Genomic DNA, 60,948 nt, shown 5'->3' with positions numbered 1-60,948 from the left:
TTATGGGTTAAATATAACCTGAAGTCTATTTCTAAAACTACATTTTCAAGTTTCACAGAATCATGATGTCAATAAAACTGATGAAGAACTTGTTAAAAAAGTCCAAGTGTCAGAAATACACTGACCACACACACCTGACACACCTGCTTGCATTTTGTAAATAGTGCTCATGTCAACATTCAAGTTTTATTGTAAACCAAAGAAACATGGATACTTCAGCCAAAGTCCGTCCTACATTTTTACCTACAATTTACAAATTTATTGGCTATACAGCTAACATATATTTGCACTGTATTTTTATCTCTAACACAATCAGTTCTGCAATCTTGAGATGTCTGAAAGTTCATGGGAATTTCTCCTGTTTTAACAATCCATCCCATATGACACGAGTGCGGCTAAGCTCTCAGTGCATCAGATACATTTTGTTACATGTGAACTGCTTAGTGAAAATTCCTCTCATTCCTGCTCATTTAATGACCAAAAGTCCTGCTTGATCTGAGTTCACCCATTGGTTACCCGTGCACTGAGCAGGCATCCTGGGTAATGAATAAACCGGAGAAAACCACGACAGAATTGTCAGAACGCCGTGCTTGGGGCATATTGAGCATGGATACATGTATTGTAGCTTGAATGACAGAAGTTGAAAAGAAATTAAAAAAAGTATCTTTATTTTTTATCTAAATTTTGATAAGATGGACACATTAATTACATCCTTGCTATCACTGTGTTGTTCTAGAACTGGAAAACTTGGGTAACCTCTCTGTCTAATAGCATACCGTAAATGACTCATACCAGGATGGATTGCTAAAACCAAAATGCAGCCTGTATCCTAGACTATACACTGAGCAGTAGATTGTAACTGTGGTCATCTTTTTAAGCTTTGTGGATAAACCACCGTAATATCACAGCTGAGACTGAGGCTTTTCTTCCAGTCACTCCACTCACAGTTTACCATTAGATGGATAGAGGGACTACAATATGGTATTGTGTATTGTGATTCATTTTTAGCCCATGCGAGGACTGTGGTCTAATTGTGTCCGGGAAACCTTTCCCGTGTGTAAACGCTCGGCCACTCTGACTGATCATTATGTTAAATGTCAGCTGGCTTTAAAGTTGTGGCTGAGGCAGCTGAGCAGCAAAGCCACCCTTCTTCGGTGGATTACTGCTCTCTGTGAAGTTTCATCTATCCACGGATGAACGGCCGACAGCGGCAGCAGGCTGTAATCCTTCGGGCCACAACAGCAGTGCCTGATCCAAGGTGGAATGAAACATCCAACTGTAAAACCCCAATCAGAATTAAAATCCCAGTAACTCTAGTGGACTGGGGCAGCAAGCTGATCCGGCGACTGGTGATTACAACGGTACATGACGCAGATATACAATCCCTCTCTGTCCGGCTGGTTGCTGTTCTTCCCTCCAGCCTTGGAGGAGAAAAAGGGGTTTTGATGATGAAGTGTTTGGAAGAGCATTCCTGATGTACCTTCACTAAAGGGTGAGTCATGTTGGAGGTGGTGGGGGGCGGTGGTGAGGTCAGTGAGGTTGAAGAGGAGAGAATGATAAGGAGGAAGTTGCTGGAGGAAGGAAAGGAGGAAGAGGAGGGGGTGAGGAAGGCGCTGCTGAGGGCATTGCTCGTGATAAGAGACACCATCATCCAGGAGGGAGAGTGCTCTGCCTTTAAAGCGGCCGATGCTCTAAAAGTTGAGCTGGCATTCATTATGAGAATGACGTAGTCTGTCTGTACACCTTGTCTGTCCCCAGTCTGACCCTGAATTCGCACCGGCCCTTTGCTTCGCTTCCTCTCATTGAAGAGCAGTGAGAGGAGGAGCAATTTTGAGGAGGCCTGTACGGTAGAAATTCTACAACAAACATGTGACATTAGGTACTTTCCAAAATTCTTCTTGATATCAGGAATGCCCCCCTTGGTGCTTCCAGCATCCCCCCACACCAACCGTCCCCATCCTCCAAGCTCCAACTCTCCTGTCCCCCCTTTCCTCTTCGTTGTGGAGCCTCGCGGAGGAGGCAGTGTGTAATGCAATTTGGTTGATTAAAAGAAAACATTAAAGCACAACCTTATTGAATTTGACGGCACGTACGGATCCGGATCTCACCGGCCACTCTGTTTTATTGGCCCGGATAAAGGGGATCACGTCATTCCCCATCGACTCCCACCCCCTACACCCCCCCAGCCGGTGGCCCCGCCTTCCTTCATCCCTTCTAGCCCTAGACAAACCTTGGCAGGAGGACGTCCTGGCAGGACAGAGATTTGTTTAGACCCCCCTCTCCCTCTCTTTTCCGACTCCCCGCCCTTTCTCATTGCGCCTCTCTAACCTTGGCTACCAAACAGAGTGAGAGGGGGACAGAGTGACAGAGCGAGAGACACTACATAGGGACGCAAAGAGAGAGAGAGAGACCCTTAGCATAAGTAAAGAGGAGTCATTTTATTTGTGTCAATAAACAAGCTGATAGGTCATTAATCTCATGAGCGGATGGGTTAGAGGTAGTCACCTCTGTCTGTCCAAGATGACTCATTGTTCCGAACGGGTTCCAAGTCTCTTAGTCTATAATTTAGACTGCTTTTTGGGGGACTGAGGGACAGAGATGGGGGTGGGGTGGGGTGGGGTTGGGTAGTCTTCAGTGAATATCAAACACCTGCCAATCTCCTCAGCAGAGGCCAAGTACGCTCTCAGCTCGCCATATCCAGTCCATTTATTAGAGTTATGGTGATGAGGCCGGTCTGCCTGGTCGTGTTCGGGAGCAACAAAACAACTTCTGAATGGAAGTCCTGTGTTTAGATGACATCATCTGTGGCTGCTTCAATTACGCTGCAAGAAATGAATAACAGCACACAAGGGGTGACGTAATGTATCGGCACTATGTTCAGCCACTGAATTTAGACTTTTAATCTATATTGGCCTCGGTGCACTGTTGACTCCAAAGACTTCATAACATCATCTACAGCTTGTCTTTCAGAGTGCAGTGATAAAAGAAAGAAACTTTTTGTCTGCAGACCGAATGACAGCAGGCTCACTGTGCTGAATTGGTGTGAATGCTGAACGCATTCTAAAGATGTATTATTACTCCGATAACCTTTTTGGCACATGACTCCTACCACATTATTCAACATAGAAACTTCATGCAAACATCAAAACATTCATCTCAATTAGGACATCATTGCTATTACTTTTTTCATTCATACCTTTCATACTTTTTGAAATTTCCAATGTTTTCTGTCAGTTTTGTACCAGCCAATCGAATCGAAAGAAAATTCTACTTTTCACGCTTTTTCAAACGTATTCATACTTTCGGCTACAAACTCAAACCTGCTCCAGCTCTCACATTTTTGACGCCACAGACAGAAAATCTACGTCAACATTTTCAGCAGACTTTTTTTTCTTTTGTCACTCTCACTCACAATAGAAGTTGCAGTCATTTAGCTTTAAGCAGCAGTATGAGAGATTAGACTCTGCATTATTCTCACTCTCTGAGCCAGGAGTACACGTAGCAGTTTCTATCAGCATGGCAACCTTGACTCCAGCTGAGGACACACAACTGATTGAGATGAGCTAATTAGTGCAGTCTGACACACACACACACACACACACACACACACATAGAGGACTCGCACTTTTTCAAGCAAGTCATTCAGATAGAAATGTCCTATTCTAACTGTTTCCAAGTTGTAATAGTCCTTCAGACACTTCTTCAAACAAACTTAAGCCAGCAATGCAGTTACAGTGCAGCCAAAGCGGTTTACTTACCACATTACATTATATTTTGCATCATTCATCCCTTTCCCACCTTTCCAACTATTTCTTACATGCATTCTTGGTATCACTCATCTTTTGAATCATGTTTAAACTATTCAAAATACACAACTTTGCTCACGTTTGACATTCATTTTTCAACTATTCCACTGACCCATACTCCATCCAAACTTTTAAATGTTCCATGTTTAATATATTTATTTATAGTAATTAAAACCACTCATTTCCCTCTTTTCTAACTCAAATTCAAGCCAGCAATCCAGGTCAGCCTTTCAACATTCACTCTGCAGTTTCTTTAGAAATTTTATTCTCTAGTTTAAGGCTGAAGTTCATGTTGAATCAAATTGAGCAAATTCAGTGATAATGTACTAATGTGTGGGAGAATGTGGGGTTTGCAAGTCTTGCTCCTTTGTATGACAACAAGCTTTCGGTCCTGCCTTTGAAGGTGGCCGGGAGTAACAGAATCTAAGGTAACTAATTGCTCCTAATGTTGAGCAATTAGTAATGTAAAGTAATTACTTTTTGTAAATAAATAATGGATATTTGAGTTCAAGTAACCCTTTCACAACTGTTGATGTCCTCCAAAGTGAATTAAATTATTATGCTATCAGCAAAATCACATACATACATGTTTTGCATTGTCAAGATGAGGGAGGAGACACAGTATCAATTAGCAGAGGAGGAAAGCTTTATTAAAGCAAAGTTATACCCGTAGGGAGACATCCCAATGAATACGTCCCTGTCTGACAGGCTCATTGGCTAAATCTATGTATTTTAGGTAATGCAAGCATGTATGATTTCAATTCACTTTTCCCACCTGATCTTTTTCTGCATCATTACAAGGTGGAGCATGAGTCGGGTGAATATAGGAGAGGGAAACATGAGAAGAGGACAGAGGAGGGAAGAGTTCCAGAAAGAGGGGGAGGAAGAGGTGGCGCTGGTGGCGGTGGTGGAGGAAGAGGAGCAGAAAAGCAAATTTGAAGGTTCAGATGATGAGAATGCATCGCCTTGCATCTGTGCGCTGTGCCACTGGGAAATTTGAGATGTGAGCAAATACGATTGTATGCTAGAGTTTCCCGCAAAGAGCCCCCTTCACGGCAGAGCATCGAGGGAGGAGGGGAGGGAGGTTAGCTGGGTGGAGGTATTATTGCGTTAAGACATCAGATCCGGGGCATCATCATCTGTATATCAGTTGCATAACACTTTTGGTGCCAAGACAGAAAGGTAGAAAAAACTGTGAAATTGAAAAATGAGAGACAAGGATGGTAGAAGAAGGAATACGACTGGGGAAGCGCATGAGGAAAAAGGGTTAGAGTGATTGGAAAGTGATGAAAGAATACAGAGGTTAGAAGAAGAGAAAGTCAAGGAGAAAGTAGATCTTTGGAGGTAGTGGAGTGTTTTATACCCTCCCATCATCCCAGACTCCTGGTGCTTTGACGAGGCCCAGGCCCAGATGAATTATTCAGTTTCTGGCTGGTTGATCTCCTCCGGGACAGATGCTCACTCTCCTCGAACGTTAGAGCACCACTTGACGGTAAATGCTCACTGGGACAAACAAGAGGTCCTTAAAAAAGACCTGTGCACTTAACTCACACTACAACCCCCCACTCGCCCATCGGTCCTTACCAAGATCAATACACAGTCAGAGCCAGATGTTGCACAATACCACACTGGGGAAGGAAGGTCTCTAAGAGGAAACCTCGAGAGGAAGTTGTGTGCCTGCATTTATAAATGTACTCATGGGCATGCCAGCAGATTGCAGGGGAGTGAAAACATTCACAAGAGAGGGAAGAGTGGCTGGCTTGAAACTTTTCTCATCATTTGTTTAAACCATGTACATTTGTACAGAACCACAGTGATTTACAGAACTGAGCACTGTAATATAGGGATTTCACACCGCCTATTCCCAGAGCACCAGACTCTGGATGCTGACAGGGCAATAAGTGCAATGCTTTGGGTTCAGACTGCAGAGTTCTGGAGGTCTAATGCTGCCATCTTCAGGTTGTCTTTGGCTATTAAAATGACTCAAAATAGTGCAGATGAAAGCAAAACCACTCTACATGGCTGATTGTATGTATATACATTGTATTGTGATTAGTATCACAATATATTTAACGTGATGTTGAGAGTAGTAAATATTTGTATAGTCAAGTACTGAGCGATATTTGGAGGTATTTCTGCCTCCTTGCTTGAGGAAGGAGAAATACCTTAAGTACTTTTCCAGTAATATAGTAATTATGAAACATGTCATTTTGCAAATATGCTGTTAGCACATCAAGTACATCATTAAAAAGAGGGGGTGTCCAAACTACGGCCCGCGGGCCAACTGCGGCCCGTGGTCCAATTTTCATTGGCCCACAGGAAATTGTAAAAATGTATAGTAACACGGCCCACACACATGGAACCTGTGCTGGACTGTGTTGTACTTCTTAGTCTCACCGCTAGGTGGAGTAACTGACTTGAACGAGGCAGCTTCTCTAGAAAATGAGTAATAGAAGAAGAAATGTGCTACAGGTGACCCAAAATGGCGGAATTAAGGAAACGTAAGAGGGCAAGTTAGTGTAGAAAGTTTCAGACGCGGTGTGCGATGAGAGCACAGCTGATAACTAATGAAGATCACTTTTGCATTACGGAGGAGCTGCTTGATGTTAGCAGGCTAAAGAGCACCACGACGGGTGAGGATGTTTTTGAAGCTGTGCCAGATGCAGTTGGCATGGACGAGCTGTGTGGAGGTGCTATGGATGTGGAATCTACGGTGTCCGCCGAGGGGCAAGAAACTGGAGGTAAGGCTGCTCTACCATTCTTATATGTGCTGGCTAAGTCGTGGCTCTGTGCTGCAGCGGTTTTATTCCCTGAGATCAGAAATGGACCAGTTTTGAAGACAGACGGACCTCTTCATGAGCTCAGTGACCCTCTCTGGTTGGCATTTTTAGTGGATCTCACTGATCACCTGATCACCTGAACAAGAGCCTACAAGGCAAAGAATAAATGAAAGCTCACTAATGGAAAGGCTGTTTTTTTTCTTGAATCATATTCAGTTATCAAGCAGAATTTACCTACATTTGATTGATTTTGCCAACTTTAATCCACTAGAGGTGAGGCGATATACATCACCTCTAGTGGATTAAAGTTAGCAATATAGCTCACTTCTAGTGAGAGGCCCAGCCCTTTGTATGTTTTACTGTATGTGGCCCTCAGTGAAGACAGTTTGGACACCTCTGCTGTAAGTAAAGTTTAGAATGCAGGACTTTTACTTAATGGACTTAATGGTATGTGTTTACATTATGGCATTCCTACTTTAATTAAGTGAAGCTCTCGTCCACTGATTTTCTTTTTTGTCTAATGTAGGTTTGTTTCCTTTCCTGGACCCTATTGCTTTACCATAAGTCAGCTTCACCACAGCGATCAATAAACGGAATCTCATCGTATCTTGAGCAAAGAGTCCCACTGATGTCTGCTGCAAGCAATGTAAATGTTTCAAATGCATACAAACATGCATTATGTGCATGTGTGAGAATGTACAGTGCGTGTTCACCCTATCGACATCCTCCTGCTCCACACCCTGCTGGTCTTTCCACCAGCCTGTATCATCTCTCAGCAGTCCAGTGCTCAGTGGTAACACAACACTGGAGGCAAATGAAATGCAGCACAGACAATCAGCTCTGCAGCGCCTGCCTTTGGTCTCGGCCTCGCATCGAACACTGACACTGCCTGCGTCCGGAGCCTATCCTCCATCTGCCGCCTGGCTCTCAGTCGAAACGGAGTTCATTGTCTAGAGCTGATTTCTTTTCTTCAAGCTGGAAACCGCAAATAGACGCATGCCAGCATGCACACGAGCAGATTGGACTCGCAGTTCAAAATGCATTTTCTGAGGCAGAAATAATCTCAGTGCTTTAGTTAAACCCCAGTAGGTGGACAAGCCACAGTTGTTGTCTGAGTAGAAGCTGAATAAATGGCAAACTTTCGAGGCAAAGAACTCTGGTCAAAAAATTAAATTGCAATGGTAGTGTAACTTTTTGCCTTATGACTGGCATTTATGATTTTGTAAAGGTCAGTAACAGGTAGACCAATATGGCTAATTTGAATTTAGAAGGTCAGCTTGTGTAGCCGTGCTGGTGGGATGGCTCATTTTTGTCCCATTGGTTATTAAAATACAGTTCCTTTTTTTCAATGCTAGGTGTCACTATGACTATGTGTAAATTGTGCGCTCTTTCTACAAAAAGCCACAAGCACCAGACATGACGGCAGCACTAAGAGTCTGCAGGAGAGGCTATATACTTCAGAAAGTACCAAAGCTGCACAGCTGGGTGGTGTGACGAGTACCATGGTGAAAACTAATAGTCTAATCTGATCAAGAGTATTTAATCACCAGGGGTTCCAGGCTTTCCTAACAGTTTTTTTTTTTAAAGGAAAAGGTCTTTATTGTTGAGCCTTAGTGTAGCTTCCCAAAGCCGTTAGTGTGGCAGTTGAATCTTAGTTTACTGTTCGGCTCCATTGAGGTTTAAATCGACCATCCAGGCGGTTGTCTTTGAAGGAATGTCTGTTGAAATATAAAACAGTCAGACACGCTTAACTTACTCTGTATTCGGGTATGAATGTGTCAGATTGCTCAGCATGCCTTTCCTTTGTGTTCTGTTGTTCAAATGATGTAGGAGGAGATAAACAAGCTGTTTTCTTGGCTCACTCACGTCTTTCTAAGGGCCACACTCTAGCCCACTTACTGCGTTTACTGCAACAAACTAGCAGGCAGTCATTATTTACCATAATTAGAGGTAAATGCATAGGCATAATGGGGGAAACAAGCATACACGGGAGGACACGGATGACGAATAACTGCATTAGCAATTTGATACAAATTAAATCAATGGAGCCCAGCAAGACTGTGTGATTTACAACAGAAGGAGCTTAACAGCGAGGTGATCAAGAGGTGAACCATGCTTGTGATTTGTTTGTGCAATACGTCTACATTATATGACTCTGCTAAGCTGAGGAGGCAGTTACCTCACTTAAAATATGACAGTAATGCTGTTGTTAAAGCAGCCACTGTGTAACCACATCACTGGCAGGGGCACGGCCTCTGCCATGTCAAACAACCCATTTTAAAATTCACTGGAGTGGATGATCAGAGTGGCTGAGAGAGACAGAAAGGGATGTAAACCCGTATTACCTTCCTGCAGCAGTTGAGTGGTTTTACTGTAAGATTGATCCAACCGATCACCTCATTTCCTCTCTCATCTACCGTAGCAGCCAAAGCATAGATAGTTTATCCGTCTAAGAAAGTGATTTTAAGGTGCCAAGTACAACACAGGAAATGGCTCCGCAGACGTTCCAGTGTCTGGTTATGGCAGGCCTGATTGCTGACATCAGTGAGGTTGACCAGTGAGCGAGTGACGAAGCGATTCTGAGGACTGTTTCAGTGTCAGCCATGCAGAGCCCGGCTGACCAGAGACGTAAATCGATTTGACGCGGAGTCGTAGTTGTGGTCCTTTCTTTTAAAAATAGGGTTTTGTTCAGTCCTTTTATGCAGAAGGAAAACTGCTGAACTGTTGAGGATCTCAAAATAGTACGGCACAAGAGAAATGAAAGAACAAGACGGCACTAATGGAGGAGGGGGCATCTTATAATAAACTGAGTAGAACAAAACACAGAGAGGCAAAATAAACTTGGTTTTCATGAGCTTTAATGTCATGTAAAAATGGAACTGGGAAAGGGCTTGGATGGAGCTGAACAAGGATGTTACTTGCAGGCTAAATGTAAAACAGCCCCGCTAAGTGCATCCTTAGCAATGAGCTTTGTCGACTACATTTACAATACAATGAGCTTTCCAAAAATCCAATATGCACATTGACTAAAAATATCCTGTCTGAGTAAAGCAGTGGAGGGAGCAACCAAGAATGAAGTCATATCCCTGAGGAGTTTGGCTTTAGTCTTTCCCTCCAAAGGAATCAATCGAAGTGGAAATATGTTTTTTTGGCCACACTATCCACTGATAGATGGAGGGCAAGCTCACCACAGATATAATTAAATCTAATATGTATGACAAAATAGAGGCAGTTCTTTCTACTTTTTTGCACATATCACATAGTCTTATGTACACTGCACACATAAAGGAATACATCTACGTTTTGGGAGGTGGTCGTATTCACTCTGACAAGAGTTAAATGAGAAAATTGATGCCACGCTCATGTTTGTATGTTTAAATATGAAGCTACAGCCAGCAGCTGCTGAGCTTAGCATTGCATAAAGGCTGAAATAGGGGGAACATGTTCTATTTTGACCAGTTGTGGTTTTATGAGGTGTAATGTATGGAAGTATTTCTTTGTTGCGCTCAGTCTTGTTGTCGCTGTCAGGTTTCCCGGCACCAAGCAGAAACTACAGAACTGTTTGCAGAATTCTGGGTTCAGTGAATGGATGTTTCTTGCCAAAATTTAACCTTGGGATTTGTAGATAATGGCAATCCAAGCCATAGCACATTAGTGCTCAAATTATGAGTTATGTAACATTGTCTATGGGGATTTTACATTTGGAACCAGGGCTTTCCAAAAGAGCTCCTCCTAATTCGCAGCTCTTTTAGTGAGCTTTTCAGGTGCTTTTGTTACTTTTGAACAAAGCCAGGCCAGATGTTTTCAGCGGTTTCCACTCGTTAATTTCAGCTAAGCTAATTGTTGCCTGTAGCTTCATATTGAACAGACAGACATGAAACTAATGTGGATGACTTGCAGTAAGAAGATTAATACGCATTTTTCCCAAGATGTCAAACTACTGTTCTTACTCTTGCTCCATGTATAGTGTTTCACTGTTATGAAGCTATCTTTTGCTCTGCCTGTCTGCATTCTCTAGAGACCTTTATTCCTCCCAGGGAGGCAAAGCCTACTTAGACCATCTTTGGACACTAAATGTCTCAACATAGACTGTTTGAAATGAAATTTTATGGTCAGCAGCTCTTTAATGTAAGGTGACACATAGCACCTGTGCAAAGGTATATAAATACACACATACTTGCATGCAGGCACACGCACACACTCCCGCACATAGTATTAACATTGACAAGATGGAGGAGTGTAATAACACCTTTAGGAAATTAGCTGATGGCAGCAGCTCAGCTGCTCCTGGGCCTTACCTGAAGGGATCGACTTACGGAGGAGCCAACCAAATATCAATAAGGGTGATTTAGCTGTGCACTGCTCAAGGATAAAGAGCTTATGCATGAAACCTCTGGAAATACACTTGAGCTTGGCGTGTAAAATGCTGTCGCTTCAAGCAAATCCCTGATTAAATCCCCCAAACACGTTTAGTTGGCTGTATGAGGGGAAGCCTGGTGTTGGTTGAGAGGCACGGTGCCAACCATGGAGGAGGACAGAAAGAAGAGGAGGGGATAAAGAAGGAAAAGGAAAGAGAGCGAAAGCAATAGTATACGTCTGAGAACCTACAGTGTAGTGCATTACATGCTGCAGATGAGTCTGTTTGAAGTCTACAATGTTGATGGCTTCCCTCGGGCATTTATGTTCCTCTGTGTGTTACAAGAGTGTCATTCTCACAGATGATGCCTCCTCTGTATTTGGGCCTGACCCTGAAAGGCAAGCACTGATGTACTGCATGTTTAAGTGCATGTGTAATGCAGCCATTGTATTACTGAACATCGCATTAATTAAAATTACATAATTTTTGGCATTAGTGGTATTGTTGTTGGCTGCCCTTTTATGAGTCGAACCAAGTTTGATTTATGTGAAAATATTGGTGAGAGAGAGAGGAAACGGCAAGAAATGAGGCACCTTGTTTCCCCAGCCAACAGCACCAGGAAAGCTTGCTAAATGAAATATCACTTTAGCATCTGTAACACTGGTTGCGGATTTACAGCTTCTGTGAAGAGAGCAGGACAACATTGCCTCATATGGATCATTAATTTTTATTACCTTTCCTGGAAATCTCTTCATTTGGCATTTTATTGCCCTTTCAGGAAGAATCCGGGAATAAGGGATGCACACGCACACTTGTCAGCTCTGTGGTCACAGACACAGAAAGTGAAAAGCTAAACTAGTATTGGGCCATCGCTGCAACAAATAATTTCTGTGTGATAACGCTGGCTGACTACCTCATTAGACTCCAGCGATGCATTCTTTTCACTTGAAGCACACGGATTCATCTGTCTGTGCACTTCGATGTGTTTGCTATAACAGTATACGTTGAAGCAACGCAAGTGAATGAAAACACAGCATCAGTGTGGCCTTGGGCTGTTTACAACAGAGTAATCAGCCTACGCATCTCATTAATAGAGACTGACTCATGTCGTTTTGAATGTAAGCCTTGAAATAGAATCACACAGCGCAGAAAATGAAAGGGCAAGAAACCAAGGTAACGGTGACACTACATAAGGATCATTCACACATGCCTTGCAGAACGAAGCGTTGGCTGTGTGTATGAATATATGCAAATATGAGTGAATTCTAGTGGTTCGTGCAAGATTAATGAGTCTTACAGGATAGTCTACATGAAAAATGACTTTTCTTTTCAAAACAGTGGTGTGGCATTTTTTATTCTTCTCTGCGGGCCCCTTCAGACAGCATTAAATATCACCACCGAGTAAGAGATATTTGCTTTCACTCTGACTTAGCTGAGGCAAAAACTAAAATCTCCCACAACCATGAAGAGGAAGTTGGTCTCTGACTTACCTGGACACCAGGGCATTAACATTTTTAGCAAGCCTGCACATGATAAACCTCTTTTCTTAAGCTTTTTGTGTCACCAGCAATATTTCAGTCAGCCAATCACCATGATAACATCAAATATAACCTTTTAAAAAGAATGATGCCTCACTTTGGAAATGTAATTAGCTCTTTGAAGTAGCGAAGGCTTAAGGTTTTGGAAGTAGGGCAACTCTTTCATGTGTGATTAGGTGTTCTTAAGTCCAAAAAAGCAAATGAAAGGAGGCAGGTAAGGAAAGGCTCATCAACCTTGAAATGTCACAGGCACTTGGCTGTGGTTGTCCGAGACCCTTTCCACACACACTTACAGTCTGAATTTACAGCGTTGAGGAGAGCACTGAATAACTGCAGGTGAAAAGAGAGTCTCCTGCGGCAGAGAGAAAGTGAGGGGAGAAGGAGGAGAGGAGGAGCAGGGAGGATCATGCGAGAGCAGAGGAAGGTGTACAGTGTCAGCGCTGTCGACTGCAGTCAAATTGTTCACTACAATCAAACCGACATGGAGCTTTGGCTCAGATGCACGAGGCCGGGCTTACTGGCTTACCTCAGCACTGCACCAGAGAGGCCTGTCACTGGATATTACCATGTGGACCACTGAGCTTATTCTCTCACAGCGGACAGGGACAGCGTTACATCCCTCCTTACTCCCACTCTCCTGCCCTGGGGACACACTTCCCTTACTTCCTGGAATGTGTCTGTGCACAGTTTGGCTGTTGCAAACATTCACATTAAATATGAATAGCTTTAATAATAAATGGAAGCTTTCAGAGATTGCATCCTGGGTACAAAAATGTGATCCAGTGTTTGTGACACAAAGCTCTTAACATTCTCGCCAGTCACTTTTTTTATGGTTTGTTGCCATTTTAACACACTTGGGAGCAATATAATACCACATAATGTTTTGCTCATTTTGCATTTTGAGTGCTTTTCTTTGCTTTCGGTTTGCCATGTGGATATGTAGTACAGCATTTGATCTATTTCTAAATTAAAAGACAAAAATGTTTCAAATCTACATTTTGAGTATATGACTGCAGTCGTAGGCTGCAGTATGTTAGAGAATGTGCGTGGATGGCATTAATTCCTCAGTTACACACGAAAAGTTTATATGCAGAGCAGCATTTTAAGTCAAAGTTTCTTCTATTTCCTCCTCCAGGGACAAGTGTGCAGAGGAGTGACTCGGACTGGATCTAGTTTTAAGGCTGATAGAGCCATACTGTTTGGCTGAACGCTGAGAATAAGCGATGACCTTCCTCCTGTACATCTCTCCTTTCCACATGGAGATCATCAGCAGCGTGGAGAGCACCACGCCGCCCAGCGTGAGCAAGCACAGTCCCGCTATGACGCACCGATCCAGGTGGGCACCTATTCGTGCGCTCTCCATCTCCAGCCTCTCCATCTCCCTCGCCGACACGCTGTCACGGTCCACCACCACATCCCGAGGCACGGCGTAGGAGATGATCACCAAGGAGATCCCGGTCACCAAGAACGTGACTGCACTAATAAACCCGTAGTCTATGGAAGTCCCGGAGCCCTCCTCGAAGGAGAGATCATCCTCGGACATGAAGGAAAACTCCGGTAAAGTCTCGGAGCAAGGTTCCCCGTTGCGCACGGGTCTGTGAGTACTTTTACAACTCGTGTCCGGGCTGGCCAGCCGCAGGTTAACATTCTCATCAATGTAGGTGAACGATGTCTCTAATTCCTCGTCGCAACACACCCGGACTTTCTCCTCGCCTAGGTGACAGAGTTTAACCTCCGAGCCTCCCTTGCGCGGCGCCGTCCTTGGTGCTGAATGACACCGGTCATGGCAGCTGCGGGCCGGGTTACAGCAGCCCTCCCCCGGGAGCGCGCCTCCTGTTGATCCGCCCGACTTGCGGATATGCAGCGCGCTGGAAACCCGGTCAAGGACATCGGGATGTTCGGGCTGTTTGCCTCCTTCATCTGCGGGAAGCAGCTCTTGGGAAGCCATTCGTGTTTCGCCACCCGCTGGTTCACTCTGAGCCTTCCTCCCACGATGTTTTCACTCCACAGCATCCCTGATCGGAAGACACACACCATCTCTAAGTTAAATGATGCATCATAATTAGGTTGCCCCCCTTGTAAAGCGTGAAACTTAGTGACCACAAGGCGCAAAACCTTGTGCGTAATTTGGAATGGTTCGCCAAAATGCCCATACCTCTATAGTTGGTCTAAAATGAAATCGACACCACTTAAAGTTAATTGGATCGTTTAAGAAAATTCTGTGGATCCATTTGAAAGGCGCTTATAGTGGCTGTGATTATCCAAATGCCTCTGTATCCAATTAGGAAAACGATGCACGTATAAGCCGAGGTTAAGCTGCACTCTATTTCTGTTTTAAAATGTACACAGCCTATAGAATAGACACATGAGAAAAACTAAAACGTGCATACAATAAACATAACCACAGTTCTACTTCCGAGAAAATCCTCATCAAATGGTTTCACTACATCTATCTTTTTAAATTGCAAAATGCATCCGATCTTTATATCGTACGTGAATACTGCACACTTTCTTTGAATTCAGCAGAAGATGAGATGCTGCTCTGCATAAGGGTGGACCAGTCATGCACAAGCCGGTTTTATGTTTTTTTTTTTTTTCCTAATCCCTACCAAAAACCTCCTCTGACTGCACAGATAAAACGAAATACACTCACCGCGCTACTTCAGCATCCCCTCTCTTCTTCATAGACACTACAGCGGACGAGGGCACATAAAGGGGATACGGAGATAACAAAAAAAAAAAAAAAAAAACCCTTATCAGTGAATATGCTTTGAATAAATTCTCTCCCTGCTCGACGCTGTGGCGGCAGGCTGCACTGAGGGGAGCTCTCCGTTAGTCCCTCCCACACTCAGAGCCTCAGCTGCCCGCGCTGTGGCGCTGAAAGGAGCGCCGCTATCTGTGAGCCGATTGAGATCACTGCCAGTCAGTCAACACACAGACGGGAGGAGGATTTGAATGGCTCTGACCAACCCTGGGATCTGAAGATCATATTTTACTGACAACGCTGTCCCTGCAGAGAGCATTGTAGAAAAATCTGATGCCACAGAAATGCCAGTGTACAACTCTGAAGCTCCTGTGGAGGCTAAGAACAGGTTAGTAGGCCATAAAAGATATAATTACTAGAGAGGAATTATTAAAGAACATAAAACATGATAATTTACAGGATCCTAAGTGCCATAAAGTGTCAACACTGAATACCACACAGACATTTGAAATTCTAAATGAATCCTACGGGAATATAAAACTGATGCCAGCAGACATAAATACTCATAATTCACAGTTAACCACAATGAATTTAATATCTATATTAAAACTTCAAGTTGCAGTTACTATTTTGATGATGTCAGAGCAAATAAAGAAGACTTATTGCATGACAATGTTTGTACAGCCACGCAGTTTAAGATCAGACATGCATGCAATAATCTGTATTGTATGTTGTCAGTTAATGCCCTCATCATATCTATCCAGCAGGGCCATGCAAACAACATTGTTAAGCTGCCTGTATCGTGTGCCATCTGTTCTCCAGTGCTCTCTCTCTGAAGATTACTGGTGACTATGTCAAAGCCATCCTAATCCATGTTTAATCTAGAGATCTAATAGGTCATCTCATCTGTGACCTCATGTGAATCTTTGGGAGGTTCTTCTCATTTATGCAAAATCTTCAGGGTCCACGTTTTTGGCAGCATCTTTGAAGATATATGATTTAAAAAAAAAACAACTAACTCAGCAAGTTTTCTAGGAAGGTGACATTTTGTAAACTAGATGTGCAGCACAGGCCACCTTCAATGATTTTAGTGGTTAATCCTTTAAACTGAATATTCATAGGCGGCAGCTATAAATATAGTCGCCACTTTTCCTGGAGTCCTAGTGGCTGGGTGAATGGCTTTGGCTCATTTCCCAACAAGACTCCATTTAACAGATGAGTAAAGCGAGAGGGAGAGCGAGGGAGGGAGAAAGGGAGAGAGGGAGACGGAAACAGACGAAGATTAACTCCACCATTTTTGTTCCAGAAATGAGTTTGCAGAGGGAGGATCATAAAGCTTTTTGGTGTGTTTGGTCAGATTGTAGTCAACTTTAGTCAGTCTCATGCAGAGAGATGGAGAGTGGGACCTGAAATCTGACTGTGTGCTCATCTGAGGGGTAACAACAGCCAACTATCAGATGCTATCTGTCTGCAACGGTGCACCACTTTTCCTTCTGGCAAGGACACCAGGCTTGGAAGAGGAGGGGGTGGCTGGGGAGCCGGTGCTTCTTAACGCTATAAATCCTCGTAGTGTGTCTCCTGCCACAGGCATGAACCCACACACAGCATAAAGATTATGGAACATAGATGTAGCGCTGCTTTTTCTTAAGCCAGTAGCAGATATCTGAGGGTAATGGAGAGTGGGGGTGTGGGGGGGATACAGCAGGAGGAAGGAGAACAAAAGTGTATATGTGGGGGTGTGAATTACAAAGTGATTTAATGAAGGAGGGAGTGACTGAGTTCACTTCACCTCCAGCAGCTCCTGGAGCAGCTGGAGCTGTTCAGTGTCCCCAAGTAGCAGAGTGTGCAGCAAAACAGGTAAATGTGAACGACGAGAACTGTATGAACATGAATGTTCAACGTGAATGCATAAACCACTCCGAGTCGGAGCAACACAAGGTTTTAACTGTTTTTTTTAAAGCTCCGATATATCAACTTTAATTAAACCCATGTGTAATAGTGTAATGGTGAACCGCGCCTCTCGCCCAATGTCAGCTGGGGTTGGCTCCAGCCCCCCCGTGACCCTGAAGGATAAGTGGTATAGACAATGGATGGATGTAATGGGTATGGTGTTATGTTATGTTATGAACAGGATTTTAAACCTCCTCCTGACCAACTCTAAAACTTGAAATCTAAAAACTGCCCCATACCTGAAGCAGGTGACAAAACTCTTTGGCTTGCACGACTCGTTTAGATTGAAGGGTAAATCTGAAATGTGGTCTGCATGTCTGACCTGATACTTGATCAAAATGCTATTCAATAACTGAGAAGGTTTTAAATGAAATAACATGAAATTTACAAAACGACTAACAAGTATATCTGCATGTGTGCATATGAAAGTAATGACAAAAGAATTAATTGATAAGTTTAATATTACAACGCTTATTATTATGCAGTTATGCTAACAGCTTGTGATGCCACATTAACTTCCTGTTAACTCTTAGCTGATTGATTCTGATTGGTGGAAGGCTGCACATGTTTTCTGGAAACCGATTTACAGACTAGACTTTTTTTTTTTAATGGTGCAACACTACTGGTTTAAACAAAACTTTGCAACCCAGTCCAAAACTGAATCTTTGCAGTTTTCATGGTTAATTTAGGAGCTCTAGTACTGAATCAAAAAAGATGAGCATGTTGTACAGTATGCCCCGAGGTCTCTGACAGGGTAGTGGGCCACAACAGCAGGGTGCTGTGGATTATTAATAAGCAGGTATACACAGTCCCCTGGGTTTCTTTGGTAAGTCTGGCACGCAAACCCTGCAGTAGCTCTTAAAAAGCCTTCCAGAGAGGTGAGTACATGCAGCAGACAGCAGGGTGACAGGGGAATCAAGGAAAAGGTTCTCTGTGTGTGTGTGTGTGTGTGTGTGTGTGTGTGTGTGTGTGTGTGTGTGTGTGTGTGTGTGTGTGTGTGTGTGTGTGTGTGTGTGTGTGTGTGTGTGTGTGTGTGTGTGTGTGTGTGTGTGTGTGTGTGTGTGTGTGTGTGTGTGTGTGGTCACAGACACTCATGAAATATTTAGCACATGCCCCTTGGACCTGCACGTTAATTTACAGTGACTTTCCTAATTGAAGTGATGTGGCTGGCCTCAGCATGGACACTTTGGGATAATGGAAGGAGGGATAATAATGGCTCTCCTAGCGCCTTGTGTGTGTGTGTGTGTGTGTGTAGGCAGAGATTTATGTCTGGTGCAAAGATAAGACTCCTCAAAAAGGAAAAAAAAAAGTCTTTTGGTGATTAAGCAAGTCTACTTGGATAATTAATTCCAACCATTTCATCTACTCTTCTTCTCTTTATCGTCTCTTTATCATAATTAATGTGATGTTATCCCCTCACACCACAGCTGCTTTCGCATTATAATGCTCTCAATAGCTCTTGATGATAATTGTCTGTCCTGTCTTCTGCCTCTCCGTCTCCATCTGGAGCACTGATTATCTCTCGCAGCTTTTCTGATGGACACAGTTATAACGACGCCCTAATTAAAACACAACTAACATTTTGTTTCAGCCGCTGGATCCCATTTGCTTTGACTAATGCACAGTCAAGTTTAGTTTAGTTTTGGTATCCTTGAGCGCGCCGAATGGTGAGCAAAGTCAGAGCTGCTGCTTAGTATGGACAAGGCAAACGTTTTAGACAAGATGGGATGAGTTTAATTCATTAGGTAAATTAGAAACTCTTGAGTTCAGGCCAAAGACGTTATTTATATTTAGTGAATATAGTGAGCCAAACACTGAGTAGTCTGCTGGCACTGCTGCTATTGGTACAATTTTGCTTCTGGATTTCTGTTGGGATGTTTTCCTTGAATTTTCAATTAGGAACAAAAGGACCTCTCTCTTAAAAGCTGCAGCAGATGAATAATGCATTATATTAACAGAGACGTCACTGTTGAGAATTTGTGAATGTGCTCAGTGTTAAGATATTCAGACATAACATTTCTTCATTTTATCCGGTAAGGAATAAACAGGCAGTATGCCCTTTACAGCTTCAGATGTCTGGCTCTCCATCATTGTTTGTAACATGTCCTCCAACGATTGTTCTGCTAAAGAAGGAAATCCCTGGAGGTGAAATATCAGCCCAGGAGAAAGTCTGAAGCAATGCATTTCATGAATTTGGAGCCAAAGGAAGGAGAACCCTTCCCCACAAACCTGGAGCGAAAGAGTTCAACAGCACCTTTGGTTTTGAATCCAACGTACTTTGTTCGTGCGAAAGCATTTGTTTGGCGTGTGGCCTGTATTTATTTTTGGCAAAGCTATGTGGGAGCTACTTCAGTAGCCGTTAGTGCTCAGACTTTTAGGTATTCAAAATGTAGACACAGTCTTATGGAGTAGACTTTTTGAAATGAGCCATTTATGGTCCAAATATCTACAGTAACCTCCCCTTTCCAGCTTTTTTGTGAGGGTAGCAGTGTTTGACCAGGAGGTGGCAGTGAAGACCCATCCATCAGTGATGTAGGAGCGCCATCAGAATCAGTAGCAGCGGAGAAAATCACACTATCATCAGTGATTATAGTAAGTAAGTGAAGTACCATTTACTCAAGTTGTGCGCTGAGAACAATTCTGAGGTAAATCCATTATATGCTAATTTATTCTTTTATTCCACATTTAATTGACAGCTCTAGCTCTGTGGATTCACTCAGTTTATAAATTATGATGCCTTATTATAGATTAAAGTACACATCAGTTAAGTAATCTGACAACAGAAACAGGTTGTGAGCACAACATTGACTTATCATCACCTTTTAGTTGCTTATTTACTGTATTTACTGTGTTGTTATCACCTCTTTTGGAGTCGTGTCACCTGGGGAATGTAGGCCCAATATACCCTCGTTTTAAACTATGCTTTTAGTCTTCACCAACTCCTGAGGGAAATATCCGGTTCCTTAGCTGCTAAATGCTCTGCTATGTTCACCTGCTACTTGCTACTTTTGTCTGTCTGCTGTTTGGTGCAGAGCAGGTAGGGGTTTTAGAGGTTTATCAGCGAAAACAGCTGCCTGCTGTGGCAAAATGGTGCTATGAGAACAGTGAGAGCGAGAAGTTGGTGAATGTACGACTAAATAATGAGCTGACACCTGGTGTAAATCTTTACAAAACTGAGGGGAGCTTCAGATACAGGTGATAATTCTCTTCTCATCACTATGAACGGCCGCTTTCACACTGTCATTTGATATATTATTAGAATAAGAATAGAAGTTACAGCCGCTTCAAGATCTGAATACTTCTTCCACCACTGGCACTGATGCTAACGGCAGTAAAGTTTTCAATTCAGTGGGCTGGAAACAATTTAATGAGATTAGGTTGTTTATCAGTCTATAGATCACTGTAATGATCATAAATCATCATGAATTGTGATCATAAAGTACATACAAATGAACCCAGCATTCAGTGTACTGGCTTCATAGATTTGGACGCCAAACCTGTTCAAACACATGCAATTTCTTTGACTCCATTAAATATTATTGCATCAGTAATTAAGTATGACAAGCATAACCACTGACAGCGATACAATCAATATTCATTTGACTAGACTAGACAAGCCTGGTGTTTCAGACATCTCTGGTGGATGCTAATTAGAAAATGTCTTGCTCACCTGTGAATTTTTGAGATTTTACCTCTTGACCCCCCCCCTGGCTGTGAGGAGTGATGATCTGTCACGGTGTCCCGCTTGAACCGAACACTTCATTTAGCCCTCCTCTGGTGGCGTAATAGACACAGAGGGGATCAATACAGAGGTGACAATGAATTAATACCACATAGTATGTTATGTGTACGCTGACATAAAATCTTTGGTGGGATGGTGGAGATAACCGCAGAGAATGAACCTGCTGAAGATTACAAGATTCAAGATGATTAAAAAAAAAACAAAAAAACACTGCTTTTAGTCAAGTAATCGCACTTTTTTTTATCCACATAGACTGTAAATAATATGTCCGCAGCTCAAAAAGTAGCCTAAAGACTGAGCTGCAGACTGTTGAGCTCTCATTGCTAAACCATCCTCCTGGGAAGGTTATATAGACAGTAATATAAGCAGCTGCATTGCCTACTATGCTGACATCTGAGTAATTTTCATCCAGTGCCTTCCCCTTTTTCACTTGAGCCCATGCTGCTTCCCCGGGAATAACAATCACACTAATCTGGACGGGTGTTGAGCGACTGCCTGAAACCTCAGCCAGTTTGTTTATCTTTTTGGCAACAGGACCTAAAACACCAGAGGGTGGGGGTGGATGCTAATCACAAGCGGTTAAATCATGAGCATGTACGTCTCAGTTTGTCGTTTCACAGTGGATATCAGGCAGACGGAGATGAGTGTGGACAGCAGAGGGCTTTCTCTCCCACTGAAAAGTAGCTCCATCAGACGCACATGTCTCCTTCAGTCCCTCTATCTAATGTTACAGGTGTTTACGCCTAAGGAGGAGAATTGCTGCGATGCCACCCATGGGTGTTGTGATGACTCCTGAGAACGGACCCTCTCTGCTTCTACATAGCGATACTGTAATCTAACTGAACAGTGTGGGCCTTCATTTCTATCCCTTGTAAATGAGGCGTGAGAAGTCATCAGATCGAAGGCAGACAACAGGAAGAGAAAGAGGCCGAGAGAAACAATGAGGCAACAAGGCAGGTAGAGACACCCAATTTCCCTGGTACATTAAACTCATGGTTCAAATGCCAGTCAGCCAATTTAAATAGTATCAAATTCTAATATGGTACTGAATATCAGATCCAGAGGGCAGAAAAAGTCAAGCAGAAGCAGTGTGAATAGGTTGCTGTCATGTTTCCCACCATAGTTCCAGGTCATGCTGTTTTGGAGCCACGACATGAAATGATACATCACCACAATATTGCACAAAAGAGTGATAAATAAAGTCACCTTGTCCATCTTTATGACATCTGGATCTCTTTCCATCACAGTAATAGTCCTGTAATAGAGCTACAGTGTGCCTGTAGGACTCAATAAGAAGTTTAGAATGACCCTATTGGACTTTATGGATTTATGTATTATCTCAGGGACCCTAATGCTCTCAACATTCTATATGGCATTATTTTCTCTCACTGTATTAATACAGTGATATTCCTGTAGGTACCTGAAGTGTAAATATTCCATTACAGGTAAAAGTATCAAAGTATCAAAAGTAAAAGTGCTCAGCTGCTGAAAAATGACCCCCGTGACTGATATATTATTATATATCATTTTGTTTAATTATTATTACATTGCATTCCCTTTAAGGTCCGCACCAAGAAAAAAGTGATGGAAAAATGTATTCTTTATATATTTTATTTCCTTGGGGCACTAATTACAAAAATCTATGTTTTTTTTATGAACAGACCCCACATTTTTTTAAATATTGGCCTCTACCAAACGGTTGAGATGTCGTAAGTAAAACATGTTGTCAATAAGATATAGTGAGTCAAAATGTGCTCTACCATATGGTTGAGCAGAAGGTTAAAGGGTTAAGCAGCATTTCATGTTGCAGCTGGTGGAAGTGAAGGTTAATTTATCATCTACTTTATCGGGTAGTTTAATCCGTAACAATCCATGATATTTGTTTTGTGTATGAAATCTTATTCTGCGAGGCAACTAGTAACTGGAGCTGTCAAATACACTGTATGTTCTGGAGTTTAAAAGTATGGACTTAAAAAGTAATATTTCCCTCTGAAATGTGTGGAGTAGGAGTGTTTCATAAAATAGAATTACTGAAGTAAAATAGCCCATATGCACCTCACAGTTGTACATGCAGGCTGTTTTCTTAGTTACGTTCCACCTATGGAGTGTGTAGTGACGTGCTTTAATATATGTCTAATGATATCACTAATATTTGTTCAATCTTGAGGTTTTATTCTATAGATAAATTCCTTTTCTCTCTACTATTTTGTAGTAAATCATACATATGTATCACCTGTCCTGACAGTGTAATTATGGCACTCCTTTGTTTTAAATTCTACTAAATGAACTAGCAGGAGTCTTACTCACTTAGTGTGAACATTAAATAGAGCTGGAGTTGGAACAAGTGGAGACACAATATACATATATGATAATATAATACAGTCCATATTCTATTTAGAGTGTATAGTCACTATAGTAATCAAGTAATGAATGGTTTATAACACAGTGTGGCTGTCTGTAATGTAGCTGAAGACAAATGTAAAGACATTTTACCAGAATTTGTAATAATCAGCTCCTGCAGAGGCATTGATAACTGGTGTTAAACGCCTAATAACAAAACATAGTTGTAATTCTGATCAAGCATTCGTGGACATTTCACACATCAGTAATAATTGTTCACATCTGCATTCATGATGATTTAAGCTCCTTGTTTTTGCTTAAAACTACTTTGGAGTGTGTTACAAAACATATCCACATACTGCTTATATAAAACAGTATGTGTTAAATAGGAGATGCTGAAATAAGGTCTCTTTTTTTTTTTTTTGCCAACTGTCTTCAAACAACATCCCATACACCACATGGGTGTGCAGTATGATGCTTATCTGCGTGGGAGTGGGTGGCATATGAGGAGAAAAGTTAGTGTGTCCAGTGTGAGCCTGTGACTCCACTGTGAACACTGTGTGAGGCTCTCGGGAGCACAGAGGCTCAGCACGAAGCTCTCAGTCATGACAGTGTGAGCACAGAGACAGGAGCAGGGCGCGGAGCTGCTGCCTGCAACACCAGCACCTCCTCTCTCCCCTCTCTCCCCTCTCTCTCTCTCTCTCTCCAAACTTCAACCAGCACCCGAGGCGCAGTCGGCTCTTCATTACATTTGCATGGAAAACGCATTGGAGTTTCATCTGATGGCTTTGCGATTGAAGAAAGTGGATTTCGCGCAGAAGAAAGGGCAGTTTCACTGGATTATATGTGGATGAAATGAAGTTTTTGCAGGATATAAGTCGTTGGACTTTTGGTGCCAGGGCCCTGCAGGCTATTGCAAAGATTTTTTTGTGTGATTTTTCTTGAATGCCTGGTGCAATTTTCCTAAAAGCGCACAGATCTCCAGCCTCCCCCTGTTATGGACAACCTCACCATGGATAACATGACTGTGGAGAATGACACGTCGGTGCAGGACAATCAAACCCTGGGTGTTTGGACTGACTACACAGTTGAATACAAAGTGGTCAGCGTCTTTTTGGTGTCTCTCATATGCGGGGTGGGGATCGTGGGGAATGTGATGGTCATACTGGTGGTCCTGACCACCAAACACATGCGGACTCCCACTAACTGTTACCTGGTGAGCCTGGCCGCGGCTGACCTGATGGTCCTGACGGCCGCCGGGCTGCCCAACATCACCGACGCCCTGTACGGACAGTGGGTGTTCGGCTACGCGGGCTGCTTGGGGATCACCTACTTCCAGTACCTGGGGATAAACGCGTCCTCCTGCTCCATCACCGCCTTCACCGTGGAGCGCTACATCGCCATCTGTCACCCCATAAAAGCGCAATTCCTGTGCACTTTATCCAGGGCAAAGAAAATCATCATGTTAGTCTGGGCGCTCACCTCCGTCTACTGCGTCATGTGGCTCTTTCTGTCAGACACGAAAAAGTTGGTGTATGACAACGTGGTGCTGCTCAGCTGCGCCTACAAGGTGTCCAGGAGTCACTACCTGCCCATTTACTTCACAGATTTCGCGGTGTTTTACGTGCTGCCTCTCATGCTGGCCACAGTTCTGTACGGACTGATCGCCCGGATACTCATCCTGAACCCGCTGCCTTCAGACCCCAAGGACAGCACCAAGAAGTGGAAGAAGGAGACGACTCAGGGGGGGAGGATGATCAGCACCAGCTCCTCCAGCAGCACCACGGCTGCCTCCCGCAGACAGGTGGGAGACTGTGTGTGCACCAACATTATCACCAAAGCCACTAGCACTATCTATCACTATCACAATCACTGCACTAAGGCGGTGATTGTGTTGTGGGCCCAGCTGCACCACAGCTCAGATAAATCTCCTCCAGTCAGAGACAAGTTTGAGTCATGTCATTTTGGGAGATGGGCTACGGATGAACAAATATATTCCTTTCTTTTGTTTTAAAGGTCACTAACAGATAAAGACTCCTTATGTTTGCGGTCATTCAGAGCCCAGAGAGGTTTTACTCCCTAATGGAACAAACTGTTGTAGAACTACAACAGATATCTGTAATAGACGTATTGGGGTTTTGTGAGGGTGCTGCTGCCTGTAACGTACAGCCTACATCACTCACAGTTACAGAGCCTGAGTCTGGAGTCTCTGACACAAACACCTCAAACAGAAGAATTCTTATTTTCAGTTGTGGACTTCTGAAACAAACCAGCAGTGCAAAACCACAAAGAGCACCTGGGCTCTCCAAGGGGGGCACAGACATAACATAACACACGTGTAACTCCAGTTGATTAAAAATCAGCTCTTTCTATTAAGATTTGTTGGCTCAGGTTGTTTTGGAAAATGTTACAACTCACCCCAAGTCCCCCTTCTTATTATAGTGTGCATCCATGTGATTCACTTTTATATTGAGGCTAGTGAAGTGCAAACACACCTAGAACAGAGTTTGCCACTTTTTTTCAGTGTTATAGCTCTGATCCATTTGCTTTTTAAGACTCAGAATCACAAATTCACACAGTAGTAGTGGTAGTTTTTGTTATATTCATACATGCTTTCTGATGCAGCCACATTTTGAATACCTTGCTCAGTTTGTGTGTCTTTATGTGCATTTCTGAGGAAAAAAAAGCACTCTAACTATCCAAGACTGTGTTATATCCTCTTCTAGCTTCATCTTCCTTCCAAAAAATGTATAGCATCCTTTTAACTTTGTTAAAAAATGAGACAGAATCCTCTAAAAGTACAGACTCGTTGTACCAGACTCACAGATAGATAGCAGAGCCAGATGCTTGTTTATCAGATCAGTGGAAGAAGCCTTGGTGGAATGACAGGGGGTGTGGTACCCTGAGGGGGCTTCATGCTCTATTAGATAGTCTAATCAGTTAACCCTAACTCAAATAGGCTTTTGGCTTTTTCTCCATCGGCATGGCTTGTGTTTTCTCTTTGACTTATGCACGTTCACAAACGTACAATTACACGTGTTTCTGGGGGTCATCGCTTATTATGGACTCAAGGAAAAGTTCACACCATTGGCCCTGTAGACGTAGATTATCCAAAGGTCAAGAAGTGATGAGGAGCTAGGATTAGCTATTTCACTCACTGATGACACCGGCACAGCCCCTGTCCAATCCAATTAGACTCACCTGACTGCCGCCGACACGACACGAACATGAATATTGATACGAGATACTTAGGTTTCATATCACGATTATCATCTGGTAATTATATTAACAAATCCAGGTTTTGTCAAATTGGAATTACACGACCTTTTGAAAAGGAAAAAGCAAAGAAAAGGACAGATATTTGAACCTGCTGCGTTAATTTAAAGCTCTAATGACAGACTGCTCCGTGGTTCTTAAGTCAGTATGATTTAAAGGGTAAGACCTACACGTTCTTGTAAAAAGCTTTGTGGGACAGAAGTCCTGTACTGATGTAAGTGATCCCACTTAGATTATTATTCACTTCACATTAGAAGGGACTGCATTTCTCATTATAGATTGTATTAGTGTCCATAGTTGGGAGCTTCTGCTGTTTCCATAGGAGTCCAGAAATTTGTAGGCCGTATTGACCCTTGTAATTAAAGTAATTCCTTGTGAGGACCACATTAAGAAGTTCTAACAGGAAAGAATTAGGAGGATTAAGGGTGGAGGCACAATCTTTTAAACAACTTTAAATTGCCTCTGGATGGGAGATGCACACAATGTCTAATGCTCAAAGGTTGGTTCTTTCTTGATTTAGTGGGCCTGTTTGACCTAACTTTGTTGATCTTGAATTACTGGAGTGCTGCCTTTTTTCCTAAACAACTTTGGGGAGAATATACTTAGGATTTGCTTTGGAAAAGAGTATCAAATTCAATATTCAGCACAGGTGATTTTTTTTATTCTTCTGAACTTGGTATTTTAAAACAGTTCCAGTCACTCTATCAGTACTTGAGTAGCAGTATGGTTGCACCTTGTTAATCTCATTAAACAGTTGACTCAAGTCAAGGTGGAGCTGCAGCTGTGTACATACACAAGATACAGTATGTCATTTGGTTAAAAAAACAAATGATCCCTTGTGCACCCACCTTAAAGTCATAATCCTTTAGATTTCAGTCCTGGCTGATTTGGCTACACCTGTGGTTCTTGGTTCAGTTTGGTTTAATGCTACAGAATTCACTGACTGAACGGCTTTATCAGAAATCCTCTTTAACAAGTGACAAACATAGCTTTTGTCTTTTTTGTAGACCCTTTTTGAACAACCTCAGTGACAAATACATGCGGACAGCTACCTTCCCAAATGGGTATGGATGTCTTACGGCTAAACAGCCACCTCCTACTTTGGCAACTGAACGCTTTTGATGTGAATCTGCAGCAGGAGGAAATGATTAGTGAGTGGTTTGGTAAACAGTGAAGTTAATATCACTTTGATAAAATTACAAACAGTAATGGCAGATTACATATATGCACTATTTCCTGTAAATCCCTCATGTGTGGGTGGATAATTTGAATCCCACACAGGAATGGCCGCTACACAGAGAGGTACACAGAGTAGTCAGAGAGGTAGTTATGGAATGTAATTACAATGAAAGGCTTTTATTGAAAAAAATACTTACCATAAACAGTATTAAAATTTATTTTTAATTTCATGAAAAACCTTCAGGATTATAACTTAAAGAATAGGCCTTTTTTTCGTGGAAGACATGTTGACCTATCAGAGGAGGAAAAGCACAGATGTAAGTCATAAAGTTAATGATGACAAAACTCCATTTAGCTGCTTCAGTTTCAGGGTCCTGTTATTGTGCACGCTGGTATACTGTCACACTGTCATTGCTTCCTGGGACACTCTACTAGATGAGGGCAATGGTTAATGCTATTAGTAACATCTGTGCTTTTCCTGCTATCACAAGTGTCTGCTGTGAAAAACACCTGCAGTCCACCTGATGTCTGCTGTTACTCACGCAGTGTAGCTTCCACAGGCATGACCAAACCTAAAATTCAATTAGTTATCCATTCGTCTCAGATTTCATTCTGCTTCAGTGTTTTTTTTAAACATCTCAATTTTATTAGGTGACAAAGATGCTGGCTGTGGTGGTAATCCTCTTCGCCTTACTTTGGATGCCCTACCGGACCTTAGTGGTGGTCAACTCCTTCCTGGACAAGGCCTACCTGGACACCTGGTTCCTGCTCTTCTGCCGTCTTTGCATCTACCTGAACAGCGCCATCAACCCGGTCATCTACAACGCCATGTCCCAGAAGTTCCGTGCTGCTTTTAAGAAGTTGTGCCACTGCGGGCCTCAGCGTATGGAGAAACCAGCTTCTTACAGTGTGGCGCTAACCTACAGTGCCATCAAGGAGACGTCCAATGGGGAAAGCCCAGATCACCTCACGACAGAAATGGACGAGCTAAACATGCCGACAGATCAGTTCTTACCTGCCGGCATCCTGCCAAGTGCCAAGAAGATGCCATTTGAGGAGCCTTCCCTTTTGGCGAGTGATGTCAGAGTCTGACTAAAAGCAAACTTTCCATGTTAAAAGAATTCTGACAGCTGCAGTACGGATCAGTTTCAGATTCCCTGCAAGGGAAAGTGACCGGGGTGTGTGTAAAATGTCTCATCTATTACATTACAGCTACTTATCCCATTATTTTGACAGCCTCGGCTTGTTTTTCATCTCACCAGTAGTTTGATGGAGGGTTTCCTCTTTGTGTGCTCATTGGGCAGAAATGCCATATTAGACTTCAAGTAGTCACTATGGCTAACGTCATGCTAGCAGTCGATGGTCAGTAGAAACACACACGCTGCTGCTTGTTAAGCCACAATGTCAAGTTTTCTTTTATGTTAAATTCATCAGATGTGAAGTGTGGGTGTGGAGGCTTTGAAGTTGTTTAAAAGGCACCAGTGGTGTTGGGCTGAGTAAAAAAAAGTATTTAGTAATGTAACTAATTCTGAACATATGTAATCTGTAAATCAGTACAGTAAATTTCCCAAAATTGGATATGAGTGTTTAGAAATAGTTTTGTTTTTGTGTTGGGATTGAGGTAATATTAGACAGTGTGTCAAAGTCTCTAATTTTCTTACCATCGGGATCAGTGTTTATATCGCCCAGCTCTAGTATACCACAGGATAACAACTCTGTGGCATCCAAGTTTTACTTGTAGCAGAAGTCTTTCCTCTTTGTTCATGTGCATTTCCACAGGAACCCATGTAATTCAAATGAACCCAAATGCGCAACACCGTGACATTTTAATCTCGCTACTAGAGAGAAAGCACAGACATGGAATTACATGACCTTTTGAAAAGGTCCAAGCAAAGAAAAGGACACATATTACAGGCGCAAATGTGAACCTGCTGCGTTAATTTGAAACTCTAATGATTTCTGCAGGGAATTTAAGTCTTAACGGTGAAAGACATCAAAGGCATACGCTGCTTTGGTCACTGTGAAGACAACCACTGTGGACTGTGTGAGGAGCCTGTGAAGGTCAGCAGCCAGTGTATAATAATAGGAGAGAAATGTGTAACCCTGATGTGCAGACAGAGAGGCTGTTTGTCAAATGGTCAGATAACAGTCATGGCAGTAATTCCCTGATATTGGCTGAGACTGCAGAGTGCAGCGCTTTTCTCTGATTTATCTGCACAGCAAAACCCACAGAGCAATGATGGAATGTGTAAATAGATTGCGACAAAGTGCAATACTTGAGCCTGTGGAGTTCACAGTATGTATATAGCCCACCCTGCTATTAAAAGAAGAATTTTCTGTTATGTATATGTATAAATTGAAGAGCACTCAGCGAGAATGAATACGGAGTGAAGTGAGCGGCAGGCCTTTTTGTCTATACTGTAAAGTTGCTTGAAATTGATTGTGCAGTGCTATGTGAAATTAATTCAATATTGTGTTTTCAAATGTGTGCTGGCAAGTGCATTTTTAAAGTAATAGCTTGTTTTGATCCATTGTTCCATCCATGTGTTTTCTACCATTCCAAAACAGCCAGTGGAAGCTAATAAGCTCCAAACTAAATTGGGTGAGAACATTTTAAAAAAAAATAGTAAAAAAAAGTCTCAAGTTTGTAGCATAAAGTACCTCTCATTTGTGCACTTTTATTAATTCCCTTTGTTCTTCCTCAGTTTAAATGCATTTCATTTTTGGTAAAGTACCAAACAGATGTGATGGAGAGGTTGCAGCATGGACGTAATCTTTTGTGATGTGAACACAAAGATGGCAAAATCTGATACCATCTAAGAGGACGCTTTGTGCACCATTCTGCTTTTTTCTGCTCTTGCTTGCTAGATGGATTTGTATTTTGTATCGTTCTTTGTCTATAATAAAGAGACAATAATTGCAGCGCTTTCTGGATTGCGTGTTATTACTACAGTTTAAATGTCTCAAGATGATCTCTTTTTCTCCAACTCCTTGCACCTCTGTCTCTACTGATCTATTACCAGCAGCCATTGAAGAAACTGCCACCATGAATCAGGCTCAGATAGGTTCTGTATGAGCTACAGCCCCACCAACAACATCAATCAGGGGGCTGATGGCTTCATTTTGAAGTCACTCAGCATGTGGCGGACTGCTTCGACACAAATTCATCTCACTGAAGCTATCAGAGGCCAACTGTAACAGTATGACAACCCCGAGCAATTTATGTTCAGCCACTGTAGGTAATGTCACTCTAAATATCTGAGTCATCAAGCTTCCCCCAATAAAGTGCTAATGCTAAAACTGGAGTAAATGTTACAGTAAGCACTTGTGCAATGTTATGTAGATTGAAAGGGCTTAATGTGCTGGGTGATAATGTCCTTGGAACACAGAGGCACTAATTGGTGAATGCTGTACCATGTCAACGGCAGCGTACACTCCACTGCTTTTACTTCAAATAAAACTCACAATAGTTTCATCTGCATGTGGTTTTGACAGAAAAGTTGTATTTCATACCCAATCACATGTTACACTGTGTATATGTATGCACTAAAACACACACTGTGTACACACAGCTGTTACATTCATGTGTGTAAAGTTGATGTTTCAACTGAAATGGACAAAATTAAGACCCTATTAAGTTACACATACATGTGGAGGCCCCAAGATCCAGATTTATGCCTGGTAAAAACATGATCTGTATATTAATACGTTGTCTGGATAATGACATCTGATCCACAGATCTTTTTCATTTGCCCCTGGTATTAATGAGTGTTCTCATTATCTCCATTTCTTTTGCATCTTTTTATGCAAATTAGTTGGGAAGGGACAGCGAACTTGTTAGCAAACTCCCAGGCAAAGGGAAACAATGCTGATGGCATGTGATATTCATTTTAAAATGACCTTTTTATCTCCTGCAGATGAGGTCTGGCTGATTTCATCCCAAGTCATCAAGTGTGTCAGCATCGCTCATCTCAAGAGACAAACATTTTTTACATTTAGAAAATAAATATAGCCTGATCCCGGGAGGGGACAGAGCAGAGGACTCACACACATCACACAAACCTCACACACTGCAAAATAAAAGGAAATGTGCTCCAAAAAACCAGAACTAAACAACAAACTTTCCTATCCTGATGTGAGTGCCAAGGATCTATATTTTGCTCTTGAGGTACGGTGATTCAGGTTTACCCTGTACTTGTTACTGTTCAAAAATATACCTCTCCTTAAGTGACACATTTATCCTCAACCTCTTGTGTATGACCTTTAAGTCAAAGATCCATCAGACGTGGTTTGCATTGCAGTCACCCAACATACATGCAACATGACTGAGGCATTAGAGAAAAGAATGAGTGAGACTTTCTGGTGGGAAAAAATAGAAATGGACACTTTTTATTAAGCATCAAAAGTCAAAGTTCACTAAGTAAGGCCATATCGAGGTAGCAGCAACTCAGTTCTTTTGAATAATTAAACCCAGTATATCCAACCACTAGATTTTGACAAATCCTGTGAAAGGTGGTGGTGCCAATAAAGTTTTACTGGCCAGAGAGAACCACACTGACGTGGCAAGATCCAAATGGGCCAAAATGAGACACTCAGCAGGGCTAAAGTGGCCGAGAGGATGAGACATCAGAATAAAAGGCTCAGTACTGGGCAGCTGCACCAATAAAACAGTCCCAGCTCTATGAACCCTACTTATTTGCCCGCCTCCGTCATCCAGCCTTATTACATCTGTAGTGCAGTACACTTTTATGTTCATTTTGACAAAGACCAACAAGAGGGGAAATGATGCGTTTGCCATCAGATGCCAACAAATTTGCATAAGCAAAAAATATCGCTGTGATGATGAACATTTTCCTCTGGTACAGATTCCGACCATTCACTCCAACAGTGAATCACACACTTATTCCTTTTCTGCAGCTCATTTACATGCTTGTTGATTTATTCAACTATTCTCCACATAATTAGCTTTGGATCGAGAAGATGTTATACTGGTTGAATGGGCTTTTATTCCGCAAATGTATGTTTTACCATTTCTCCAGTGTAAAAGCAACACAGTTGACAAATGGTTGCCTTTATCTTGAAATCTGCAATAACAAATTTCAAGCTTGTTTTTTCCCATTCTAGCTTCATGTCAGCCAGGTCAGATCATGATGTGCATACATATGAGGAGAGCTGAGAATGCTCAGATGTGACATTTCCCCTTAAACTCTGTCAGTATTTATTCATGTAAAACCCCAGGAGCCTTCATCAGCACAATCCACGCTAATTAAGGTGGAAACGTTCCCTTGAAATTGTTATTTGTTTCGTGTGTACACAAGGAAACTCCACAAGAAAAACACTTCAACAAGACTCCCTTGCTGAGAAACAGCATTTACGCTTGGCTTCATCAAGTCTTGCACCAGCACACAATCATTACTGTAGGATGAGCTATTGAGCCCCCTGTAAGCAGGTGTAAAAACAGAGGAAACAACCACAGTGTCATTTATCAGGTTTACGAACATGTTGCCTGTTCATCAACTCACCCTCCGTCCTGCACTCTGTCCCTTGAGGCATGCTTCTTACTTACTGCACTACTGAACTTAAAATTATTTGGTTTTGTCACAAAGAACCAGCTTTGTGACACATGCATGACTGTCCTGAGCAGTCTCAACTCAATGAGACGAGTGTTTGAGTACTAGTGCTCAGTGCTGACAGTGCAGGGGTGAAATATGCCTGTCAACCTTTGTTATATTCCAGTCTTTTACCCACAGCCTATTGAAGGTGTCTTCTTCTATCACACCAATCTATGTGAGCTCCTGTGAGTCCCTGGAATCACCACTCTGAAACTATCGAGTATAAGCCGCAAGCATGTGGGGGCATTCTTATGATTGAAATATTAGAAATTAGTTACATTTGTCGTTAGACTATCAAAATCAGTTATAGTGAATATCTAAAAATCCTCTCGTGTGCACAAGCTGATAGCTTGCATGTCGCTGAATGGTTTTTCACCTGAATTAGTCTTCCAAAACGTCAGTGTAGCAAAGCTCATGTACATTAGTTTTATTCACAACTTTAGTTATTGTAATTGCAAAATTGGCTTAACCTGAATTTGTGATTTGTGATCATAGGATACTGATTAAGTAAATATTCTATTAACTACAGAACGTTTTCGCCTGTTATATGTTTGGCAATAAATTGAAAAGGACATTTTGGTCATGCCATTAAAATTGATATGGACATAAGACAGACATAAGCACAAACTCTAATATGTATCTTTTAATCCTTCATTGTCAGTGTTTTAAGATGGCAACATTTTATCAACATCTCTATAATTCATGTTGTTGATTCAAGTTAACAATCATTAATTACAAATTATGGGAAAACCTCCAGCAACGTGTCCTTGTATGATTATCATACTGACCATGCTGCTATTAAAATTCAGATCAGATACGCACCATAAAAACATCAACAAAGTAAATACCTTTAATGCACATTAAAAACTCCATACATTTCAACAATATTATTCACCAACAATACTGGAAATATATAAAATTATGTAATCAATTGATGAATTTAGTGATGTGTATAATTTGTAATATTTAGAAATAAGATATAAAGTAAAGTAAAGGTGAACTTAACTGTCACAAGACATGTTTGCATAATGTAGAAAGAGGCAGTTGAATTGCCAGTGCAACATCATTTCTAATGACAAGTCTAAATGACAGCAGAAAATGGTAAACAAGAGAAACCACAACATAAAAATATTACTTCACATAGAGCTTACAGAGTTTGGTGCAGTGGTCTGTACACTCGCTGAGTAAGGTCCAAAGCCTGGGTAAAAGGAACAAAAGCTGCCTTTACAATTAAAGTGAGCATAGTGCAACAGTGTGCAGATTGGCTGTGATGCACGGCAGTTCATATGGAGGTCATGCGCAAAAAGTCGAAGGCATATTATTCATAATGAGTCCTGTGTGAGAAGCTGTTCTGAAGTCTATTCATGTTGAACAGGTTTTTGGTTTACTCAGGTTGCACTTACTGTTACAGAGGCTGAGAGTATTTGAGTGTGAGTTTGCCCCTGTAACAACCTCTCTCTTAATAAATTATGCTTTTGGAAAAGCCCACTGACATTAACTGTAATAACTGTGAATAATGAACAATATGAACTATAACCTAAAGTTTTAAGCTTCTTACAATTTGTAGCAGCTCCGTCTGACATGGGGGCAGAGAGAGTCAAAGACCATGGGGTTGGAAGACTGGACTGGTAAGAGAATAAAAGAGTGGGAGTAGGAGAGGGTGCATGGAACAAGGAAAATAGCTGGTAAGACTGAACGGTTTTATGGTAAATCAGAAAAAAAGACTACATTACGTAAGGCATGACACTGTGTGCAATGTTTGCACCAAAAATAAATCCATTAAGACTCAACCTCAACAGTGAACAAACTGTTAGATACATCAGAACTGTCAGAACATTTCACCGTTGCCAAAGTAAGGCTTTAATGGACTTAGCAAAGTTTTTTAAAAATATGTCATTTCCCCTAGTGGTGAAATGAACTGCACTGTGCAAAAAGTGTCAAACCTAATTTGAGAGTGATGTACAAAGCTTAAACAATGAACATATGTAGCCATGACACATTCACAAACCTGTGAGTCTAGTCGATCGTTCCCGGATTGGCACCAGCCTCCCACCTGCATCTCTGCGTGATACCAGAGTAGATGATCTTATCCGGATCATGCAGTTGCAGGTGGTGCAGGAACTCCTTCATGGTTGTGACAAGGTTGAAGGTTGACATTTTCCAAGTCATTCCCACCACACCACCTGCTGAATGGCTGAAAGGAAATACGGGTTGACCTTTGTTTCGCTGCACTTGCTTCTATTTGAGGAGGACATCTGGGACCGCTCTTCCTCGTAGCAGAAGACTGACCACCCCAGCCGAATCAAATGATGTAGATACCGTTAACACCAAGGTTGTTCCCCATGGTCTAGTTGTCCCAGTGATCCTGATCATGGCTGGATGGAAAAAATATTGTAACATTTACCTGCTGACTGGCTGAAAGGAAAATACGGGTTGACCCTTTGTCTGACACACTGCACTTTCTTCCGTTTGAGTCATATAATCATTTTGGACTTTAGATTATACCAGTTTTATTCTATGACAGCAAAAGTTAGAAAAAGTACAAAACTTTTCTTTTTCTTTTTGCAGTTTCTCACTTTTTTCCCTTTACATTAAACCCCCACAAAAGACCTGGGGCTGTGTGAATTCTAATGAATGACATTTCAACAAAGCAACTTCAATTAAATGTTCTTTGCTGGATGCTTTATGAGCATCTTTATGGACGCTTTCTCTTATAGTGCTGTTACTTTAAACTTGTGTGTACAGTTTTCTGATGTGAAGCAAGTCTTAAAAGAGCCATTATTCTGTGCACCGAAGCTTTTAGTCCAAAACATAATACAGCAATAAAACAGAAAGTATGTGCAAGGCAGAGTAAGAAGACACCAGTCTAATGCGAGTTTCTCTGTGCTGTAATGGTTAAGTTCCCATAGAATTTGTTTGTGGTTAAAAGGCACAATAATCTTGCCTTGATCGTCCATCAAGCTCAAAACAGCTCGAAGACAAAAGCTACAAATCCTGATGGAGCATACGAGCACCAAGTGAGGCATGAAAAATCCTGATTGAAGAGGGGAAAATAAGGCCGTGCAGGCTAATGTTTCCATCACCTCAGCCAATCAAATAGCGAACAGAAAGAGAAAGACCGTGGCGTGAAAGAAGCCATGTAATCACAGCTTGTTTCTTAGGCCCCCAGGACACCTCACACAGGAGTGCAGCCTTTATGAAACATGTCAGTGGTCGATACGACCGGAGGGAAGGAGGCTGAAAATGATTTGTAAGCTAGTAGTAAGCTAAGATTATTGCAGGTGTATCATTTATGCAACTCTGTTACACAAAGCTGTGAAACTGGCATTGAAACGCAAGGACATGGATGATGTGACGGTGGCCACCTAATCACATTGTACAAAGACTACACCAACATTGAGCTGTAAAACTTTTACATTTTGTTTCAGTAGCAGCGTTACCTTAATGCACTTTTTGCTTCTCTCATTTCTCCATTTTATTCCCCAAATTAAACCTTTAAACCAATAACTTTCCCTGCAGTGACTTTATGACATTACAGTTTTGGGACCTGCATCATGAGTTTATGAAGAATACTGACTTACAAATAACATTCTCTTCTTTTGGGTACTCAGTATATTTTAACAATACATTTTTCAGAATAAATATATGTATTCAATTTAAAATCCTTCTAAAATGAGAGAATGAGATGATGTTGAATATTAATCAAAAATGAATTCATCAAAAATCCACAAAAAATCCCAATCTTGTCATATTTGTCCACAAGCACACAATTCCTCTGAAATGTTTTGACACTTGTTATAAAAGAGAACCCGAAGCCAAAATATCATGTTTCTCAAGACAAAACCTTTTTGTATGAGTGAGCATGAAAATGTTTTTGTGCTGAAAATCATACTTCATGTTCTGATCCTTGATATTCTGCTTATTCACTAAGAACTAACGGTACTTTTCTACAGCACTCCTATGGGCTAAAAATCAGCATGGAAACCTGCTGTCAGTCACATTACTAACATGCTCCAGGCTACTGTTATCCACTACCAAGGTAATTTGAAGACATATAAATATAATGATTTCACAGCATTATTTAAGGCCGCTGTTTAAGTGAAACAGCAGCAACAACAGGCCGCTGAATCTGTCAGCTGTACTGCTTTGTAAAGTGCTTTCTTTCTCCAACAAGAGTTACTTCAGGCCAAGGAGTGCCCGTGTGTTTCCTCAGCTGGTGCGTCGCATTCTGTCCTGCACGTGTGAAAAGTGCCATAGATCTGAATTGAGCTTCAGGTCATTTAGCACCTATCTGCAAAGATGCTCTTAGGTTGTACAGTTCAAACACAGCAGACCTGTTGCTTACGAGGACAATGATTTGTGGGTATTTGCTTGTGATTGTGGCTGGCAATGTGTATGAACTGCATGTTGACAGAGTCAGTGAATTGGATTGAAAGTGTCCATCCTCTGGTAGATATGAAGAAACTTGATAATGGAATGATAAGAATGTTTACAATCAATAAATATCAACATAGTTCCAGGATAGCTGTGGCACGGTCATAAATGAGATAGTACCATAATTGCAGGGGCATAAAAGCATCATTGAGACCTCATCAGGACATTCAAATATTTGAATAAGCGGGCATATCTTGCTATCAAAACACAGATAAGAAACACTGAAACAAAACAGTGCGAACAGAAGACAGCTGTGTACATTTTCTATTGACTCGATGGGAGCAGTATCAGGTGTGTGTGGACAGCGGAGCACAATTCATTTCCAGCTCACATTCCTGTCATATTGCTGAGGGGGTGAGCAGCCAGGAGCCTCATTGACCTTGGCCCTGCCTTTCTCCTTTTGACACATGAAGGAAATGTTGCTGAGCAACAACAGCTAGCTGTCTCCTCCAGACAGAACTTCTCTGGTTTCCCACTGCTCATTTCAGGAATATAAATGACCATTTGTGGAATTGTGGAATTATATCCTTGATTATGTATTCATGAGGACAGTATCCTGAATTAGGTTAACAACTTTTGATGGAGAATATTTTGCTCAACAGGGAGTTCATCCCGCCAGCTTTCCAATTGTTCTAAAGGTTAATCGATCTCTCTTTCAAATCAGTTGTCTGTATTCAGAAGCTAACGGTAAATGACAGATGACCCTCGGGAGAGATGATTAAGCCAAATATCCACTTCCGATCAAATCTCCGCCAGCCTCCCTCTTCAGCTCATTCTCTCTCCTTTTTTTAATGATCAGTGTACACAGTGGAGTACAAACACTGACAAGATAAGGTGTGCATACTGGGAGCAGGATCTATTGTTTAAAAGTACTCCTGTTTTTATTATTTTTATTATCATTATCATCTTTACTTTTTGATAAAAACTGAGGGTAGTCTAAAAATGTTCTCTTCCTCTACGTGCTTCTCTCTAATTCCAGATCTGTTTTTATTTGATGTTATCGATCATGAAACGTTTATTTAGCAGCTACATTTTTAAGAAATACAGCACAGCTTGATTTGCTTTATCAAAAAGCAAAATCCTCCAATGCTTTAATGATATTTACCTTGGATCCACCCCTTAATGTATTTACAGCAAAAAGAACACAATAGTACAAAAAAAAATTCCAATCAAATATAAGATTCAACACCCTCTCATTCTTTATAAAATTCCCAACTGTATAAACTGACACATTAAAAAGGTGAACAGTTGGATTGTCTCATAGTCACCCATCTAATGAAGCCAGTTCAAAACAGCATGCATTCTTCATAACGACATTAAAATGACGAACACTGTTGGGCACTTCATTGCTGATGCCTGAATAGAGGTACCAACGGCAGAGCACTGACTATGTGAGGACTCATCTTCACAGGAGAGCAGGCTTCACAGATGAGCACTGAGCTGATGAAAAACAAGCAGTGGAGGGCCTCTTTCATTTAGTCGACCAATAGCCGCTACATGAACATTACCTTGGTCAGACATATACACAGACTGGCTCTATTAGATTCAAGGCCATACACCAGGTTCAGTTAACCCTATTTGTGCACGCTGACATAACATCCAACAAAAATAACCAAGGACAAAATGCTCTATTTCTCCATTTCTAATCTAGAGGCTCACTCTTGGGTGTTATTAGAACATACATACATGTTATTTTGATAGTTCATTTTGACACTAGCTTTCTTGTTTTATTATTTGTTAGGGGTCCTTTTGTGGCTCCAGCTGGAGGAAGCCACTTCTGACCTTGCAGCAAGATTTTATTCCAGCACATTACTGAAAGCACTGTTTCAAGCAGGTATTTCATTTGTGTTATATTTTAGAATAAAAATAAATACTAATACCTCCAACAGTGACTCTACATCAATGCTGACTTACTGACCATGTGTAATTAGGGCCCGAGCACCAAGCGGTGCGAGGACCCTATTGAAACTGCATGGGGGAAAAATGTGCAAGGGAGGAAACGGGCCAGTACCCAAGAACCAAGAGGTGTACGGACCTCATAGGCCTCGAGCAAGTAGGCCTCGAAAAAATACGTGAAATGAAAAAAACCAGGAGACCAGGGGGCCAAAAACATAGTTGAAATGCAAGGAATTATTATTATTCTTCTTTTTTAGATGGGTGTGCCATATTATGTTCCTCATGGGAGGCGCTCAGTTCAAATATAAGTTCTGTGTGACTACCCATAGACACACAAACTGTCCAGACATGTTCATTTGATTGTAAAGTATATATTTCGTATACTTATGCTGACTGTTGTAAAACACAGGCAGCTCATGAAATGAAAACATGTTTACAATAAAAAAGAAATGCCATCAAAGAGACTCGGGAGCTACGTTTTATTTTGCTCCATATGCATTGGCATAGGTGAAAAGTGCTGATGTGAAACCATGGTTGTGAAAAGTTTTGACAGTTCCTTCCATCCTGAAACTGGCCACTGTGTTTACACCGTACACCTTAAGGTGTTTCATTCAGCCCTGAGTGTGACTACAATCAGAGAAGAGTCCAATTTGTCAAAGGTCCTTTTCCCTGTTAGTTGTTTTCCAAACTTCCATGTTTGCCAGGAACTTTTTGTGTTTGTTTTGTGTTGACAACTCAAATGAAGCATAGATCTCATTTTATGCCCTGTGACTCCGTCCTTTACCAAAAGCTAACAAGTTTGCACCCCTGATACTCAAATTTGACTGTTTTAGATCAGCAAAATCTAAATAAGGAAAAAGACTAGGTTTAGGTGTCCATATTGATGCCTTTGGCTTACTTTACTTTGGAAAATAAAAACATAGAGCTGATGCATCAGTGTTCAATTCGGACAAAATATAAAATGTTTTTCATTAAGAAAAGATGCCTGGTTTAGATAATATCTGATGAAAGAATAAGTAAAACATGTGACACAAGGCTACTTGACACTCTCTCGGTACCTAATATTGGCCTCCATTTTATACTTGTCAAGTGTGGGGATGGGAGAGCATAGTGGTGGACGGACTCATGTATTTCTAAAATCCTGGCTATGGCCCTGTAACTGCTAAGCCTCTGATCATGATTATCCGCCCCAAACAAAGCAAAGCAAGCAAATAAACTCACTGTAGAGACGTTAACTATCAGCTAGTATTGGATGCACTGACTGTGTATGGTTAGTTCTCCTGTGTGTGTGTGTGTGTGTTTGAGTTCATCTCAGCCTGACTGCATTCAGAACTCACCAGGAACTCTGGTTCTTTCTATTATGTCCTCCAGTCCGTCACCTTTACCCTATAATCTTTGCTGACCTCCATCTGTTAGAAAATAGGAATGTTATAACACAGTACTTTCACAAGGCTGTAGCATCATCAAAGCCCTCACATGTGTACACGACCACAACACTGACACTGACATTTATCTGTCAAAGTTACTTTTCTGCAAGACTTGTTGTGTCAGGAATCTCCTCCAGCCTGCAGGTTAGTTATTTCTTTATCAAAAAGACAAATCAAAAAGGTCAGAGAGTGGAACCGGGTTCAGGTCTAGACACGCTGAATCCCCTCCATCACAAACCTGACAGAGGACCTCAGGATACCTTCCAATCATACGCTGAATTGACAGATAATTGCATGAATGTGTGGGAGTCAGGTGGGTGGCATCCCATCCACAGTAGAACAAATAGTATTGACAAACATGTTTGTCTGGCTCACTTGAAATCAAGTCATTGACTGTATTGCTTCAACTGCAGAGTTTGTCATTGTATGATATGTTAGTGTGTAGTTCATCTGAAAGGAGTTTAAGCAGCAGATAGATAAGAGAGTAAAGAAAACATACTCTGAGCCTTGAGTAAGACCAAACTTATTAAACACTAACATCATATTTGGTTTGACCTTCACTGTTCCAGGCCAGGGATGACTTAAGTCAAAACTTCCAACATGACTTTTGACTGAGAATCCTTTAATAATTCATTGCAAAGCCCATTCTGAAAATGCCATTTCAGCCTGTTCTCAGCCTAAGATCGATTACCTTGTAAAACGGAAGAGTTGGCACACTGTGGGCTGTAGAGAGATTCCCTGCTTCCATGGATGAGATCCTGTCTTTTCAAATTGCAGTGAAAATGGAAGTAAAATGAAATGGTGGTTGATTTGTGAGCCTTGTTGTTGAAAACCCACCTCAGTTGGTCAGCAGCTTCTGTAATTGCCATGGATAGCAGTTTCAGCTGAGTGGAGAACGGGCCTGTCGAACCCTTGTCTATACAGTGTGTTCTATGTTATCACATATATACTGCTAATACATTCAGTAGCTTTTTTATTAACAGTAGATGCAATAAAAGTTTGGCTGCTCCTGCTAACAAGAAGCGATTTTTAAAGTTTCGATGGAAACAGCAAAAATCAGTAGAGCTGCACATATTACTGTCAAAGGTGTCACAAACCCACCTGAATTATCACCTGACCCTGTAGTTCCCCTCAGTTCTATGGGAAATGTTACTGTCTTTCAGGTCATTGCTTTGGTTTTACAGCCAGCAACTTTACTGTTTTGGTTCATTGGTGTCATCAACTTCTTTTCAACATAGCCAGAAATATTAAAATGGCCCTTTCACATCATTGGGTGGCACAAAGGTAACATTGATGTTTGAATTCAAAATAAGTCTAATCAAATCAAGTCTGTATTTTAAATCATATATAAAAATAACTCTTTTATTTTTTTTTTTAAATTCTTTAAGATATTTTTAAGATCTTTTCTGGATGTAAACCTGTTAAACCAGTTACACTGAGCCTGATTTTCAAAATCAAATTTTGTTTTAAAAAATGTATTTTGTCATGTGCACAATATTACACAGTGTAGCAGGCTACCGCAGTTCTAAACAAAGTGCTTAATTAACAGAAACTCAAGAACAACACCAGCCAAAACTACAAGTGCCAAGCTTTAGGCAGGTTCATTAACTCATGTACAGAAGTTTATTTGACAAATCACCGCCAGTCAGTGGCTATTGACCTAGACACTAGGCAAAATATCTTGCCAGATCACTAATTGTGTGAAATGACTTTACTTTGGGCTGACAGCCTGGTTCATTTAGTGCCGAGCGGTCACTTATTGGGCTATCTATCACCTGGGCTGAATCCTGTGTGTTCAGCGTGTGGAGGGCTTCCCAGACTTTCACTTGGGAAAATACAGTGAGAAATGATATCACAGTAAATGTAGAAGGGAATGTTTTCTCCTCTATTTGACGATAACATGAGAGGACTTTTACATAAAATCTTGTAAAGAGCAGCCTTATCAGAAGTAAGGTCCTTCTGGTCATTTTGTAAACAGCAAACAAAACATCTAACACTGTTACATCTATTGAACTGGATTTAATGAAAGACACTTTTTGATAATTTGCTTGATAATATCATAACGTGTTATGCAACATTTCTTTGTGACATTAAAATAATTGCAGCCAATTCTTTGAATGGTATTTACTGTATTCAGGATGGGTCGAACAGAACCATGCCCCGCGTGTGCTTATGAATATGACTGAATATGGCCCTGTCATTTTGTTTTATGTAAATGACCTTTATTCAATTACATCAAAGCAACAATTACCGAGAAGAAGCCTGAAGAAAGGTCGCATGAGTGTGAGGCTCTGGACTTGATATCAAAAATGCCTTTCTGTGCACTGGCACAAGCAACTTTTGTGGGGATGTTTTCATCATTTTGCTAATTCAAAAGGTAATTTATTTAATGATACCCATCACCAAGGCAACGCCCGGGGACAACAGTTAGTTCAGCAGTGTGTTTTTGTGAAAAACAGGCTGGCATGAGTTTCCCTGCTCAGCTGTGACCCAAACAAGACAAGATTCTGAAATTAACAGTAGTCAACAACAACTTCACACAATAGAAGGACTGCTTAATTTATATTCAATATTTAGTACACATTTAGTGTAAGTACTTCACCAATTATAACTTAATCTGTAAGCAATGTCTTCAGCTTCTGCACTCTACATAGAAGCACCCACATACAGAGAACTTAAAAGCTCTTCACTGGCAGTGTTTTCACTTACCTTGGCTGAGTCGACCTCTGCTCAGATTGAAGGTGGATTGAACTTTCACCGGATGCCAAGAATAAGCTAAATTCTAATGTCAGCGTACTGTTTACGATGATAGTGCTAACATGCTGATGTATACTTTATACCATGTTGAACATAGGTTGTGTCTGAAATCATTCATACATTCATACATTCTCAGGACCTGAGTATAGAGGACTATATTGTGAGCTCATCCATTAACACTACTCACTGCGCCATTAACTATATTCGTCTTCTTTTTGCACAATACATGATGGCATATAGTGCTTGGTTAGTGACCATCTGTTGTACAATGCTTTTCACAATGCATTATGGTATACTTTGAGGCCAATATATAGGGTGTAATGATTCTCACTATACATTAGGACAGCACTACATAATGGCGAACTCATCATATCGTGGACGATATAGTGAGTAGTGACTGATTTCGAGCATAGTCTTAGTTTAGCATGTTAGTATGCTAATTAGCAAAAATCACAGAATGTAGCTTAGACTGATGGAAATGCCAGTAAATTTAGCAGATGTTTGATAATGTGTTGGAAAAATTAAACGTTTGACCTGGTGATGGTGCTAAATAACAAGTTCAGTGTCAGAGGGGAAAGATTCAGTCCAGTATTTCATCCTGATAGAAACATGAATGTGTTTACTAAATGTAATAGTAATCCACCCAGTATTCTTATAGGCATTTCACTCAAAATGTCAACATCATGGCGGTGCCAGCGGAAAAGTCAGGGGATCATGGGAGCTTTTAAGATACATCGTCTGGGAACCATGAATGTCTGTGCAAAACTTGTCAATCCAACTAATTTGTCCTCTGGGGACTTGAGTGTTTGTGCCAATCCACAGTCCATCAATAGTTTTTGATACATTTGACTACTAAACTAAAATGTCAACATCATGTTGGTGCTAGATGAAACGCCTGGGAAAGACCAAAGTTATTAGGAATAATTCTCTCTGCAACCAAATTTCATGACCACATATCTAATATTACTAAAGACTATTATTACTATTAAATATCAATAGATGTTTTAGTCTGGACCGCCAACAGACAGACATTATCATCCCTGAGCTACACTGGAGTGTAAATAGAAATATCTCGGTTTACTTCAACTCTTAAACTTAATAACGTTATTTATTCATTCATTTATTTACATCGTTTTCAATCTTGTGTTATCCTTTGGTATAAACATATTTCACTGTCTTTGACCTTTCCTCAATGGTCCTTTGAGGTGAAATAAAGGTTGATTAAATCAGTCCATGTCCACGTGTTGTCATCACCGTCAGTTTGTGATTTACCATCTGAGATTTTATGGTAATATCTTGCTGCGCTACGTTGACAGCTTCTGGGGGAAAGTTCTCTGTTTGATAAACGAAGCGTTCATGCCTTTTTGCCGAATTCAATCCAAAATCATTAAGAGCTTTTCAGACCAGCAAAATGCAATCCTTTCACTTTAAAGATTCACCCACTGCATCACTGCTTCTCTCCCTGTTTAAGCTTCCCATAGGAGTTGCCTGTCAATTGTACTGTGCTGGCTCTTTTTCTGCGTCAGGAGGGAGCGCTGAGAGGCAACACCATCTAATTGGCTTTTATGACAAGAAAGCTACTTGATGCCATATCACCACCACACAAACGGAACCAACACTGGATAAGTCTTGCTCATTTTTATCATCAACTCAACTGGATGCCAATTCAGTGCTAGCAACAACGAAAACTTCTATTTCCTCTCTACTGCTTTCTTTAACTGTGTTGTTTCAGTGAGCCCATTTTGATTTATCCCTCCCTTTCTCTTTTAGAAGCTAAGCATTTATCATCCGTGAGGCAGCACGCTTATCACATGAGGAAAACCACGTCATATGTGAACATGTTTGGGACTGACATGGGATTTTGAATATTTCACACATAAAATGTCAGACAAATATGACACCACAAGCAGAGGCAACAGTTTCACATGTCATATCACGTAGGAAGCACATTTTATATGTGAAAAATTGACATAAAAGCACATGTTGTTTATCGCAGCTTCACCTGAGATTAATTCACAAATCGTGCAGGTAAAAGCGATGTGTAGACAATTTACACGTGTGTGTGTGTGTTTGAGTTCCTGCTCTTTTTGTTTCCATCTTAATGAGTACAAGATGAGATTCTTTTCATGTTCGCCCTCTAATTTAAAAGACTAAATTTCATAGATTATGAAATTAACCTCACTGTTGCCAAATAGTTTTTTCTTTTTTTCTAAAGGCTTATATTGTTATTATGTTGTATGTATCTTTTAAATTAGAAAAGCACTGGAATTGAGTCTTTAACATTTCACTGAAGACAGCGCAGTGCTTTAAGAATACATCACTACAACAAATTTACAATCAACTGTATGAGTTACTTGGAAGAAAAAGGTCATCTGTACTCAACAGATCAGAAAGAAATGAGATGGAGCCTAAAGCAACTCTATATGTGTGTATCTATATTTAATTCTATATGTTTTAGATTTTTCTTTCATGTACACTCACGATATGTTCATTTGTTAATATTCGGAACATCACCTGAATCAAAACATTACATTTTTTCACTATCATAGGTTTCTCTCTTTTAATGGAAATGAAGCAGATCTGAAGGAGACTTCCAGCGGTTAGCAGTCTGTGCAGGTAGTGCAGCTCGGGAGCAGGTGGAGATGACTGACAGCTTGGCTATCTTTAGATCCCAATTTCATCTGTATTTTTTCATTCTATCTGGTTATATTGTCGTAGTGTTTTCTTTTTTGCTCATAAGGCAAGTAATCCAAACAGTTCCTACACGGTGGCTATTTTTTCGCCCCTAGTTTTCATAGTTTAAGGGCTGATGTTGATTTATAGATGAGAGTTATAGCTGCATAGAGGAAGGCCACTCATTAAGAAACCCCATTTTGCCCTCTATTATCAAGCAATGCATCAGCATAAGAGCTAGAAAACCACTCACTTAACTTAAAAACACTCTCACCTGTGGCTTATTACAGAAACATCTTAGATTCAATATTCCCTGTTGCGATTAGAGGAATCCTTCTCACTTCTCCCCTCTCCTTAATGTGGCTCGACAGCACTGTATACTCAAAAAGTGCCTCAAACTAAATGTTGAGTAGCTCTGTGGTTTACAGTAACACTGGGAGTCAGAAGCATCACTAACTCAGAAGTTCTGAAGTTGATTCTGTGATCTGACCATCTCGTTTTCCATGACAAACTGAGGAGAAAGTTACCTCGGGGGGCGATGCCACTCTCTTTTAGTACACTGACCAACATGTGAAGGTGTGATCTGGCTTGACAGCCAGAACGGGAAAAGACCCCCAAACTCTCAGGTCCATGGTTTACTTTTTCGCACTCGACCTGAGTCTTCATGCCCAGAGCTGCTTACACTTACTTCACCTGTCCGTTCCCCTGAGTGGCTCTAGTGGCGCCTGAGGGATGAGGTGAGTTATTTTGGATGCAAGCGGGCTGCTATTGGAGGGGTGAGATTGTCTGTATACATTGATCATTCGCAAACCTCAGGAGGGTGCTTCACCTTTTTCCATCCTCTATAGCGGAGGTATTTCATGAACTGCAGTCCTCACATCATCATTTTATTGATTACAAGTGACACATTTTATTTGCCTGTCACTCATGATTAGCACAGTGACAAGCCCAAGCATAATACCGTTCCTCTTTGCATTCAGTATATGCAACCAAGCCAGAAGCCCAGAGAGGGGCTGCATTTGTGTTTGCAGGTCTGTTGTAAATGGACAGCAAAGCTCCATGTCAAAACCTCTGTCCTTTAAGGCTCATTAAACCCTGCTGGAGCATAGCCACCTACAGGCAGACTGGCAGACAGGAGGGGAGACAGACAGCCAAGCAGGGAGGCGAGCAGGTAGAAAGACGAGTAAGCACGCAAGCAAGCATGAGCGCTTTACAGCAGGCTCCTGACAGAGAACATTAACATAACCTTGTTCTTCATGCTGCCTACATGCCTGATTAATGAGGACAGGCCCGCTGGATGGCGGAGTGAGGTGGTGAGCACAGACTGAGGGGAATAAGTAGACAAAGAGAGAGAGAATAAAAGAGAGACAAATATTAGGGACAGAGGTAGAGAGAGTGAGGCAGGGAGAGGACTTTGGAGATAGCAGACAGAAAATCAATTACCAGGCTTAGACACAGTGATCCAACTTTCAAAGCTCTTCGCTTCAGAAGTTTGAATACTCTCAGCTTTATTCTAGACGAGGTTTCCATCCGTAATATACATTCATTAGAGATTCCGTCTGGTGGTTCACACGTGGAAAAAAGCTCTTTGCTTCTGATAATGCAGCTTTCAGTCTCGATGTTGAACTCCTGTGCTTTGTTTATGTGCCAGTCACAGTGATTAAGTGTCCGCATAATTACATGCCACCTTGTTAGATGATTTCATTCATCACAAAACAATTACTCTACTCTATTTAAATAAACTACTTACATGTAATTGTATTAAGTTTTAAAGGCCCATTAAGCAAATCAATTTATGTGTGCTTTATGATATGTTGCCACGCAGGCCGCTATACAGAGAAAGGGTGAGGGATTATATTCATTATTGATTACAATTCAAATTCCTGAGGCTCTCACACCAGAAAGTTTGTGAAAATGTTTAGTTTAAGACGCTTGCCAAGCGCTACCATGCTAGGCAGTCAGGAACAGGCTTGCTGAGTGGCTATATTTTTACTGTATTGTGCAGTTTTATAACTCCCCAGCATATTGCTCTCGGGACTGTACATTATTTCAGTCAATACAGAGTTACTGAAGAGGGGGAAAAAGTTCTAAGTCTAAACAAGTTTGCTTACTGTTATTTAGTGAGCTCATTAGCTTGGTCGCTAACGTAGAGTCACCATATTTTCAAACCCCCAAACCAGGACCCTTAAGTGTACCACACGTTCATGCATACACACATGTGTGTGCTCATGCACATGTTATTGGTGTATTCATAAGGATTAGAGATGATTATTTCAGTGCTTATCACACCGACTGAGTGCACCTTTCAACACCATGGACAGCACCTTTGCAGATGAAAAAAATTATGTTTTGTCTCCCATAACCCCACAAAACATAGTTTATTTGAAAACTGTATAATGACACTATTAATAAACACAAAACGAAAGAATTGCATGGTGTAATATAACATATTTATTGATTGTCAGATACCTTTTTAAACAAAATGCGTCTTTTATATCTGTATTTCCATTGTGCGTGACTGAAAATCATGGACATCAAGTTCATCAAGTTCATTCAAAAGGCGTATTTGCACCACTGGCTCTTGTCTCATACATCTGAAAACCATTCCTCTTCTCTGGAGCAGTCAATATTCAAATAGAGGAAAAATGGATTTAACCTGAACGTTCCCAGCAAATATTGGATTCAGGCCAATGTTGTGACACATGCTGAACTGGCCAAACAATCAACAGACCGGCTGATGGACAACTGGAAGGATTTGTAGCATGTCAGAAATGTCAGCTGCCTTTTTTTGCAGTTTGAGCAGTGCAGATGTCCATAAATCAGTATAACGCTACGTCAAAGCCAGTGTTGGGAAGTGTTACACATTACTAGTTACAAATGTTATTTAGTAATGTAACCATATTTTTCTGACAAATGTCTTGTTGTATATTCATTTAAACCAGGCAGTGTAAACCTCTCAACAGCTAGCACCTTTGCTGATGACTTTGCTTTCACCAAAAGAAGGTATGCTGTACAGTGAAAAGATGCAAAGAATGACATTCTACATATAAGGTTTTCAACAAAACAAATATATTCGGATGCAAACCTTCTTTTGCACTCAACATTTTTATTGTATTATGTTATTATAACTGAAGGATTACAATTACATTTATTTTGTAAATCAATGATGTAACACCATTCTTTTTTTTTTTACTGACACATTACTGACACTCCTCAAAGCCAACAATATCTAACATGCCGCACACAAGAGAGCACATTCAACAGCCAGGAAATACTTCATCATTACCGATGGCAATGAGAGACACACTGCTAGAGACTGCTTGTTCTTGCAGCTGCCTATTTGTATGCTTGTGTTTTAACCTAGCATTAGCATTTACTAGAAATACTAAAGTGCATGATGTAATATGCTAAAATAGCTTCCTCCGTTTTGGATTGTCCATTCCTCCAAAGGTCAGTGCTGTCTGGACTGCTTGTTACCACTCAGTGGTGTGTCAAAGTTAACCAAACCTGAACTTGCAAAATAATTACATGGTGTTTTTTCTCCTAGGAGTGAATCCACGAATAGCAATAAATCCATTGAAGTCAATTGATTTTATTGCAAAATAAATGTTAGCGTGACCAGACATTAAAAAATAGAAGTTAACACTCTCTTTTCCTTCTTTGTTACATTATGATTCAGGCTGAAAATAATACCTCTAAGTAACTTTAAATAAAAACTGAAAAGACAAATGGCGGCCCTGTGTGGTGGGTTGAGTTTAACACAAAGACTGAACATTACAATCAGCAGGAAATACTTTCACATCCAGAGCAGCACTTACTCAATCACCTATAAGGATGTAACACAGTGCCGAGCCTGGCAATGCGTCTCTCCAGCTGTGGACTGTGGTGGTAAGTCTCAGCAGGGGGTCGGCTGGAGTAGGGGGCAGACGGGGTTTTTCTGCTCAGCCTCAGTTTGGGCCAGGCTGGATGGCGTGACAGGAGAAATGTCAGCCACTGCTGAATCCCAGTAGGCTTGGTGTCTTGCTGACATGCAACAGTAAAATATAGATCTCTACTCGCTTCTATAAGGACAGCAAACAGTGATCGAGTCTTCACGCTCTCAAAGCTTGGAGGATATGGAAAGACTCTGATCAATGGATGAAAGCCATAGAAAAAAGATTTTTTTGTATACTAAGTATAATAGCTCACTTCAGCCAGCATCTGCAGGGTACTCCAACGCACAGTCTGGTATGTGAATGAAGTTTCAAAAGCCTTTATTGCTATTTGCCATTATGAAGCATCCATTTCCTAGAGAGAATCTGCATCTTCAGTAAGGTTTTCAAAAGAAATTTGACATTTACATTTCACATGACCGGTAGCACATACACAGAAGCATGTAGTTCACTCATTTGTGCACTCTGTTTCACTAATGCATGCACATTAACAGGCGTTTGCCATTTTTGCTGCAAATGAGCTGTCAGCCTATTTCACCTGAGCTTGAGTAGACGTGGGCTTATCACAATAGAGCATGACAGAATAAAATGTTAATGGAGGGCAGGCCACACACAGGGAGGCTGCTGGAGCTCTGATGAGCCTCTTGACGCTCTCTCATCAGCCAGAGCTGTCACGGTTAAGGCATCACAGTCGACAGAAATTTTCCCACTGACCTTATCGCTTTCCTGACGTCTTTCTTAAGGAGCATGAAAGGGCTCAGTAATAACATAAACATCATTTTTTTTGTTTATGTACCAATCAGTACAGTGCAGGGGTTACAAAACAGTTATTAGATGCCAACACTTATAGCATGTTGTTCACTGTAGATTTTGTTTATGTTTAGCAGACAATTTCTAATTGCTCATTTAAAGAAATGCTCAATCATGCAACAGGCATACACATGCAAATTTTTCAAATAAAAATGAAACCATGGACACATCTGGTATTAAGTGAAATAATAAAAGGCTGTGTGAATTTAAATGTTGAACTAAAAGCAAATATGTAAATTCGTGTTTTTCATTTTGTTCAAAAGTAAAATTAACTGCTTATCATGAAGTCTGGAAACGGCTAGCCCAGCTCTGTCTGTTACTAAATGTGCCTTTGCACCTCTTAATGTATTGCAATCTTGTTTAATCTGCATTAAAAATAACAATGTGTGGGTTATTTCCACAGATAGCCACACTAGCTGTTTCCCCATTTCCAGTCTTCATGCTAAGCTAAGCAAACCGGCTGATGCCTCACATTTACTGCACAGACACGAGAATGGTATCGATTTCCGCATCTAACTCTCAGCGAGAAAGCAAATGAGCACATTCCCGAACTGTTGAACTATTTCTATAAGCGAGAAAATTACACATCTTGTTTTGAAGTAATGAATTTCAATCAGCACCTCCAGACAAAACAGAATATATTGTAATTTCCAGCCATCATAAAATGCATTGGGTTATGAGTACGGCCACTGAAGATCAAGGCCCTAGAAAGAGTGAATACAAGCAGATGTGTCGAGGACTCTGAATTTGATACAGACGGGCAAATGCACTCCTGTATGGAAAGTATGGCATTGTGATTGTGATGACAAGAGTCAAGAGCATTTCAAGAATCGGTAGAGACACTTCCTAAAAGGCCCTTACACATAAACATGAGCTCAATTCAGCATCAGGACCATTTTTTTTTCAGTTTTTTTAGAACTCAAGGCTAGAAAAGGCTGTGAACGCAGAACAAGAGCAGCTGAGGAGGATCAGGAGAGTGTGTTATCAGTGGCAGAGCGAAATGAGTAACGAGAGAGGCGAATAGGGGTGGATATGCTCAAGTGGTGCAAAGCAGCTGGCCGTGGTGGGCTCCATCCTCTCTCGGAGTAAACAAGCCGGTTACATCGCAATCCATGTGACACATGCAACACCCGACAAATCCCACCGGGCCGCTTTGGAAATTGTTGGTTGGTGAGTGAAGTTGTGCTGGATGTTGCACTGAACTGCGTGGGAGGGGGATTTCTCCTCACAAGGCTGCCGAAGCTTGTATCTGTGTAGCTGGATTGAACTGTCTTGTACAGGCCTAAGGGCCTAAGATCTACATCGTTGCTTAAGTATTTTTTGTGGATGATAACCTTGATAAGCATGCTATCTTTTAGAATTAAAAGCAATGTCCTTTAACTCTCCCCTCACAAAAGGCATTAGACACGGACAGATAAATGGAAAACCTATTCGGAGAGGCAGGGAGAGGATTGAAAATCCATGAAGGATGTCACTTTGATACGTTTTTAAACCTGAGCTTCTAATCCCCAGCAGCTTTCTCCTGTTAGATCTTTCATCTGTTACTGCTGGAGTTAAACAGTAGTTCTTAGAAATGTGACACAACTATAGAACGCCAAAATACTACTTTTTCACATTTACTGTGTTGCTTTTCGCCACACTAAGACTTTAATATTAGACAAAAAGAGAGAAAGAAAGTGAATGCCTAGGGAGATAGATCATGGGACAGGAGTGTACGACAGCCATAAGTGCCATTTCATAAACACTCTGCCCTCTTATCTCCTAATTATTACAATTATTCAGCCGTAAATTAACTCCATAATACTGCATGATGTGCTGTGAGGATTCCATGAACGAAATGTCACCATCAATGTGCTTACAGACTAACATTAGATGGCACTATCAAGCGAGGGAATCATGGTTTTAATGTGCAGGTAGATGGCAGCTCAGATTCAGTTAGCATCATAAATTAATCTGCTGCAGCTTTTTTGACAGTTTGTCAAATAAATTTGCGTAAAACCAAGATTGATATGAGGAGATCCTGAGAACTGCGTGGCCAATCAGAAGCCTTGATTGAGGCACAGAGGCATTAAATTATATCCTAATGAGGAATGGAAATTATTCTTCGCAGTACCAACTGGGATTGTTTCATGCATGCATACAACCACACTTGGACGCATTCACAATCTAATATCAGCCCCTGAGATGAACTCCATCCACAGAAGATTCAGATCACGACTTTCTGAAGCAGCATCCGTCAACACAACACAGATGCGCCTCGGGCCTCAACACAGACTGTTCTCTTTAACAATTTACCTGATTCACAGCCCCTTATAGCAGCTGTGATTCAGTATGAATAAACAAGGAGCAGATGGCCACTTGGAGGCACAAGTGTCAATATGCTGGGATGAAGGCAACAAGAGATACTGAAGAGCTTTGAGACGCCTGTGAGAGAACATGCAAATGTATGCATGCACACACATGTACACGCAGACAATGTCAAACACACACAGGCAGACACATCAGGTCTGTATTTGCATTTTGACTAAAATTGGACATTAGATATAAAGTCAGCTTTGATGCAAGGAAGTTTCCTCCCTATGTGTTGCCCAGTCCGAACTAATATCTTCACTGTATTTGTTGGTGAATTACTATTCTGACCAAGTTTCACAGCAAACACCCATCTCCGGATGTCAACTCATTGTTATTTAAACACAAGGTGTATTGTTGGAACACGCACAGATGCCTGAGCAACCACTGTTTGTGTGCACACACTTACCCTGAAATACCAACTTAACTTAGGTCCCCTGTGGAGTTTTCTTGTAAACACACCAAAACACATTTAGTCTATCCTTAAGGTCTAACAGCTGAATGCATTTTCTTCCTCATAAAACATTTCCCAATTATTCAATTATTTGAACTCCTGCATTGTTTACATCCATGTTTACTAGCCCGCGGCCTTCTTCTTTGCTAGTTTTGTTGGAGCTTGGGCAGAAATGTTTTTTCATGCATGTGCGTCCTCGTGCACACGCCATAAACCTATTGGGTGCTAGCTGATAAAAACTCTGCAGTGCTGCTAGTGGTCAACCCCTCCACGGGGTGCCTTTAATTATTACGTTAAAAGAAATTCAGATTTATGGATCCATTAACTCAAGAAAACAATGTGAATATTTTACTCGTAACTTCATTATTGCAAAAAGAATATTAATGGTATTGCCAAGATTCCATTGCGATCACCCTTTTGGTGTTGCTTAAAATCATCGAAAAACTTTTTAGTTACACTTTTTAAGCTTAAGAATATTGAGGTCTTCGTATTCAAAAGCTGGACTTTTGTTCAAATATCACTGAAAGACTATTTAAGTTTAACTAAGGTGACATCCACAACATCCATGAGTTCCACAAGTGAGGGTATCCTTTGATGTATGTTGATGTGTCGGTGCTTCATGCTTCATGTGACCTTTTTTTTAAATTTTTAATTAGCCAATATCACTGGATGTAATCAATTATGGCAGAAACATAGTTGATTCTCTATGCAGCTTAACTTCTCTGCCATCACTGTATTTTCTTAACTTGTGCGTTGAGCAAAGAGGAGTTGAAAGGGACCACTAAAGCTTTGGAAATTTAATTTGCATCATTGGTTTTATTGTTTACTTACAAGAGAAAAAAGCTGTCTCAACTCTGTTCACATGTATGGATAGATTATGGATAGATTATTTAATCATATACTCGTATTGTACATAGCACATACTGCTATAGTTTGCCACAAATCAGTTCACCAAGACTGCACTGCTACCTGAATTATTCAAGGAAACCAAGCAATTCATACAGTATTGAGATGCGCTTGTCTGTATTTGTTTAACAGTATTTATCCCTTTTATTAAATGTGTTCTGATTTAAACACATACACACTTTGAGTACTCTAAGTGAGACACAAATAAGAACAAAGTGTCCAGAGGGACTGCTGACACTAAGATGTGAAATAGAAAAAGGCCCTTGCTCATTTTGTGACACCAAAATGAAAGTGTTGTTTCAATGTTCCTGCTCTTCTTCTGTTTTTCCATCTCTTCATTTTGAAGTGGAAGATCTTCAAGTGTGTGACTGGGTGGGCGGATGGGTAGGTTTGGGGTGCTGGAGGCAGACCCTCACAAGGAAAATGAATATTGCATGGTGAAAAAAAAAAAGAAGAAGCGATAACCCCATTAACTTCTGAACTGCGAGCCACAGAAGGCCAACCTCATTAATATGCATTTCATTTTTCATTCCACTTTTTATTCATGACAGAAATTATTTATGTATCACAAAGATACAACTAAGATGATCTCTTGATTTGTAAGAACAGTGTAACACCGACATTTTCCACAAACATTTAGCTCTTTAAAACTGCTCCAATCTATATTTATATATTGAAAATAGATCGAGGTCCTAGTGACAAACCCAGAGAGAATCAGCACCTGACTCTGCACTCTCCCCCACCTCACTGTTCCTATGCGGCACATGGGAATGTTTTCAAAATTTGTGGCATTCAACAAATTTCTCATAGGCTTACTTAGATCATTGTGTACAAACAAAGTGGTCCAGACCTGCGTTTATCCACGGGGGGCAAGAACACTTGTTTGACTTAAGAATCTTAATGCCCCAATCTGAATAAATTCTAAGTTTACATATGAAAACGAAATTAAAACAAAGGCAATTTTAGGGGCACCTCAACAACAGGTGACATTCATGAGGCTGAAATGAGCAATTTACTATTTTTTTTTAAGCAGTTAAGATCATTTGCTACATCTGACTTGGAACAACTACAAGCAAATCTATACCTTTGATTTTACTGCCCACAATTTTTACAGTTCTCAATTTTATAGCTCTCATCGTGTTTTTTTCAGTTGCAGCACGCAACAGCGATAAAGCTCTGATAAATGGTTACGGTACCTGCTCAGCACTAAATGACAGAAAACTTAGCGACTAGCTGGTGAAGTGGGAATGTTAAATGTTCAAACAATAAAGTTCTGCAGAGCTGTGAAGCTTATAAGAACAAAAGACTCAGTTTTCCTATTTGAGAGCAACACTGTTTCTTCCTACATTGTGTGCCCTTCATGTCCACAGATGGTGATTCTAAGGATAACTAAGTGGAAGAAAAGGAAAAATTCTTGAGGCGATAAAAAATTGCCAGAGGGGAACCAGTAACAGAGTTATTTCTTCCATATATGTGGGACAGAAAATTCATTGCCATCATTACTGCCTACTGCACTTCCCCCAAAATGCTCCACAGAGGAAAACCCACAGCTAGAAATGACAATATTTATCATAGAAATCATTTGTGCTGCCTTTGAGGATTCATGCAGACTGGCATGATAGATTTGGAATTGAGTCTAAGAAAAGCTTAAATATGATGATGTTTTGGAAATTGCAAATTTGAAAACATACATTTATTTTAAGTGTGATTTTTTTATTGTCATTTTGTTTGTCATAGTATCTTGTTCTTTTGAGTCACACATAATTCACATTACATACACTTTTTTTTATTTTGTGGAAACCATTGGAGGTGGACACCAAATGGTTACTTGATCTAAGACGGATCAGCAGAATGGGGCTATCAGTCTGCCTGGCAGCATCTTCTCCAGTCATACTCATCAGCTGTATGTACTGTAAAAAAATTATGAGACACAGCCATGTTGCAGCAGAGCTTTGAGACAGAGAGCAAGCAGACTGGAGAGCAAAGTAGAGTGTGATGACCAATAAATGTCTTCTCCAGAAGAAAGAAGAGCTGATGCTGTTTCACCAATTTCATTTTGCAGGGGTTACTGCCAGGATAATAGGTCTCTCTTCTGACTCTGAACTGGAAAAGGGAAGGAGGAATGTTAAAGCACTGATATGGATTTACAACTGAATAAAACTGGGGCTTTTCACATTTGTTTAAAATGTTCGTTTTCATCATTACTGGATCTCAGCTCTGCAGATATCCATTAAGCTAATGACTATATGCATGACTTCACTATGAGTTAGAAGAGAGCATTATTAATCAAATAAAAACGGCTAAAACTCTAAATATTACATCCTCAAAGTGCCGCAGAAAGTAGCTTGTGGTATTGTTTTAGTCTTTAATCACCTTTTTTCTGTCACTGAAGTAATGACCTTATCACGTAGCTTCTTTAACTGTTCCTGACTTAACTGTTTCTTTTCACATTGTTTTAAATGCTGCACTTAGGAGAAAACATTAAAAGCTGGCCCATTAGGGTAAAAGAACAATACAGCAGAGCAATAATGACGGGATGTGTTCTGTGTTCTTGAACTAAAGCAGCCTCTCTCCTCAACATTTCTATCAACTTTGTCTGTAAAGTGGCCCAGTCTGGTGCCTCTCATTTTACAGTTCAGATTCTAATGAAGTACAGATGGCTTAGCGCAGCAGCTTCACTACCTCTCAAGTGATGCGAAATATTCAGTCATATTTGTGTTCATTTCTGCCTCTTATTAACATATTTACAACACATTTTCAAGCAAAGATGTAGTTAAAATCAGAGAAGGGAGGCTGCACATTTTTGTTGGCAGTATTTGGTGCACGGTGGTCAGGAAACATAGTTCAACTGACTTAGAATATACTGCTGTTTAATTTCTCCCACATGGTAATGTGAATGTGGCACTTAAAATACTCTCCGCGGCTATTGTTAAACAAGACACAGCACATCCTGAGGAGGCTCTCATTATCAGCATTGAATTTAACAAGGCAAAACTCAAATGAGCGCTCCCCAAAATATCATCAATATGTGGACTGCGCTGCAAGAGGAAGCACCACACTAGACCATGTTTATGGGAACGTACCTCAGAAACCCTGAATGAACACTGATACATGCAGCCTGATTAGTGCCTGTGGCATCGCATTCAGATTTGGCACAAGGGGTGAGCTCAGAGCAGGAAGGAACAATCTCAGGCATGACATCAAGTCCAAACACCACAGACCCACTCCGGGCCTTCTCGACCCTTGAACAAAAGAGCTCCATGGGGCTTATTTGTCATCCCTCTGTTATACTCCCCCACCAAGCGTAGCCCAGACTCTGTCATTTAATTGGGAGCAACAGTACAGTGGTGGCTTTGATTCATAACAACAATGAGGCAGCATAGAGGGAGGAGGTGGAGCTCCTAGCAGGCTGGTGTATTTTACACCACTTATCTACACTGATGACGTTGACGGAAAGCATTTTTGGGGGTCCACATAACCCAAGGCTTATCGTGGTCCTCCATATTTCATCTTTCATCAAAAAGATGAAATGTGTCTTTCTAAGGTGCCTGAGGAAGATAAAGGTGCAACCTAAATGTTACAAATGCGCGTTGGACAGCATGCTGACAAGCTTCACAGTCTGGCATGGGCAGCTCCATTGTGGCTGACGGCAAGGCTCTTCAGGTGGGTGGTAAAAACAGCCCAGCATGTCACTGGGACAGCACATCATTGACAAGAGGTGTCTGAGAAGAGTCCACTGCATCACCAGGGACCCATCGCACCTCAGCCACCACCTGTTTGACTCCCTGCCATCTGGTAGGTACCAGACCATACAGTCACGGACCAGCAGACAGAAGAACAGCTTCTTCCCAAGAGCTGTGAAGCTAGTGACCCCCACCCCCACCCCCACCCACCACAGACCAAATACTAGGACTAACTATGACTATGGGTTGTGCAGTAATATATTTTTTTAATGGCACTGAGCAATACTTTTCATAATGCCTGTATGATATTAGCCATAACTTAATGCAACCAATGATGTGCACCAAACATAATTTTAACTTTTTAACTTTTTTCTATTCTCATTTGTATTTATCTTTTCAATAACTTATTTTGTTTTGTATTTTTGGGTCTAAGCTGTCTTGAAAGTAACCTTGTTTTGTGTTTTTTTTTTGGTATGTCTTGTATTGAATCATTTTGTTACTGCAGAAAATAGAAAATATTGAGCATTAAGAGTGTGCCTCTTATTGTGTCAGTCTTTGTACAATGTTTCTATGTTGCACTAGAGTGTTTAATGAATAAGACTACTTTTTATATTGGACCAGTATAACAATAAGTTGAACTGAAAAGAAAGCAGTAGGGGTTTTTCTTTCTCAGAAGAGCAAGTTAAAAGAATTTGAGCTTTAGAGTTAGATTTGAACATATATTCAGAATTTATGAGGAGGAAAAACATGCTGTATTTAATTCAGATTATTATAAAATTAGAGCAGTGGCAGAAAATTTAGCAAGCCATTGACAACTCTCATGTTTGTGACATTACAAAAAAAAACCCTTCAAATCTCATGGCTTCATAGGTCGCCAAATGAGGATTAAAAATGTGCTGGAAAAAGCAGGAGCTGGGGGAGGAGAATTAGTAAAGTAGTGCATTAACCTTCTCACAGATACCGAATAATGATGGATAGTCACTGACCCCTTTTCAGGGAGGATACAATGTGTTGTACTGTACAACATCCGGCGATGCTCCATTCACTGGCGAGTGCCGTCCGCTCGCCAGTTACTGTGGCAACCTGAGGGAGTGAAGGGTAGTTTCATAAATCTAAAATGAGTTAGACTTATAAATGGAGAGTAGGAAGGATCACAGCAAAAAGGGAAAAAGTGAATGTACTTCCTGGGTGTTTGTGTGCGGATGAAGAATCTTTGAGACGGTAAAGGTGGAGTAAGTATGAAAACTGCAGTAATGATAAAGGCTGCCACTATCCCTGCCGTGATTAAATACCATTTTTCATACAGTTGAAAAGCAATAAGATCTAAGCTCCTCTCTGTCCTCCTCTCAAATGGGAGCACTCATTCAGGAAATAATAACAGGTACGTTTTCAGCTACTAATGAGAAAAGCAAACTCTGAAATAAAAAAATAAAAAACTATAAACACATAGATGCTCATCAAACTATCTGACTTTGTAAAGGGGAAGTCACTTCAATCAGATTGTCAGTCTGTTACCCACTGTTTACTATATGGGTTGACTGAGTCCAGCCCTCTGTGTCTTGCTGTGTAATGGAAATTTGATATTTATAATCTGTTTCGTTTCAGTTGTACTTTTGGTTACTGAGTCTGTTTTATCTTGGGCACGTCTGCTCTTTCTCTCCCTCTCCCTCCACACCTGTCCTGTGTCACATTTCTTAGCCTCGTATGCCCCCAGAGTTTCCCCAACCTATCAGCTCCTGTTCTCATCATGTCTTGTCATCTGTTCTCCGTTCCCTCTTTAGTTTTCACTTCATTGTTGTTTCTTCACTTATGCTTGACCTACCAAATAAAGTTAATCCTGCATCTTACCGTGACATGTTATGACTCTTTGTTAAGAGGATGTTACACAAGATAAACATGCTCGCAGTAGGCAGGTGCAAAGTCTTGTTCATACTATTGTTCTCTACCAATATGGCTAACCCTTTTTAAAGAAGTGCTAAAAATAAAGCACATGGTATTCAATCATTAATAAAATTGCTACCTGGATTATGATCTGAGGCAACTAACAGAATTACGATCTTTTTTGTACCCAAAAAGGTTCCATTTGTGATTAGATTAAGCAACCACAGCATATTGGTTGGTTGGTTACATTTCACTACACGGTGGACTTTTCTATGTTGAATCAGACCAAGATTTTTCTTATGCCTAGTGGTGTAGGTGCCTCAGCATAAGATTAAAAAAGTGTATCCTGCTTTAGTTGCTACAGCTGGATACTGTATTGCAAGGGCAGATATTTTACTGATCAGTATCAATATTTGGTGATTTTCTAGATAATGTTTAAATATGTTGATAAAAACAAATATT

The 60,948-nt window shown here is 41.0% G+C and overlaps 2 protein-coding genes across 2 annotated transcripts; one reads left to right on the top strand and one right to left on the bottom strand.

Moving 5' to 3' along the window:
• Window positions 1-13,583: 13,583 nt before the first annotated feature.
• LOC139205841 (transmembrane protein 74) lies at window positions 13,584-14,429 on the bottom strand. The gene has a single exon (XM_070836172.1). It carries the CDS (start codon window positions 14,427-14,429, stop codon window positions 13,584-13,586), a length of 846 nt encoding a protein of 281 aa, XP_070692273.1.
• A 9,785-nt stretch (window positions 14,430-24,214) lies between these two features.
• On the top strand, window positions 24,215-28,764 carry trhra (thyrotropin-releasing hormone receptor a). Its single transcript, XM_070834797.1, has 2 exons — window positions 24,215-25,021; window positions 28,324-28,764. The coding sequence occupies exons 1-2, from the start codon at window positions 24,215-24,217 to the stop codon at window positions 28,762-28,764; spliced, it is 1,248 nt and encodes a 415-aa protein (XP_070690898.1).
• Window positions 28,765-60,948: the final 32,184 nt, after the last annotated feature.

The sequence above is a fragment of the Pempheris klunzingeri genome, chromosome 8 (assembly GCF_042242105.1).
Source record: "Pempheris klunzingeri isolate RE-2024b chromosome 8, fPemKlu1.hap1, whole genome shotgun sequence".
NCBI classification, from domain to species: domain Eukaryota; kingdom Metazoa; phylum Chordata; class Actinopteri; order Acropomatiformes; family Pempheridae; genus Pempheris; species Pempheris klunzingeri.
This window is presented reverse-complemented; position numbering and strand designations above follow the sequence as displayed.

What these genes read in the sequence shown, in the direction of transcription:
- LOC139205841 (XM_070836172.1), bottom strand. Translation starts at nt 14,429, where the DNA reads ATGGCTTCCCAAGAGCTGCTTCCCGCAGATGAAGGAGGCAAACAGCCC.
- trhra (XM_070834797.1), top strand. Translation starts at nt 24,215, where the DNA reads ATGGACAACCTCACCATGGATAACATGACTGTGGAGAATGACACGTCG. An exon ending in CGGCTGCCTCCCGCAGACAG is followed by an intron (nt 25,022 to 28,323) that starts GTGGGAGACTGT and finishes CAATTTTATTAG; the next exon opens with GTGACAAAGATGCTGGCTGT.